Source organism: Nicotiana tabacum, chromosome 20 (genome assembly GCF_000715075.1).
Source record: "Nicotiana tabacum cultivar K326 chromosome 20, ASM71507v2, whole genome shotgun sequence".
Classification (NCBI taxonomy): Eukaryota; Viridiplantae; Streptophyta; class Magnoliopsida; order Solanales; family Solanaceae; genus Nicotiana; species Nicotiana tabacum.
Genome location: NC_134099.1, coordinates 90,488,835 through 90,560,923, shown reverse-complemented (window position 1 = coordinate 90,560,923; position 72,089 = coordinate 90,488,835). Strand labels below are relative to the sequence as shown.

General features: G+C 39.8%; 2 protein-coding genes across 4 annotated transcripts; one reads left to right on the top strand and one right to left on the bottom strand.

Annotated features, from left to right (window-relative positions):
• Nucleotides 1-45,554: 45,554 nt before the first annotated feature.
• On the top strand, nucleotides 45,555-49,913 carry LOC107786140 (catalase isozyme 1). The gene is given in 8 exon segments (NM_001325412.1): nucleotides 45,555-45,597; nucleotides 46,864-46,960; nucleotides 47,688-47,965; nucleotides 48,072-48,848; nucleotides 48,940-49,029; nucleotides 49,128-49,195; nucleotides 49,285-49,378; nucleotides 49,468-49,913. Coding segments are annotated over 8 exon segments (1,479 nt in total). The 5' UTR covers nucleotides 45,555-45,582; the 3' UTR covers nucleotides 49,528-49,913.
• A 205-nt stretch (nucleotides 49,914-50,118) lies between these two features.
• On the bottom strand, nucleotides 50,119-53,330 carry LOC107786141 (putative serine/threonine-protein kinase PIX13). 3 transcript variants are annotated; one of them, XM_016607584.2, is made up of 6 exons: nucleotides 53,172-53,330; nucleotides 52,630-53,006; nucleotides 52,391-52,526; nucleotides 52,138-52,277; nucleotides 51,897-52,020; nucleotides 50,119-50,722 (listed from the first exon to the last, which is right to left on the bottom strand). In XM_016607584.2, exons 1-6 carry the CDS (start codon nucleotides 53,239-53,241, stop codon nucleotides 50,271-50,273), a joined length of 1,299 nt encoding a protein of 432 aa, XP_016463070.2. In that variant the 5' UTR covers nucleotides 53,242-53,330; the 3' UTR covers nucleotides 50,119-50,270. The 3 variants fall into 3 exon arrangements, with proteins under 3 accessions (XP_016463070.2, XP_016463071.2, XP_016463072.2); XM_016607585.2 differs by having other exon boundaries at nucleotides 52,138-52,274; XM_016607586.2 differs by having other exon boundaries at nucleotides 52,630-52,979; nucleotides 53,172-53,328.
• Nucleotides 53,331-72,089: the final 18,759 nt, after the last annotated feature.

Here is a 72,089-nt window from a genome sequence, read left to right as displayed (position 1 = left end):
TGTTCTTTAGCCAACCAATCCCACTATTCTTGCGACGCCCTGACGAACTCCTGGAGATGGGATCTCTTGGCCGGCCTCCCAAACTCGATTTATCTCCTATACCAAGCAAGGTATTCCGGTGAAACTTCACCTTTGGACCGATCACGTACACATGTATTTGCCTTTAAGTATTGACACTCGCTCCAAATTTGGCGGACTGCTGCTTCGTGAAATTGTCCGTTAGGCCCAATCTCGACCACTTGGCCACTAAGATCTTCATCTTTCGGAACTATTTGGCATCTCCCCAACTGCCTCAAAAATCGATACGGGGCATAGGGCTGGATACTCCTAAGTCCCGTCAAAAGGAAATAGGGTCCAGTGGCTGGCATATATATGATTTCATCCACAGGTAGCCATCCAAATGTCCACTCTATTTGGCTTGCAGTGACGGAACAGAGGCGCGCTATCCACTTTGTGACCCCTTCTGGCAAGCTGATTCCATCAACCATCGTAGAAAATTCCTCTATGCATGTTTTCTCTATCGACCCATAACTCATAAATTGAGGACGACGGCATAGGTGTTCGATCATCCACATCTGCAGCAACACGTTGCACCCCTCAAAAAAGTCTCCCCCGGCTTTCCAGGCTGTGAGAGCATGAAAGATTTCAGCTACTATCATGGGTGTGAGGGTGTTGTTGGCCTGAGTAAACAAAGTGCTGACAACCCTGGCTACTCGTATGTCAATATTCCCATATTTTCTAGGAAACACCAAAAGTCCCAAAAAGACCACCATAAATGCAAAACATCTGTGTTCTTCCCACTTAAGGCGGTTTCCCTTACTGCAGATTTTGTTTTCCGGCTTGTTGAACCCCCTATATGACCATATCTGTTGTATATAAACTGCAAAGTACAAAAACCAGCTGCCAAGTCTGGGTTGTGGACCTCTCTACTTATTTTCAAAGAGTCTAGGAACCTGTGCACGACTATGGCCCTCGGAGCAATTAGGTACTGGTGTCTCAGAGGAACTTTGGGACCCGCAATATATCCGGCTATTTCTTCCAATGTTGGGGTAAGTTCAAAATCTGAGAAATGAAATACGTTGTGAGTCGGGTCCCAGAATGTGACCAATGCCTTTATGATATCCCCTCTGGGATTAATTTTCAGCAACTCAGCGAGGCCTCCCAAGTATAGATTGACCGTGTCTCGCCCTGATTTGCCCAAGTCATCCCACCACATGTGCAACTCCAAAGGAATCTTGTTCATAATTGTTACTGGTAAATTCTGGCTTGTGCTCATTCTGCACATTTATTAAGGTGATTAATCATGATTTACTCTATTTTGAATCAAAACTGACCCTTTTTCAGATTTTTTTTTCTAAAACCAAAAGCCCAACTTTGCAAATACGGCTTTTCAGCACTTCCGGATGGAGATTTTAAGGTTGTGTCTACTAACTGGCAAAAAAATGGAAAAGGACCAAAGGTGGTTGTTTATGCGAAATCAGCCTTCCGACGTCCCTTTCGGGAACATTCGGCTATTTTTGATAAAAACGACATCACCTTACCTGTTTACAGTAAAATAAATTATTTTATTTTTTTCATTTCGGGCTATTTTTGGCAAAAAGAAGTTGGACACGATGAGGGTTGCATACGTATCCCACACCCTGTGAGAATCAAACTGACGTAGTTCGGCAAATAAAACAAACTATTTTTGAAAACAAGATTATTTTTTCATTTTATTGGCAAAATAAACAAACTATTTTTAAAAACAAATCTTTTTTCTTTTCCTTCTCCTTTTTTTTCTTTTTTTTTAAATTTTTTTTTTCAAAAATTCGGCAGAGTTTCGGCACTATTTGGACATTGGTATTTTTTCAAAACAGGCGATTAACTCTCTTTAACCCTCATACTGCTATTTCTCTTTCCTCAAAATATTCAAAAGTCGGTCAGCATGGAAGTTCGAAGCAAATAAATACACAAGTAGCAAGTAAGATGCATCAGGATGGTCTTTTTCATTTTTGGTATACCTGTCCTAGACAGACCCAACCCCTGTGTTGAGCCTCAAAAGTCAAATGCACATGATGCACACAAACGGTCCTATTAGGGATCCGGCATGAAGCTGAGTTATTCTAGGTTCAAAGCCTGGGTATTTGTTCTAGACTGTGTACTCGAGCGGACAACTCGAGCCAAGGAGGGGGCTACGTACCGGGAACCAAAAGGCCATCCGGCTTAGTAACTTGTACGAGCCTCTTTCTTATTTCAAGGTATGACACTAACAGAATAAGGAGTCTCGACCAGCGAGCACATCCCCGGAGGTGAGAAGAGAAGGGTTTCGTAGCAGTTTATATACAGTTCAGATAATATCAAAGCGGTAAAAGCAGCATTTAGCACATTAGGCCCAAACATGTAAAAATCAGATAATAAACAAAGCCAATTATAACAATTATTCAAAGCTCGAATTCTCGAACCCTGAACCAGAAGTTCTGGGTTCCAGTCCCCAACAGAGTCGCCAGGCTGTCACACCTCCTTTTTTCCTACACCCCGGAAAGGGTATAAGAGAGTTTTTTCCAACTTAAAGTGACAATCGAAACGGGATTCATTTATTATTAAAAATTCAGAGCCGCCACTTGGGATAATTTATGGTGTCCCAAGTCACCGGTTCAAATCCCGAATCGAGGAAAAGATTGATTCTGTTTTACAGTCCGCGAACATAGAAATTCGGGTAAGGAATTCTGTTAACCCGGGAGAAGGTGTTAGGCATTTCCCGGGTTCCGTGGTTCTAGCACGGTCGCTCAACTGTTATAATTGGCCTATTATCTGATTTTAATACATGTTTTAGCCTATGGTTCAATTTTAACTTATTAACCGCTCTTATTCATTTTTAGGAAGATTGCAACGTCATTTAAAATATGTCTTGAACCACGTCACATAAATGCACTCGCGGTTCACGACACATTTTATTTAACGTTGTTGGGATTTGGATTTGGGTAACATGAAATGCACACCCGAGTTTAGGAAGGTAATTTCAAATTACGCAGCTAAAGCAACTACGCATTTTTCAATTTTGCGAGGGTCATAGAAAATTCGCTAAATGGCATACCTCGAATTCTAAGGATTTAAAATTAATTAATTGAGGGCCATGAGTTTTGATGTTTTATTGTGTGTAAGCACGTGATTTTTGCCCTATGAGAGAATTACTCTCAAAAAATCCAAAATAAAACAATTTTCCTTTGTGTGCAATTTTAGAATTTTTGTGGCATTTTTGATAATTATTTGTATTTCTATCTGTGCGTGTTTATTGGTTAAATTAATAAAAAATTATAAAAATATGTCGCATTTGCATTTAGTATTTATTTAAGTTTGTTTTACAAAATCATAAAAATAATGTATGTTGCATTTTTAGCATTTAACGTCGAAATTGTGTGATTTTTATAGTTAATTGCTATTTAAATGTGCGATAATTGTTATTTGGACAGATTTTTGAAGTTATAACAGATTTTGAATCAGGGCAATAACAGTAGTTTTAGGGGTAATACGGGAATTAACCAATTGCAGATTATTTAATTATGGTGGGGGACAAGACGTAATGATAAAAGCAAAAAGGAAAAGGTGGATAATGATGTCTTCTTTTCAAAAAGAGGGAATATGGGGCCCACTTTGACTACTTTTCAAAAAGAGGGAACACGGGGGGCCCACGTTGACTACTTTTACTAAAGTAAAAGTGTGGGTAATAATAAAAGTTAAAGGGGAAAGAGGTAAAAGGGGGTCTTGCTTTGTATATAAGGGGGGATGAGGAGATTTTGGAAGAATTTTGAGGGATAGGAATTGGAGAAATTTCAAAACTAAAGGGGAGGAGATTTTGGAAGAATTTTGAGAGATAGAAATTGGAGAAATTTCAAAACTAAAGGAGAGAACAAAAACTGAAAAAAAAATCTTCTACTTTCCTTCATTGTTTAAAATCAGCATTAATTGTTGTTGTTTCATCGAAGCTTGAAGCTTCTTTTTTGGGATTACTACTCCACCGGTTTGCAAACTCTGTTACTGGTTTTGCGGTGTTGCTGAACCTGCTGTTGCTGTGTTATTATTGTTGCTGACTTCTCCTTCTTTTGTTCTTGTACTGCCATTTCCAGGTACATATTTGTACACTCTCGGCTTGAAGCGAAAATGAAATATTAATCAGGCTTTGTTCCTGTTGAATTCCTCCTGTTTAGATTTGTGTTTGAATATTAATTTTCCTTTCTTTGTATAAAAATGTAGTGGATTGATTAATGAGTAATGAGGTTGCATATGTATAACTTCTTCATCTAATAATGTTACTTTAAATTAATCGAAGAATAGTTAATCTGTTTTGATATTATGGTGTGTCAATCTCATGTTCTAGTATATTTGAATAATAGAATATAGAATGAAAGCGGTTTTTCTTTGTACAAACTCGATCGCAATTTTCCATTCGCATTAGCCGTAAACTAATAACTAATAAGTTACGTTTTCCAGCATGTAATTAATTAAGAGATTTTCTTTTATTTTAGAGACGAACTTAATAGAAAAAATGTAGTCACTGTAGGTTTATCCTTTTAAATAAAAATGAGACGAGCCTCGCCAAATAAAACGCACAGATTGCGGGGCCCTCACAAAATGTATGTGTTAATTACTTAGAACTCGGGATAGGCCGCTTAACGAACTCCACGGCCTTACCCAAAATAATAATACGTTAATCGCTTTAGGCGCGCATTTTAATAAATCTTACCTTCTTAAACTCGGGTGCACATTTATGTGACCCAAATCCAAATCTCAACGGAGTCGAAATGTGGCTCTAATCACGGGTACATTGATTGTGACGTGGTCCGAGATGCATGTCCACGACGTTGCAAATTCCTTTAAAAAATAAGAATGAGATGAGCCTCGCCGAATAAAAATACAAAATTGCGGGGCCCTTAGTAAATATTTGCTTTAAAATTGCTTAGACTTCGGGATGGACCGTTTAGCAAAATCCCACGGCCCTACCCAAAGTAGATGATACGCTAGTCGCTTTAGGCGCGTCTTTAATAATTTAATTTTCTTAAACTCGGGTGCACATTTATGTGACCCAAATCCAAATCTCAACGGAGTCAAAGTGTGTCGACGACCACGGGTACATTGATTGTGACGCGGTTTGAGATACATTTTCACAACGTTGCAATTCCCTGTAAAAAAATAATAATAATTAAGAAAGAGGTAAAAAGTTAAAATTTGCACATAAGTTCAATATGTATTAAATCAGATAATCAAGCCGAATATGACAGTTGAGCGACCGTGCTAGAACCACGGAACTCGGGAATGCCTAACACCTTCTCCTGGGTTAACAGAATTCCTTATCCGGATTTCTGGTACGCAGATTGTAATATGGAGTCATTCTTTTCCTCGATTCAGGATTAAAATTGGTGACTTGGGACACCCTAAAATCTCCCAAGTGGCGACTCTGAAATGAATAAACAAATCCCGTTTCGATTGTCCTTTAATTGAAAAAAACTCCTTGTACCCTTGCGGGGGCGAAAAAAGGAGGTGTGACAGCTCTGGCGACTCTGTTGGGGAAATTAACCCAGAACCACTGGTTCAGGGTTAGAAATTCGAGCTTAGATAAATTGTTATATTTGGCTTTATCTGATTTTTATATGTTTGAGCCTAATATGCTAAATGCTGCTTTTACCGTTTTGATATTATTTGACTGTATATATAAACTGTGCCGAACCCTTCTCTCTTCACCTCCGGGGATGTGCTTACTGGTTGAGACTCCCTATTCTGTTAGTGTCATACCCTGAAATAAAAAGAGGCTCGGACAAGTTACGAAGCCGGATGGCCTTTTGGTTCCCGGTAAGTTGCCCCCTCCTCGACTTGAGTTGTCCGCTCGGGTACACAGTCTAGAACACCGACTCAGATTTTGAACATAGAATAACATGACTTCATGTCGGATCCCTAGTAGGAACGATTATTTGCATCATGTTGCATTTGGCTTAGGGGACTCAACACAGGGGTTGGGTCCGTCTAGGACTAGCAACCTGAAATGAAAAAGACCATCTTGATGCATCTTATGTGCTACATGTTGCATTCCTTCAAGGGTAAAAGGGTCATTTGGCGGACCAATGATAATTGAGAGTGAATGAAAAGGAAAAAAGAAAAAAGAGAGGGTGAAGTGCGAAGATAAAGCAAATAGGGCCCGGTTATGTTTTGTTACATTTTTATTTTAAAAAAAATGAATTCAAAAAAAATTCTTTGCACTTTTTATCATTTTTGAAAAATCAAAAATAAAAAAAAAGGGAAAAAGAAAATCCAAAAGATTTTACATGTTTCATCACCTTTTAAGAAAAAGCAAAAGAAAAAAAAAGATATGTTTTCTCTGAATTAGTTATTTTTTATTCTCACCCGTATCCAATCTGCCCGAACTACGCGGGTTTGATTCTCACCGGATGTGAGATACGTAGGCAACCTTCATCGGGTCCAACCCCACCTTTTGCTAAATAGCCAAAAACAAATAAATAATAAAAAAAAACATGTCAAAATTTTGATTCTGTCATAAATCATTCGGGTGATGCTGTTTTGTCAAAAATAGCCGAATATTCCCGAAAGGGACGCCGGAGGGCTGACTTTGCATAAACAGCCACTTTTCGGGTCATGTTTAAGATATGGTCTAGTGGACCCCCACAGCCTTAAAAATCTTCGTCCCCGAGGCGTTGAAAGGTCGTGTTTGCAATGTTGAGTTTTCTAATTTTTTTTAAAAATGATAAAAAGAGTCATAAATAAGTCGGGTGATGTTGTTTTTGTCAAAACTAGCCGAATGTTCCCGAAAGGGACACCGGAAGGCTGACTTTGTATAAACAGCCACCTTTGGTCATTTTTTAGGGATTTTGGTCCAGTTGACCCACACAGCCTTAAAAACCTTCGTCCCCGAGGCGCTGAAGGGCCGTGTTTGCAACACCACATTTTCATTGTAATTTGAAAAAAAATTCAGCGGTCAGGTGAACACCGTCTGGATTTTTTGTCAAAAATAAGCCAAGCCAGCTTCGGCCGCATCTTAAACCGTTCTTGCCGAAATAACCTTAGAGTATCTCTCAGTTGTCGAAAGGCTATTTTCGTAAAAGAACGGACAAGTTTGTAAAGTGTCATAAAATAATCCTCCCCGGCCTCAAAATTCATGTGGAATTTTGAAGGGGCCACGTTTGCAAAAATAACCGTTTGGTTGTCTTTGTCAAACGGGAAAAGAAACTGGCCGTTTGTAAATCTTTTGATTAGAATATGTAGGTTGTTTGATTTTCGAGTTTGTAGGTCATCTTCAAACCTTTGAAACCCAGTTTGTTTTAATATGAAAATTGAAAAAATGTTTATCTTTTATTGGGCCGAACTACGCAAGGTCTGATTCATGCGGGATCATGATACGTAGGCAATCTCCATAAGATTCGACCACAAAAAAAATGAAAAAAAAAGAGAAAAAAAATGAAAAAAATGAAAAAAAATCGAAAAAAAAGGAAAAGATATTGTTAATAATGAGGACCGACTAAGTCCATTCTAACATGTTTTGTTGTGAATCACAAAGAAAGAAGGTGGTTGGTTTGTGGTAAGCCGGAAATACAAGATCCAAAAGCACACTTTGCGGGGATCAGGCCTGATGACAGAAGCATTCGAGTCCTATTGGGAACTTGTTGACTAAGGTTGATGATATTGAAGTTGGTAATGGTCTTGGCAGTATTGATGCGAAGCTCAGTGGCTAAGATGCCAATTTTGATAAAGTGGGAGGACGCTTCGTTCCTTGGTTAGCAAGAGAGAAGCTTTTGGTGGCTTAATTTGTTGTCATTTCTGTTGTCCGGATTATTCTTAGGGTTGTAATCCGGATATTGTCTTGCGTCAAACTTTCTTATCATTCCATTTCATCATAGCGGTCTGTTTAAGTTTTGTCCAGTTTGTTTTAGGATTTTATTCTGGTTTGTTTTGTTTGTCTTGTTATTCAAACCATTTCACCGGTAATCTAATGCAAAATCCAGTCTTTTATTATTTCCAGTTTTCTTTTGTTTAGTCCTTTTATCGTTTTTATTCAACGCCGATTCTAGTGACATGACATGCGCACGCAGTTTGGGCCTAATCTTAAAACTTAATCATAAAACCCTGGGAAGGTGATCAAAGCATTTAAAGGAAATAAGAACGGTTTGAGATTATTTGGAGCCCGAGTCATGTGGAACTAGGGCGAGTAAAACACAAAGAAAACCGTTAAAGGCAAGATTCGCCCAATTGGCATGAGGGTCGTTCATGATAACAAGAGTGAGAGTGTCGCCCAACGGTGCTTTACAAAGGACAAATGAAAAAACAAATGTTGAATATAATTGTCAAGTCCAGCACCATCAGAAGAGGCTACAAATCTTTGTTTAAATTATGTTGTTTGCACTGGGCATGTTTTGAAGACTGGAATGACGAAGGCATTTTGTTCTGCTACCTAAACACTTTATCCTTCGTTACCCCTTTTTTGAGCCTTATTTATTTTTTTTCTTTCGTACCCCTCGTTCGGAATCATTAGCAACGACTAGAAAACACAAGCATGGCAGGTAAAGAAAAAGAAAAAAAAGAGAAAGAAAAGAAAACAACAAAACGAAAAAAGAAAAAAAAGAAAAAAGAAAAGAAAAATGATAAAAAAAACAAAGGAAAGTCAAATGAAAAAAAAGGAATTGGGAACTACGTTTGACCTGATTCCTCAAAGAGGATACGTAGGTGCTTCACGGCTCGGTCATAGGGTGCATAATGGCCATAATGGTCATAGTGTGCATGGTGTAATAAAAATTAATAAATAAATAAATAAATAATCCCCAAGAAAGAAACTGGGGCAAGGGTTGCGCTTGTTGTAAACAAATATGGTTCCGAAGGTTGTAATCGTGAACCCCCAAATTGATTTGTTTTTTTTTTTAGCCTTTAATACCATTTCTTTCTAGCCTATCCAAAAACCCACATTACGGTCCAAAGAAATACCTTCTGATCAGTCCTCAAAGGATGCCAAGTCAGACAAATGAGAGTCTTACCGGTGAACATAACACTCTGTTCCACAATAGAAAGGACTCTAATCTCCAGCAGAGAGAGTCATACCGGCAACACTCCAAATCCCCAGCTGGAAAGTGATACAAATGAGAGATTCTTATCGGTGAAAATCTTCACGGACACCATAAGGCGATGAAAGCTGAGAGAAAAACCAAAATGAGAGAGGCTTGATAGTGAAAACCCTTCGGGCACTACAAGTCGAATAAGATTGAGAATCAGATGGGGAATTACCAATTGAAGGTCTTGAAAGACGATTGACGGCGGAGGATAGGCCACATGTGCATGTCATGACCTTAGAGTCGGTATCTGCGTTTGATAAGTTTTTATTTATAGTTTCTTTTGTTAAAGAGTCATCTTTTTCCTTTGTCTTTTTATTCTGTTCCCTTTTATCTCTTCCTTTCATAGAAAAATTCCCCAGTAGAGTCTGTTTGGTCAGAACAAGTGAGAATTGACTTCAAAATATGCCATCAGCTTTACAATTATGCAAGATGAAATATGGCTAGTACATCCAAGTGGTATAGTCAGCAAGGAGCAAGCGCGAGGCCAGTGTCAAGAAAGATATCCCTAGCAAAAGGGAATTGACAAAAGGATTAACGAGTCTCAAGAGGGATATCCCAGCCGAAATCAAAGGTTATTAAACCTCAAGGCCGAGGCCCGTGGACAAAGCAAGGAGAGCAGTGAGCATGATTTGGGAAATTCATACTAGACTAAAAGGTCGGGGAAATGCCAGTTTCCGAGCTATGCCACAAAAGAAGAGGGATATCCCCGGCAGAAAAGGATTATCCCCAGCAAATAATATCATCCCCAACAAGTTGTGGAATGCAGAGAAAGGAAGGAGAAAGGGAAAACCATCCCAGTAGGAGTACCACAACCAACCACCGCGTTTTAAACTAACAAATTTTGTTTGATTTGAAACAGGTAAAGGAAATGGCATTGATGACAGAAATGCATGCCATAAGGGAGACTGTCAAACTGGGGCAGAAAATTTTCCTTTCATTTAGAAAATTTTCTGGAAGTTAGGTACCCAGTCGAGGAAGGATAAAGATAACACCAGTCTCAAGGGAAGTGGTCTTTGAACCAGTGTTGCCCCCAACACAATAAGTTTCAATGGAGGAAGTTATTCCCCAGCAGACAGAACAAAGGGATGAAACTTAAGCTCAGAAAAAGCAGAGGCCAGCATCATTCCCAACAGCCTTCCGAAGAGTGAAGCACTAGTTCTGAAGGAATCAGAATCCCCCAGCAGTGTTATCCTCGACAGCGTTATCCCCAGCTGATAACATTTTATCCCCCAACAGGTAAGTAAATAATTCCCCAACAGTGTTATCCCCAGCAGCTTCAAGGAGTCCGACACAAGTTTGGTGAAAATCGGTATCCTCAGCGGTTCCTTTCGGGGAAAGGCAAAAAGAGTCTTAAGGGAGGTAGTCTTCGAAGGAAGAAGCTAAAAAAAAAGAAAAAAAAGAAAGAAAGAGAGAAAAAGAAAAAAGGGGGAAGTAGTTTGCAGAGGAATGAAACATCCTACTTAAAAGGAAGTAGTTTTGGAAGGAGTAAGCTAACATATTTACCCAGCAGTGTTATCCCTAGCAGGGTAACTCAGCGGTTCGCAGTGTTATCCCCAGCGGATCATCGAGATGTAGAAGCATCCTCGACAGAGTTTCGACCAAGTTTCAAAAGGGTCGGACAACCCAGAGTGGGTAAGGAAGAAAAGGAAAATTCATCCCCAGCAAGTTTTGAGGTAAGACATTTTCAAAGGATATTTTGGGTTCATCCGCCCTCGAATAGGATATGTCGGGTTCATCCTCCCTCGAATAGGATATGTCGGGTTCATCCGCCCTCGAATAGGATATGTCGTGTCCATCCGCCCTCGAATAGGATATGTCGTGTCCATCCGCCCTCGAATAGGATATGTCGGGTCCATCCGCCCTCGAATAGGATATGTCGGGGTCCATCCGCCCTCGAATAGGATATGTCGGGTCCATCCGCCCTCGAATAGGATATGTCGGGTCCATCCGCCCTCGAATAGGATATGTCGGGTCCATCCGCCCTCGAATAGGATATGTCGGGTCCATCCGCCCTCGAATAGGATATGTCGGGTCCATCCGCCCTCGAATAGGATATGTCGGGTCCATCCGCCCTCGAATAGGATATGTCGGGTCCATCCGCCCTCGAATAGGATATGTCGGGTCCATCCGCCCTCGAATAGGATATGTCGGGTCCATCCGCCCTCGAATAGGATATGTCGGGTCCATCCGCCCTCGAATAGGATATGTCGGGTCCATCCGCCCTCGAATAGGATATGTCGGGTCCATCCGCCCTCGAATAGGATATGTCGGGTCCATCCGCCCTCGAATAGGATATGTCGGGTCCATCCGCCCTCGAATAGGATATGTCGGGTCCATCCGCCCTCGAATAGGATATGTCGGGTCCATCCGCCCTCGAATAGGATATGTCGGGTCCATCCGCCCTCGAATAGGATATGTCGGGTCCATCCGCCCTCGAATAGGATATGTCGGGTCCATCCGCCCTCGAATAGGATATGTCGGGTCCATCCGCCCTCGAATAGGATATGTCGGGTCCATCCGCCCTCGAATAGGATATGTCGGGTCCATCCGCCCTCGAATAGGATATGTCGGGTCCATCCGCCCTCGAATAGGATATGTCGGGTCCATCCGCCCTCGAATAGGATATGTCGGGTCCATCCGCCCTCGAATAGGATATGTCGGGTCCATCCGCCCTCGAATAGGATATGTCGGGTCCATCCGCCCTCGAATAGGATATGTCGGGTCCATCCGCCCTCGAATAGGATATGTCGGGTCCATCCGCCCTCGAATAGGATATGTCGGGTCCATCCGCCCTCGAATAGGATATGTCGGGTCCATCCGCCCTCGAATAGGATATGTCGGGTCCATCCGCCCTCGAATAGGATATGTCGGGTCCATCCGCCCTCGAATAGGATATGTCGGGTCCATCCGCCCTCGAATAGGATATGTCGGGTCCATCCGCCCTCGAATAGGATATGTCGGGTCCATCCGCCCTCGAATAGGATATGTCGGGTCCATCCGCCCTCGAATAGGATATGTCGGGTCCATCCGCCCTCGAATAGGATATGTCGGGTCCATCCGCCCTCGAATAGGATATGTCGGGTCCATCCGCCCTCGAATAGGATATGTCGGGTCCATCCGCCCTCGAATAGGATATGTCGGGTCCATCCGCCCTCGAATAGGATATGTCGGGTCCATCCGCCCTCGAATAGGATATGTCGGGTCCATCCGCCCTCGAATAGGATATGTCGGGTCCATCCGCCCTCGAATAGGATATGTCGGGTCCATCCGCCCTCGAATAGGATATGTCGGGTCCATCCGCCCTCGAATAGGATATGTCGGGTCCATCCGCCCTCGAATAGGATATGTCGGGTCCATCCGCCCTCGAATAGGATATGTCGGGTCCATCCGCCCTCGAATAGGATATGGAATGTCGGGTTCATCCGCCCTCAAATAGGATATTTTGGGTTCATCCGCCCTCAAATAGGATTTTATTTTCAAAGTTGTTGAAGTCAGGAGCCCGCCTGAAGAGAGGAAAGGCATTTTATTTTTCAAAGTTATTGTTGAGGTCAGGAGCCCGCCTGAAGAGAGGAAAGGCGTTTTATTTTTAAAAGTTGTTGAAATCTCACCAGCCTAAAGAAAGGAATGACATTTTAGTTTCAAAGTTGTTGAAGTCAGGAGCCTGCCTGAAGAGAGGAAAGGAGTTTTATTTTTAAAAGTTGTTGAAATCTCGCCAGCCTAAAGAGAGGAAAGGCGTTTTATTTTTCAAAGTTGTTGTTGAAGTTAGGAGCCCGCCTGAAGAGAGGAAAGGCATTTTATTTTTAAAAGTTGTTGAAATCTCGCCAGCCTAAAGAATGGAATGGCATTTTAGTTTCAAAGTTGTTGAAGTCAGGAGCCCGCCTGAAGAGAGGAAAGGCGTTTTATTTTTAAAAGTTGTTGAAATCTCGCCAGCCTAAAGAAAGGAATGACATTTTATTTTCAAAGTTGTTGAAGACAGGCACCCACCAGTATAATGCGGGTATACATTTCTGTCTTTTCATTTCATGTTCTAGGTCGCCCACCAGTATAATGCGGGAATACATTTCATGTTCTAGGTCGCCCACCAGTATAATGCGGGAATACATTTCTGTCTTTTCATTTCATGTTCTATGTCGCCCACGAGTATAATGCGGGAATACATTTCATGTTCTAGGTCGCCCACCAGTATAATACGGGAATACATTTCATGTTCTAGGTCGCCCACCAGTATAATGCGGGAATACATTTCTGTTCTAGGTCGCCCACCAGTATAATGCGGGAATACATATCTGTATTTTCATTTCTGTTCATGGTCGCCCACCAGTATAATGCTGGAATACATTTCTGTTCTAGGTTGCCCACCAGTATAATGAGGGTATACATTTTTGTCTTTTCATTTCATGTTCTAGGTCGCCCACCTGTATAATGCGGGAATACATTTCTGTCTTTTCATTTCTGTTCTAGGTCGCCCACCAGTATAATGCGGGTATACATTTCTGTCTTTTCATTTCATGTTCTAGGTCGCTCACCAGTATAATGCGGGAATACATTTCATGTTCTAGGTCGCCCACCAGTATAATGCCGGAATACATTTCTGTCTTTTCATTTCTGTTCTAGGTCGCCCACCAGTATAATGCGGGTATACATTTCTGTCTTTTCATTTCATGTTCTAGGTCGCCCACCAGTATAATGCAGGAATACATTTCATGTTCTAGGTCGCCCACCAGTATAATGCGGGTATACATTTCTGTCTTTTCATTTCATGTTCTAGGTCGCCCACCAGTATAATGCGGGAATACATTTCTGTTCTAGGTCGCCCACCAGTATAATGTGGGAATACATTTCTGTCTTTTCATTTCATGTTCTAGGTCGCCCACCAGTATAATGCGGGAATATATTTCTGTCTTTTCATTTCATGTTCTCAGGCGCCCACCTGTATAACGAGAGGAATACTTTTCAGTCTTTACATTTCATGTCTCAGGTGCCCACCTGTATAACGAGAGGAATACTTTTTAGTCTTATACTTCAGATTTTGAAATCAGTAACCCCACCGGAAGGCAGAAGGTTACAACAGGAATCCCCAGCAGGAAACAATAAAAATCCCCGGCACCAGAAAGCAGAAGGTGGCAACAAGAGGTCCCAGCACAAATTCAAGCGCATGAGTCAAAAGGAAGAAAAGACGCGTCTTGAAAGAAGCGGCCTGTGAACATTAAATTATGCCCAGCATAACAAATCTGATGAAGAAAGCTGTATCCCAGAGGAACCACCGAAAAGCTTAATGAAGGAGGCCATATCCCCAATAGACCAGACAAAATGATGAAAACTGGTATTCAGAAAAGCAAAAGGCCAGTGTCATCCCCAAATTCTCGGAAGAAAAGCACCGAAAGAAAACACAAGCCGACAAGAAAGCAAGGCAACAAGAACAAGTTGAAGATAGATGAGATCTTATGATCTGTAGTCTAGCCTAGCTTCTTGTTTTCTTTTAAGCACGGTGTAACAAGGAGATCGGTAAGCAGTGGTAATAGCATGCAACAGCAGTAACATTGCAGTCTCATGGTAGTCCCAGCTACCAAAACTTCCCGAACTACATTAACCTGATTCCCCTTTAGCCAGGGATATGTAGGAAACCTTTGAAGCAAAGGTTCGGTTAAATCTTTTTCAAAAAATGCTTCACACGGAGTACTCGGATGGGCAAAAATCGCTCACTTTATCTTTGCACGAAAACTCTTCGTGTCTTCGGGCAAAGAGGGGCAGCTGTAAGCACGTGATTTTTGCCCTATGAGAGAATTACTCCCAAAAAATCCAAAATAAAACAATTTTCCTTTGTGTGCAATTTTAGAATTTTTGTGGCATTTTTGATAATTATTTGTATTTCTGTCTGTGCGTGTTTATTGGTTAAATTAATAAAAAATTATAAAAATATGTCGCATTTGCATTTAGTATTTATTTAAGTTTGTTTTACAAAATCATAAAAATAATGTATGTTGCATTTTTAGCATTTAACGTCTAAATTGTGTGATTTTTATAGTTAATTGCTATTTAAATGTGCGATAATTGTTATTTGGACAGATTTTTGAAGTTATAACAGATTTTGAATCAGGGCAGTAACAGTAGTTTTAGGGGTAATACGGGAATTAACCAATTACAGATTATTTAATTATGATGGGGGACAAGACATAATGATAAAAGCAAAAAGGAAAAGGTGGATAATGATGTCTTCTTTTCAAAAAGAGGGAACATGGGGCCCACTTTGACTACTTTTCAAAAAGAGGGAACACGGGGGGCCCACGTTGACTACTTTTACTAAAGTAAAAGTGTGGGTAATAATAAAAGTTAAAGGGGAAAGAGGTAAAAGGGGGTCTTGCTTTGTATATAAGGGGGGATGAGGAGATTTTGGAAGAATTTTGAGGGATAGGAATTGGAGAAATTTCAAAACTAAAGGGGAGGAGATTTTGGAAGAATTTTAAGAGATAGAAATTGGAGAAATTTCAAAACTAAATAAGAGAACAAAAACTGAAAAAAAAATCTTCTACTTTCCTTCATTGTTTAAAATCAGCATTAATTGCTGTTGTTTCATCGAAGCTTGAAGCTTCTTTTTTGGGATTACTACTCCACCGGTTTGCAAACTCTGTTACTGATTTTGCGGTGTTGCTGAACCTGTTGTTGCTGTGTTATTATTGCTGCTGACTTCTCCTTCTTTTGTTCTTGTACTGCCATTTCCAGGTACACATTTGTACACTCTCGGCTTGAAGCGAAAATGAAATATTAATCAGGCTTTGTTCCTGTTGAATTCCTCCTGTTTAGATTTGTGTTTGAATATTAATTTTCCTTTCTTTGTATAAAAATGTAGTGGATTGATTAATGAGTAATGAGGTTGCATATGTATAACTTCTTCATCTAATAATGTTACTTTAAATTAATCGAAGAATAGTTAATCTGTTTTGATATTATGGTGTGTCAATCTCATGTTCTAGTATATTTGAATAATAGAATATAGAATGAAAGCGGTTTTTCTTTGTACAAACTCGATCGCAATTTTCCATTCGCATTAGCCGTAAACTAATAACTAATAAGTTACGTTTTCCAGCATGTAATTAATTAAGAGATTTTCTTTTATTTTAGAGACGAACTTAATAGAAAAAATGTAGTCACTGTAGGTTTATCCTTTTAAATAAAAATGAGACGAGCCTCGCCAAATAAAACGCACAGATTGCGGGGCCCTCACAAAATGTATGTGTTAATTACTTAGAACTCGGGATAGGCCGCTTAACGAACTCCACGGCCTTACCTAAAATAATAATACGCCAATCGCTTTAGGCGCACATTTTAATAAATCTTACCTTCTTAAACTCGGGTGCACATTTATGTGACCCAAATCCAAATCTCAACGGAGTCGAAATGTGGCTCTAATCACGGGTACATTGATTGTGACGTGGTCCGAGATGCATGTCCACGACGTTGCAAATTCCTTTAAAAAATAAGAATGAGATGAGCCTCGCCGAATAAAAATACAAAATTGCGGGGCCCTCAGTAAATATTTGCTTTAAAATTGCTTAGACTTCGGGATGGACAGTTTAGCAAAATCCCACGGCCCTACCCAAAGTAGATGATACGCTAGTCGCTTTAGGCACGTCTTTAATAATTTAATTTTCTTAAACTCGGGTGCACATTTATGTGACCCAAATCCAAATCTCAACGGAGTCAAAGTGTGTCGACGACCACGGGTACATTCATTTTGACGCGGTTTGAGATACATTTTCACAACGTTGCAATTCCCTGTAAAAAAAATAATAATAATTAAGAAAGAGGTAAAAAGTTAAAATTTGCACATAAGTTCAATATGTATTAAATCAGATAATCAAGCCGAATATGACAGTTGAGCGACCGTGCTAGAACCACCGAACTCGGGAATGCCTAACACCTTCTCCCGGGTTAACAGAATTCCTTATCCGGATTTCTGGTACGCAGACTGTAATATGGAGTCATTCTTTTCCTCGATTCAGGATTAAAATTGGTGACTTGGGACACCCTAAAATCTCCCAAGTGGCGACTCTAAAATGAATAAACAAATCTCGTTTCGATTGTCCTTTAATTGGAAAAAACTCTTTGTACCCTCGCGGGGGCGAAAAAAGGAGGTGTGACATTGTGGATGGAGTGATATAAATTGATAAGTACAAAAGGCCTAAAGAAATGGGTTAGCTACATGTATATCACTGGAGCCTTTTGTTATAGCATGCTACAATTCAGAAAGGTAGAGTTGGCATTTATGTGAAAATAACAAAAGACAGGTGCCAGTTTTGGGTTCATCTCCATATCATCTTCAAAAGACCGACTTTCGTTTTCAAACTCTAGAAAAAAACTAACAAAATTTTATAACAAAATAATGAATCTTAAATGACCATATGAGCACAAAAAAAACCATGCTGAGAACTATTCGGATGAACCAGAAGGAACAAAACAAACATGGACATACAAAAATGCATTTTTAAACTTGATTATAACAAAGAACACTTAAAGTAATTAATTTATTTAAAACTATGCTAAAGAGAAAGTTGTAGTATCACCACTATAACTTCTACAGTACCATTTTGAAGCAGAAGAAGTTGAATCTTCACATGGTTAATTTAAGAAAATATGCAGGCAATAACATAAACTGAAGATAAGATCCTTCCACTAACACAATCTATTTTTTTTTACATCTTAATGTTGACAAATTGTTCAACTTCACATACTTTTTAAAATTTCAAAATATGAACATGGTGCTACATGAGCTTGAAATCTAAATGTAAACAAAACAATACATGCTGGTTACAAGTCATGAGCCAAGAAAAATAAAAAAAGAAAAAAAACGAGACAGAGTCATGAACATACTAAAATAACGTTAACATTTGCAAATCTCAATTCACTCAATCAAAGAAACATCATTCATACGAACAGATTAAATACGAAAGAAACTTTATCAAAAGAACCAAATCAATTTGCTTTTACTTCAATAAAGATGCTCCGATATTTTTTAACTCAAGAGCTTGAATTACATACCTATAAGAGAGTGAATTCAAATGAATAAAATCTGAAAGTTGTAGAGTCAATACAGCAGCAACAACAAAATCTCTATCAACTCTTCTTCAAACCCAAGATTCAAGGCCCGAAATATTGAAAGAAAAATTTAATGACCTAAATTTCTCTCCTCACCCTTTCTTTTTTTTTTCCTTCTCTCTTCTCAAATTTTCTCTTCTATTTATAGCAAAATTTTCGAGATTTTTCAGATTTTTTTAAAAAAATATTTTATTATTTTATTATTTTTTAATTAAAAGAAATCTCACTTACAAATTGCTTATTTTTTTATAAAAAGAAATCTCACCTTTCTTTACTTTTATTTTTTAAATTTCAACTTTAATTACTTTTATCTTATTTAAAATCTCACATTTTTTACTTTTTAAAAGAGAATTCCACTTTATTTAACTTTTCTTAAAAAAAAAACAATCCACTTTCTTTTGCTTTTCTTTTAAAAATGCTACTTTCTTTTACTTTAATTTTTTTAATTTTCAGATACCTTTATATTTGTTTTTTAATTCCAACTTTCTTTTACTTTTTATTTTTTTAAAATTTCCACAAAATTTACTTTTATTTTTTTAATTTTCTACTTTCTTTTACTTTTTAAAAGAGAATTCCACCTACTTTTACTTTTATTTTTTTTATTCAATACTTCCCTTTTTCTTATTTTTTAAATCACTCCTGAAAATTAAAAAAAATTAATATTTTTTCGCGATTTTTTTATTATTTTAAAATAAAAATAAAAATAAAATAATATTAATAGTAATAATTCACCTTTTAAATTTTATATTTTTACCCTATAATAAAAAGTGTAATAAAGCTAAAAATTGTAGGTTAAAACCCATAAAATATTTACATAGAAGAAGTGATAAAAAATTAAATATTATAAAAAATTAGGTGCTCACAAGGCTCAGGAGATATCACTTCTGGTAAGTTAGGTTTATCTCCTTTACGTGCATCTCACATGTTTGAGTTGATCATATCATTTTTAAATAATATTTAAGCATTAATTAATAGTAACTAGTGTTAGGGAAAATGTATTCCGTCTAAGTAAAAAAAGTTTAGCATATGAGAGGAAATTTACTTGACGTGAATGATGTTAAAAAAAGAATAATTAATAGTCGAAGAATACAGTATCCCTTGATTCCGGGAAGAAGATTTTGGCGACTTTTAAATGTGTAACAAAAGAAAAGAAAAAGGTAAATAAAAAAGACCAAACGTATAATAAAGGTATATCCGTTTGGTAAACAGAGGTATCTTTGAATATTTGTGCAAAAAATCATGAGAATTCTTTGATTGATTTTCACCGTAAATGGCGATAACTGTTTGGCTTCTTTCACAAAATTTGGACCTACTGAATCAGACATTTATCACAAACATTCTTTTTTTGAAAAACTTTTTTCCAATTACACGGAGAGTAAAAAAAATAAACCGGCCATTTCATTTTTATATTTTATAGTCCGTATACTTAAAATATATATAATATATTGAATATACACAGTTATATATATAATACATTCATCAATTATTTTTTATTTAAAATATTAAGTGGGCGATTATTTGAATTAATTAAAAAAAGCGGAAACGAGGAGAGTGAGAATTGAATCAGACCTATCAGGTAAAATCTACTCACGTCTTCACTAAACCATGATTTAAAATACTCACTGTGACAGATTTTTCCTCTACCATTTTCTTTGAGAGTTATGATAACATTAATCAAAGTATGATTAGATTTTTGTGCTCACCATTTTCTTTATGTTGTCGAAACATTAATAAAAATATGATATATTCCCTTCGTCACTAGGATGCTTTTGGACAAATACAGCTTGCTGGGTTCCAGGAACCACCACTACCACACGCCATGCTTCTTGATTTGGTGTGGGTCATCATCAATTTAATGAGTCACAAACGGTTACAAGAACTCAAGCACGAATCTAAAATTTTAATTTTATGGATTAATATTTAAAGTTTTTATTTGAACATATTATATTTTAAAATTATGAGTTTATATTTACCATTTAATATAAATTTAATAAATTTATGCTCTGCATCAAAAGTATTTAGTTCAGTTGAACCCGGTAACTCTATGTTGCATTCGCCCCTGATTATGAGGCAAGCAAATTTATAAAATATTGTAAGTAAATTGAAAGAGATAATATTGTATATTATCCTCACATCGTCCTAATTTATGTGATAGTTTTTTCTTTTTAATCAGTTCTATAAAAAATTATATCTTAATATATTTAATAATAGTTTAATTATAGACTCCTTATTTTGTTTTAATGTAATGATTTATAAAGTACAAGTTTTAAAAATCATTCTTTCGTTTGTAAATTCCATGTTAATCAAATACGATCACATAAGTCAGTGAGTGGGCCAATAAATCGATGGGTCTCTATGATCACATAAGTCAGTGAGTGGGCCAATAAATCGATGGGTCTCTATCCTCCTTTGGGCAATCTGGCTAATGGCAAATCAGCCGTCACGATGGACCTGATATAATTCATCACACGTAGCTTATTTAGTATATATATATATTACGTGTATATATGTACATGTGTATATTTATGTATTTACGTACGTATAGGTCAAAATAGGTTATGCCGAGACTGCTATTATTGCTTATAGTCACCCCAAAGAGGAGTCAAGCTTGCGTGGTCTTCACATGGGCAGTGATGGAGCTGAGTTCTCGCTGTATTGGTCAAAATCTGACCACCCCGACCAGGCTGTCCACGATCCCCATTTTAGCAATCGGGTAATGAAAGTCAATAAAGTCCACTTCATTTTTCCTTCACAATATCCGACAAATCGAAAAGAGCAACACCTGGAATCACGACCAGAACGCACCGCTGGCCCGAGCGCGTTAAATCACGCTGAGGATAAAGGGATTTCAATGATATATATATATAGCCCAGGAAGGCTTTCAAGTGGGGGGGGGGGGGGGGTCTCCATTTTTTCCCACATAAGGAAAATAAGAACAAAGCTCCATTCTTGTATCTTGTACAAAAAAAAAGCAATTGTAATATTCTTTCCTCAGGGACTGAGGAAGAAGGCAATATTGAATCTTAATGAGATTGTCGATATTTTCACCAACCCCTACACATTTATTATTATGAAATCTCTTGGTCTGGAATCAATTAAGTTTGACTACAATTTACCCCTTCATTTTGATTGATTTGTCCAAAAAGAGTCAAACATCTTTTGAGTCAAACAATTTGGCGCCGTCTGTGGGGATTTCCTAGTGAAAACTCCTAGTTTTTCCCAGATCAAAGCTGAGAAACACAATTATTCACCAAGAGAAGCACGAAAGGAGAATCTAACTCACACGAGACATGGGAATAGCGCGTTGAGGGAAGGAGAAACAAATGAATTCACGAAACCTGGAATTCCTCGCCCCATCAGCTGCGAATATCCTGAACAAGGCAAACGATGCTACAATCCGACTCCCCCCTCCCAACCGGACCACTGGACGAGAGCGAAGAACATCTCACCCTCACCTCCCACACTTCGTCAAAGTAAGCACATAAGATCCGCGTGGACGAATATACGCAAAGACATCTAGATTGAAGAACGAAAATCACTTTGATGCAGCCGAAGCCGTCCCTGCCGGCAACATCTCCGAGCTGAATGGCCGGAGTCAGACAGGAAATGAATAATGCGTGCATAGCGCGAGTGTCACGACCCGAATTTCCCACATTCGGGAGTCGTGATGGCGCCTACTAATACGAGCTAGGCAAGTAGGCAGAAAATAAGAACAAAGCTCCATTCTTGTATCTTGTACAGAAAAAAAAGCAATTATAATATTCTTTCCTCAGGGACTGAGGAAGAAGGCAATATTGAATCTTAATGAGATTGTCGATATTTTCGCCATCCCCTACACATTTATTATTATGAAATCTCTTGGTCTCGAATCAATTAAGTTTGACTACGATTTACCCCTTCATTTTGATTGATTTGTCCAAAAAGAGTCAAACATCTTTTGAGTCAAACAATTTGGCACCGTCTGTGGGGATTTCCTAGTGAAAACTCCTAGTTTTTCCCAGATCAAAGCTGAGAAACACAATTATTCACCAAGAGAAGCACGAAAGGAGAATCTAACTCACACGAGACATGGGAATAGCGCGTTGAGGGAAGGAGAAACAAATGAATTCACGAAACCTGGAATTCCTCGCCCCATCAGCTGCGAATATCCTGAACAAGACAAACGATGCTACAATCCGACTCCCCCCTCCCAACCGGACCACCGGACGAGAGCGAAGAACATCTCACCCTCACCTCCCACACTTCGTCAAAGTAAGCACATAAGATCCGCGTGGACGAATATACGCAAGGACATCTAGATTGAAGAACGAAAATCACTTTGATGCAGCCGAAGCCATCCCTGCCGGCAACATCTCCGAGCTGAATGGCCGGAGTCAGACAGGAAATGAATAATGCGTGCATAGCGCGAGTGTCACGACCCGAATTTCCCACCCTCGGGAGTCGTGATGGCGCCTACTAATACGAGCTAGGCAAGTAGGCAGAAAATAAGAACAAAGCTCCATTCTTGTATTTTGTACAGAAAAAAAAGCAATTATAATATTCTTTCCTCAGGGACTGAGGAAGAAGGCAATATTGAATCTTAATGAGATTGTCGATATTTTCGCCATCCCCTACACATTTATTATTATGAAATCTCTTGGTCTGGAATCAATTAAGTTTGACTACGATTTACCCCTTCATTTTGATTGATTTGTCCAAAAAGAGTCAAACATCTTTTGAGTCAAATAATTTGGCGCCGTCTGTGGGGATTTCCTAGTGAAAACTCCTAGTTTTTCCCAGATCAAAGCTGAGAAACACAATCATTCACCAAGAGAAGCACGAAAGGAGAATCTAACTCACACGAGACATGGGAATAGCGCGTTGAGGGAAGGAGAAACAAATGAATTCAGGAAACCTGGAATTCCTCGCCCCATCAGCTGCGAATATCCTGAACAAGACAAACGATGCTACAATCCGACTCCCCCCTCCCAACCGGACCACCGGACGAGAGCGAAGAACATCTCACCCTCACCTCCCACACTTCGTCAAAGTAAGCACATAAGATCCGCGTGGACGAATATACCAAGGACATCTAGATTGAAGAACGAAAATCACTTTGATGCAGCCGAAGTCGTCCCTGCCGGCAACATCTCCGAGCTGAATGGCCGGAGTCAGACAGGAAATGAATAATGTGTGCATAGCGCGAGTGTCACGACCCGAATTTCTCACCCTCGGGAGTCGTGATGGCGCCTACTAATACGAGCTAGGCAAGTCAATTATTTGCACAATTTACCTTTTTACCCATTTTATATTCATTAACAATTTCGAAGTATTAACATTTATACAACGGAATTTAACATAAGCGGAAGAAAAAAAAGCAATAAGCTATCAAAACATGAATCCAATACAACTGTTTGAATCTCGACTACCCAGAACTGGTGTCACAGTTTCACAGACGGTCTAAGAACACTACAAATAAAGGTCTGAAAGAAATAAATACAACACTATCTTTGGAAATGCATGAAAGAAACAGGAATAGTAGATGGAAGGAGACACCAAGGCTTGCGGACGCCTGTAGGGCTACCTCGGATCGCCTGATGAACAAGAATCAGCAATTCCACCGCGGTCCGAAGTCTACAACACTAGGGTCTGCACAAAAGAGTGCAGAGTATAGTATTAGTACAACTGACTCCATGTGCTGGTAAGTGCCTAGCCTAACCTCGGTGAAGTAGTGACGAGGCTAGGACCAGACTACCAAATAAACCTGTGCAGTATATAATGTACATCGGAAAAATAAAATAGAAATGAACAAGTAAGGATGGGAGGGGATACATGCTACGGGGGTATACCAGTATTAACAGTAAATCAAGAGTAACAGTCTAAGGGCAGCTTAGAATTCACAATAAAACAAAAGAAACTGATATTCAAGCTAAACACAATTGTATCAATAATTGTTGCTGCGCGCAACCCGATCACAATATATAACAACACTGTTGCGGCGTGCAACCCGATCCACATATATCATTGTTGCGGTGTGCAATTCGATCCATAAACATTTATCATTGTTGCAGCGTGCAACCCGATCCATAACATTTATCATTGTTGCGGCGTACAACCTGATCCACATATATCATTATTGCGGCGTGCAACCCGATCCACATATAATATTATTGTGGCGTGCAACCCGGTCCACATATAATATTTACAATTATAACGACAGCATAAGTAATAACGTCCCGGCGATGGAGAAACAGCTATAACCAAACTTGTTACAACATCTAACTATCTCAGCTATAATCAAACTTGTTACAACATCTAACTACCTCAGCTATAACCAAACTTGTTCCCCGAGAATAACCATAATCCTTACCCAACGCAAAGAGTCATCAACCTAAGCATCCGTAATATCAACTAAGAACACAATGCAAGGGAACCACAACTCAACAATAGCCCGGCAATGGGGCAACATAATGATCTCTTCTCTTTCTCACCTTTACTTCACAATTCACTTCACAACTCGAGCCAATGCTCTAGAGGTTCAATTATCACTTATACTTTCACAATTCGTTATACAACTTGAGCCAACGCTCCTCAATGTTCATAGGTCACAATTCTTTCCACAAACTTTACCCAGCAATAGAAACTTTTACCAAGGAAAGAATAATACAACGAAGTCATGAAAATCACAATATAAGACTCACGGTCATGCTCGACACCAACGTATAGATACTCGTCACCATACCTATACGTCGTACTCAACAAGAAACAAATAGAAAATAGGACACAACTCCTAATCCCTCAAGCTAATGTTAGACCAAACACTTACCTCGATGCCACGAACACAATTCAAGCCCCAACTATAGCTTTACCTCGTGATTCCACCACCAATTCGCTTGTATCTAGTCACAAGTTACTTAATTACATCAATAAATGCTAAATGAATCAATTTGAATGCATGAAGATGCGCTTTCCAAAGTTTTGCCCAAAAAGTCAAAAATTGCCCCCGGGCCTACATGGCCAAAACCCGAGGTTCGAACCAAAATCCGATTACCCATTCCCCCACGAACCCAAATATATAATTTGTTTTGAAATCGGACCTCAAATCGAGGTCCAAATCCCCAATTTTTGAAAAACTTAGGTTCTACCCAAAACACCCAATTTCCCCCATGAAAATCATTGATTTTAAGTTGAAATCATATTAAAAGATGTTAATAATTGAAGAAAATGAGTTAAAAATAACTTACAATTTATTTGGAGAAGAAGAAGCCTTTGAAAAATCGCTCTAGTGTGTTTATGTTTTGAGAGAATATGAAAAATGAGTTTAAAATCGTCTAAGTATAAAAGTTGCAGGTCTCAGATGTGGGAATTGCGAACCCCGACCTCTGCTAGCTTGGAAATTGCGAAGGGAAGCTCGCATTTGCGAACCCTTAGGAAATCTGGGTTTTTTACATCTGCGAAAGGGACCCTCGCATTTACGAGGTCGGAATTGCGGAGCACAACTCACATTTGCGAGATAAGGCAGGCCTGGGCTGGTTCGCATTTACGATATCGCATTTGCGAGTCAGGCCTGATCACACCAGCAAAAATCCTTCAATTTTTCTAAGTTCAAAATGCACCCCGTGGCCTATCCAAAACTCACCCGAGCCCTCGAAGCTCCAAATCAAATATACACACAAGTTCAAAAACATCCTACGGACTTATTCTTTTACTCAAATCACCAAAATAACATTATGAACATCGAATTAAACCTCAAGATCAATGAAATTTTCTCAAAACTTCTTTAAACATCAAATTTGCATTTAAGGTACGAATCACGTCAAACGGATTTTGTTTCTCACCAAACTTCACAGAATTATCTTAAATCACATATAAGACCTGTACCGGACGCCAGAACCAAAATATGGGCCCGATAACAATATGTTATAATTTTGATTCATTTCCAAATCCTTTAAACAATTTCAGAAAATAATTTTCTTTAAAAATTCATTTCTCGGGCTTGAGACCTCGAAATTCGAATCCGGGCATACGCTCAAATCCCATATTTTCCTACGGACCATCAAATCATGGGTCCGGGTCCGTTTATCCAATACGTTGATCAAGGTCAAATTAATTCATTTTATAGTCAAAATTTATCATTTTCACAGATTTTCACATTTAGGCTTTTCGGCTACGCGCCCGAACTGCGCATGCAAATCGAGGTGATGCTAAAAGAGGTTTTTAAAGCCACGGAGCGCAGAATTCCTATTAAAAACAAGTGATGACCTCGTGGGTCATCACATTCTCCACCTCTAAAACAACCGTTCATCCTCGAACGGACAAAAGAAGGAAGTACCTGAGTCGGGGAAAAGATGGGGATAACCGCTCCGCATATCAGACTCGGACTCCCAGGTTGATGCCTCAGGAGGCTAACCTCTCCACTAAACACGAACAGAAGAAAAACTCTTCGATCTCAACTGACGAACCTGCCGGTCTAGAATAGCTACCAGCTCCTCCTCACAAGACAAGTCCTTGTCCAACTGGACAGTGCTGAAATCTAACACGTGGGATGGATCGCCATGATACTTCCGAAGCGTGGACACATGAAACACTGGATGCACAACTGCTAAGCTCGGAGACAATCAAGTCTATAAGTCACCTCTCCCACTCGATCAAGAATCTCAAACGGGCCAATGAACCTAGGGCTAAGCTTGCTTTTCTTCTCAAATCTCATCACGCCCTTCATAGGCGACACTCGAAGCAATACCCGCTCACCGACCATGAATGCCAAATTACGAACCTTGCGGTCGGCATAACTCTTTTGCCTGGACTAAGCTGTACGAAGCCTATCCTGAATGATCCTGACCTTGTCTGAGGCCTCTTGAACCAGATCCGTACCCAATAATCGAGCCTCTCCCGGCTCAAACCATCCAACCGGAGACAGACACCGCCTACCATATAAAGCCTCATACGGAGCCATCTAAATACTCGACTGGTAGCTGTTGTTGTAGGCAAACTCTACTAAAGGCAAAAACTGATCCCACGAGCCTCCAAAGACAATGACATAAGCTCGGAGCATATCCTCCAAAATCTGAATAGTCTGCTCGGACTGTCCGTCCGTCTGAGGATGAAATGTTGTGCTCAACTCAACTCGTGTGCCCAATCCTCGCTAAAGTGCTCTCCAGAAATGGGAGGTAAACTGTGTAGCTTGATCCGAATTGATAGACTCGGGCACACCATAAAGACGAACAACCTCCCGGATATAGATCTCAGCTAACCTCTCAGAAGAATAGGAGACTTCCACAGGAATAAAATACGCTGACTTGGTCAGTCTATCAACAATAACCCACACTGCATCGAACTTCCTCTGAGTTCGTAGAAGACCAATAACGAAGTCCATAGTGATACGCTTCCACTCAGGAATCACAATCTTCTGAAATGAACCACCGGGCCTCTGATGTTCGTACTTTACCTACTGACAATTCACACCGAGCCACATATGCAACGATATCCTTCTTCAATCTCCGCCACCAATAATGCTGCTGCAAATCCTGATACATCTTCGCGGTGCTCGGATGAATAGAGTACCGGGAGCTATGGGCCTCCTCTAAAATCAACTCTCGGAGCCCATCCACATTAGGTACACAAACTCGACCCTGCAATCTCAAAACTCCATCATCCCCTAAGGTAACCTGCTTGGCACCTCTGTGCTGCACCGTGTCTCTAAGGACACACAAATAAGGATCATCATATTGCCGATCACGGATACACTTCAATAAAGAAGAACGAGTGACCGTGCAAGCTAATACCCGACTGGGCTCAGAAACATCTAACCTCACAAATTGATTGGCCAAGGCCTGAACATCCAAAGCAAGCAGTCTCTCACCGACCGGAATATAAGCAAGATTGCCCATACTGACTGACTTCCTACTCAAAGCATCGGCCACCACATTGGCCTTTCCCGGATGAGATAAGATGGTAATATCATAGTCTTTCAACAACTCCAACCACCTCCTATGCCTCAAATTCAACTCCTTTTGCTTGAACAAGTACTGTAGACTCTTGTGATCCGTGAACACCTCACATGCCACTCCATATAGATAGTGCCTCCAAATCTTCAATGCGTGAACAATGGCTGCCAACTCCAAATCATGAACCGAATAGTTCTTCTCATGAATCTTCAACTGCCGCGAAGCATAGGCAATGACCTTGCCATCCTGCATCAACACTGCGCCAAGTCCAATACGAGATGCATCACAATAAACTGTATAAGGCCTTGAACCTGTGGGCAAAACCAACACCGATGTCGTAATCAAAGCTGTCTTGAGCTTCTGAAAGCTCGCCTCATACTCGTCCGACCATCTGAATGGGCATCCTTCTGGGTCAACCTGGTCATTGGGGCTGCGATAGATGAGAACCTCTCCACGAACCGACAATAGTAGCCTGCCAATACCAAGAAACTTCGGATCTCTGTAGCTGATGCTGGTCTAGGCCAGTTCTTGACTGCCTTAATCTTCTTCGAATCAACCTGAATACCCTCTGCTGATACAACATGACCCAGAAATGCAACTGAACTCAACCAGAACTCACAATTTAAGAACTTAGCATATAACTGACTATCCCTCAGAGTCTAAAGAACCACTCTAAGATGTTGCTCGTGCTCATCCCGGCTGCGGGAATATATCAAAATATCATCAATGAAGACTATCACGAACAAATCCAAGTAAGCCCTGAACACTCGGTTCATCAAATCCATAAAAGCTGTTGGGGCATTTGTCAACCCGAATGACATCACCAAGAACTCATAATGCTCGTACCGAGTGCGGAAAGTTGTCTTAGGGACATCGGATGCCCTAACCCTCAACTAATGGTATCCAAATCTCAAGTCAATCTTCGAAAATACCTTGGCACCCTGAAGCTGATCAAACAAATCATCAATCCTCGGCATGGGTACTTATTCTTGATTGTAACCTCGTTCAACTGCCGGTAATCAATACACATTCTCATCGATCTGTCCTTCTTTTTAACGAACAACACCAGCGCACCCCAAGGCGAAACACTCGGCCTAATGAAACCCTTCTCAAGCAAGTCTTGCAACTGCTCCTTCAACTCTTTCAACTTAGGCGGGGCCATACGATACGGCAGAATAGAAATGGGTTGAGTGCCCAGAGCCAAATCAATGCAGAAATCAATATCCCTGTCGGGTGGCATACCCGGCAGGTCTGAAGTGAATACCTCAGGAAACTCACGAATAATGGGCACAAAATAAATAGAAGGAACATCAGCACTAGAATCACGAACATATGCGAAATAGGCCAAACACCCTTTCTTGACCATACGTCGAGCCTTCACATAAGAGACAACACTACAGGTAGAATGACCAGGAGTCCCTCTCTTCTATAAACGAGGTAAACCCGGTAAGGCTAAGGTCACAGTCTTGGTATGACAGTCCATGATAGCGTGGTAAGGTAATAACCAGTCCATCCCTAATATGACATCAAAATCGACCATTTCCAAAAGAAGCAAATCTATATGAGTCTCAATACCTCCAATCACAACTATACATGAATGATGGACTCGATCTACCACAATAGAATCACCCACCGGTGTAGACACATAAACATGATCACTCAAAGAATCACTAGGCATGACCAGATACGGTGCAAAATAAGAGGACACATACGAGTACGTGGACCCTGGATCAAACAACATTGAAGCATCTCTATCACAAACCAGATCCGTACCTGTAATAACTGCATCAGAAGCCTCAGCCTTAGGCCTGGATGGAAGAGCATAGCATCGGGCCTGGGCCCCACCACCCTGAACTACATCTCTGGGACGGTCTACTTCTATCTGGCCTCCACCCCTAGCGGTCCGAGCTCCACCTCTAACACCTCTACCTCCACCTCTAGCACCTCTACCCTCACCTCTAACTGGCTGGGCGGGCTGTGAAACACTCAGTGCCTGAACCATGGCACGAGAACCTTGCTGCTGAGAACTGCTCGGTGCTCGAGGGCAATACCTAGCAATATGCCTCGTGTCACCACAAGTAAAACAAGCCCTCGGCTGCTGGGGATGATGAACCTAGAAACTCTGAAGCGGCGGTGCATTGATAGGAGCTGGTGATGCGCTGTATGACTGCTGATCAGAATACTACATCTGAGAACCACAGCCACTTGAAGCACCGTGAGAGACCTGAAGTGCTGACCGAAAAGGCCTAGGAGGATGGCCTCTACCAAATGAATCCCTACCTCTAGACGAAGTACCACTGAATCTCCCTGAATGACGGGGCCTCTTGTCCGACCCATGACCACCTCCTTGCGATAGAACCATCTCTAGTCTCCTGGCCACATTGGCTGCCTCCTGAAAAGATATCTCACTCCTAGTCTCCCTAGCCATCTGAAGACAAATCGGCCGAATAAGTCCATCAATGAACCTCCTCACCCTCTCTCTCTCGATGGGAAGTATGACAAGAGCATGACGACTTAGGTCGATGAATCCTGTCTCATACTGGGTAACAGTCATAGAACCCTACTGGAGACGCTCAAACTGCCTCCGATAGGCCTCTCTCTGAGTGATGGGGAGGAACTTCTCCATAAATAGCTGAGTAAACTACTCCCAAGTCAAAGCTGGTGATTCGGCTGGTCTAGCCAAATAGAAATCCCTCCACCAAGTCTTGGCGGATCCAGACAAACGAAAAGTGGCAAAATCGACCCCATTGATCTCAACTATCCCCATGTTCCTGAGAACCTCGTGACAACTGTCTAGATAATCCTAGGGATCCTCAATAGATGCATCGCTAAAAGTAGTAGTGAAGAGCTTGGTGAACCTATCCAACCTCCATAAAGCCTCCGAAGACGTAGCTGACCTATCACCGGTTTGAGCTGTTGCTCAGCTGAAAAAGCGGTACGTGACCTCGCCATGCACGAAAGGACAAGAGTAGGTGTTTCAATTTAGCACTGAGAGAACAAAATCGCACGACAGGAAAGAATGAATGTGAAGTTTCTCCTAACTATGTAGCCTCTAGGGATAAATACAGATGTCTCCGTACCGATCCCTCAGACTCTACTAAGCTTGTCTGTGAACGGTGAGACCCATGTAACCTAGAGCTCTAATACCAGCCTGTCATGACCCAGATTTCCCAACCTCAAGAATCGTGATGACACCTACTAATATGAGCTAGGCAAGCCAATTATTTGTACAATTTACCTTTTTACCCATTTTATATTCATTAACAATAATAACATTTAAACAACGAAATTTAATATAAGCGGAAGAAAAAAAAGCAATAAGCTATCAGAACATGAATCCAATACAACTATTTGAATATCGACTACCCAGAACTGGTGTCATAGTTTCACAGATGGTCTAAGAACACTACAAATAAAGGTGTGAAAGAAAAAAATACAACATTGTCTCTGGAAATGCATGAAAAAAATAGGAATAGTAGATGGAAGGAGACGCCAAGGCCTGCAGACGCCTGCAGGGCTACCTCGGGTCGCCTGATGAACAAGAATTAGCAATCCCACCGCGGTTCGAAGTCTACAACACTGGGGTCCGCACAAAAGAATACAGAGTGTAGTATCAGCACAACCGATCCCATGTGCTGGTAAGTGCCTAGCCTAACCTCGGTGAAGTAGTGACACGGCTAGGACCAGACTACCAAATAAATCTGTGCAGTATATAATGTACATCGGAAAATAAAATAGAAATGAACAAGTAAGGATGGGAGGGGATACATGCTACAGGGGTATACCAGTATTAATAGTAAATCAAGAGTAACAGTCTAAGGGCAGCTTAGAATTCACAGCAAAACAAAAGAAACTGATATCCAAGCTAAACACACTTGTATCAATAATTGTTGCGGCACGCAACCCGATCCCAATATATAACAACACTGTTGCGGCATGCAACCCGATCCATATCATTTATCATTGTTGCGGCATGCAATCCGATCCACATATATCTTTGTTGCGGCGTGCAACCCGATCCATAACATTTATCATTGTTGCAGCGTGCAACCCGATCCACATATATCATTGTTGCGGCGTGCAACCCGATCCATAACATTTATCATTGTTGCGGCGTACAACCTGATCCACATATATCATTATTGCGGCGTGCAACCCGATCCACATATAATATTATTGTGGCGTGCAACCCGGTCCACATATAATATTTACAATTATAACGAGAGTCCCGACAAGGGATCAATAAGGTCTACACTATCCCGGCAAGGGATCCGACAGCATAAGTAATTACGTCCTGGCAATGGAAAAACAGCTATAACAAAACTTGTTACAACATCTAACTACCTCAGTATAATCAAACTTGTTACAACATCTAACTACCTCAGCTATAACTAAACTTGTTCCCCGAGAATAACCATAATCCTTACCAACGCAAAGAATCATCAACCTAAGCATTTGTAATATCAACTAAGAACACAATGCAAGGGAACCACAACTCAACAATAGCCCGGCAAGGGGGCAACATAATGATCTCTTCTCTTTCTCACCTTTACTTCACAATTCACTTCACAACTCGAGCCAATGCTCTAGAGGTTCAATTATCACTTATACTTTCACAATTCGTTATACAACTTGAGCCAACGCTCCTCAATGTTCATAGGTCATAATTCTTTCCACAAACTTTACACAACAATAGAAACCTTCACCGAGGCATGAATAACACAACGATGTCATGAAAATCACAATATAAGACTCATGGTCATGCTCGACACCAACGTATAGATACTCGTCACCATGCCTATACGTCGTACTCAACAAGAAACAAATAGCAAATAGGACACAACTCTTAATCCCTCAAGCTAAGGTTAGACCAAACACTTACCTCGATGCCACGAACACAATTCAAGCCCCAACTATAGCTTTACCTCGTGATTCCACCACCAATTCGCTCGTATCTAGTCACAAGTTACTTAATTACGTCAATAAATGCTAAATGAATCAATTTGAATGCTTGAAAATGAGTTTTCCAAAGTTTTGCCCAAAAAAGTCAAAAATTGCCCCCAGGCCCACATGGTCAAAACCCGAGGTTCGAACCAAAACCTGATTACCCATTCCCCCACGAGCCCAAATATATAATTTATTTTGAAATCGGACCTCAAATCGAGGTCCAAATCCCCAATTTTTGAAAAACCTAGGTTCTACCCAAAATACCCAATTTCCCTCATGAAAATCATTGATTTTAAGTTGAAATCATGTTAAAAGATGTTAATGATTGAAGAAAATGAGTTAAAAATGACTTACAATTGATTTGGAGAAGAAAAAGCCTTTAAAAAATCGCTCTAGTGTGTTTATGTTTTGAGAGGATATGAAAAATGGGTTTAAAATCGTCTAAGTATAAAAGTTGCAGGTCTCAGATGTGGGAATTGCGAACTGGGGTTCGCAATTCGCATTTGCGAACCCCGACCTTTGCTGGCTTGGAAATTGCGAAGGGAAGCTCGCATTTGCGAACCCTTAGGAAATCTGGATTTTTTGCATTTGCGAAAGGGGACCCTCGCATTTGCGGAGCACAACTCGCATTTGCGAGATAAGGCAAGCCTGGGCTGGTTCGTATTTGCGACCAAGCCCTCGCATTTGCGAGCCAGGCTTCGCAAATGCGAAGCCTGCAGGCCTGATCACACCAACAAAAATCCTGCAAAATTTCTAAGTTCAAAATGCACCTCGTGGCCTATCCAAAACTCACCCGAGCCCTCGGGGCTCCAAACTAAATATACACACAACCTCAAAAACATCCTATGGACTTATTCGTGTACTCAAATCACCAAAATAACATCATGAACATCGAATTAAACCTCAAGATCAATGAAATTTTTTCAAAACTTCTTTAAACATCAAATTTGCATTTAAGGTCTGAATCACGTCAAACGGATTTCGTTTCCCACCAAACTTCACCCAATTATCTTAAATAACATATAAGACATGTACCGGGCGCCAGAACCAAAATACAGGCCCGATACAAACATGTTCTAATCAAGATTCATTTCCAAATCCTTTAAACAATTTCAGAAAATAATTTTCTTTAAAAATTCATTTCTCGGGCTTCGCGGAATTCGATTTCTGGCATACGCCCAAGTTCCATATTTTCCTATGGACCCTCCGGAACTGTCAAATCACGGGTCCGGGTCCGTTTACCCATAACGTTGACCGAGGTCAAATTAATTCATTTTATAGTCAAAATTTATCATTTTTCATAGATTTTCACATTTAGGCTTTCCGGCTACGTGGTCGTGCTGCACACGCAAATCGAGGTGATGCTAAAAGAGGTTTTTAAAGCCTCGAAACGCAAAATTCCTGTTAAAAACAAGTGATGATCTCTTGGGTCATCACAACGAGCCTATGCCAAATGTTGACGCCTCGTGTCCACCAGTTTTGAACCATCTGATGCAAGCAATACCAAACAAACTGGGACTCCCACGGAAGATGTCTGACCCTCCACAAACTAGAAAGGTTCGACCTCGCTCGAACGTCGATGGGTTGTTATTTCGATAAGTTCGAAATAACACCCTTTAAGGCCAAGGGCCTTCGCCATCAAACGAAAGAAGGGGTTCGACCTCGCTCGAACATCGATGGACCGTTATTTCGATGAGTTCGAAATAACACCCTTTAAGGCCAAGGGCCTTTGCCATCAAAGAAAAAGGAAAGGTTCGACCTCGCTCGAACGTCGTCGGGCTGTTATTTCGATAAGTTCGAAATAACACCCTTTTAGGCCAAGGGCCTTCGCCATCAAACGAAAGAAGGGGTTCGACCTCGCTCAAACGTCAACGGACCATTATTTTGATAAGTTCGAAATAACACCCTTTAAGGTTAAGGGCCTTCGCCATCAAACGAAAGAAGGGGTTCGACCTCGCTCGAACGTCGACGGGCTGTTATTTCGATAAGTTCGAAATAATACCCTTTTAGGCCAAGGGCCTTCGCCATCAAATAAAAAGTAAAGGATCGATCTCGCTCAAACGTCGACGGGCTGTTATTTCGATAAGCTAGAAATAACACCCTTTAAGGCTAAAGGCCTTCGCCATCAAACGAAAGAAGGGGTTTGACCTCGCTCGAACATCGACAGGTTGTTATTTCGATAAGTTTGAAATAACACCCTTTTAGGACAAGGGCCTTCGCCATCAAAGAAAAAGGAAAGGTTCGACCTCGCTCGAATGTTGACAGGCTGTTGTTTCGATAAGTTTGAAATAACACCTTTTAAGGCCAAAGGCCTTCGCCATCAAACGAAAGAAGGGTTTCGAACTCGCTCGAACGTTGACGGGTTGTTATTTCGATAAGTTCAAAATAACTCCCTTTAAGGCCAAGGGCCTTCGCCAAAAAGGAAAAGAGTTTGACCACCACCGGAAGAAAAGAAAAATCGGGACTCGTCGGGCGAGCCTTTGTCTCGCTCCGAGGCCATGCACAGTTAGAATAAAAAGTGAAGTACAAGGCAAATAGAGAAGAAGGAAACTTTTATTTATGCAATGTCATAGTGCGGGCTATCGCTGCTTATACATGGTCCGGGCCAACCAATAAAATAAAGGGAATGAAGAAGAGAAAAAGAAAACGGAATGAACAGACGACAATCAACAAATAAAATAAAAATAAAAACAAAGGACAACACTCTTTATTCGGCGTCATCACCGCCACTATCGTCACCAACTCCACGAGGCTCATCATTATTATCATCCGCACCCTCATTGACTTCGGGTGTCGCCACATCGTATCCACAGTTGATGTGAGCCTCGCGAGCCTTCGCTAGCGCTTCCTCGTAAGCAGCCTCGGCCATGGTGCCCGCCTCCTACAAACTCTAATAGATGTCCCACTGGGCTTCAGCATAAACCCAGAGCTCATGCACTTGGAGAGGAATGGCAACAGAGGACGACGCAACCTGGGCCTATAGTCGTGCATTTTCCGCCTCCAAGACCGCGACTCGATCTCCCAAAATCGACACCTCCTGATCAATCATTCCAATGCGTTCCTCGAGCCTCACCTCCCTAAGGGTAGCTGTCGCTCTCTCCGACTCCTGTTTAGATTGGAGTACGCGGATGGTGTCCTCCAAGGCCGCTGCCCTCGCCAAAGCCTCAGACCAAGCTCTCTCAATGTTCTCCAAACCAGCGACTTTGCTCGCCATCGCGGTCAATTTTCTCATCCACTCTGTACTCATCGCCTCAATTTTGACCAAGTTCTGGTCCATCTCTGACTGCATTGACCTCAACCTACCCTGCAAATGCTCACATTTCGCCGCGATCCCCTTGCCCAACTCGAGCTCCTTGAGTTCTCTCTTACTACGGATCGTTTGCATCAATTCCTGGTCCTTTTTTCCAACTCCTCACCAAGAGCCCGATTACGGGGATTCGTCCTCAGCCGCTCATGCATCTCGCGACATCTATCGCGATAGTGATGGTACTTCTCCAGCATCTTCAAGAAAATCCTTGCCCGGACGTTGGCCCTGTGAATACTTTCTACCTCTACCATGTATGTTTGAGAATCATAAGGACGGGGTTAAACTAATACTTTCAAATAGGGGAAAAGGCCTAAAGCTAAAACAAAATGCAATGCACCCTCAAGCCCATGACGGCTACCTCATCCCTCAACTCAGCATTGGGGATATCCTGAAGGGACTCATTCTCAGCTTCTGAACATAAAAGGCTGAATTGTGGCACCAAATCCTCCCGCTCTGCCAAGAGGTTAACGCCGAAAGGGATCTGAAGAATACGAGTCGAGCCCCCCGCATGAACCACCGAATGAGTAAGGCCCTCCTCAAACATCCTGACATCATTAGGATCCAGGTCTGACTCGGACTCATAATCGTCAACCATCACGCCTTTTCCCCTTTCCGTTGCCGAAGGAGGAGCACGGTCCACTGCAGAAGAGGAGGGCACGCCTGAAATCACAACAACGGCGCCAGAGGTCTGTTTCTCTACCACGACAAGGCGTTGATCATCAGTAACAACAGGGACTTCTGGCTAAGCCACGACATCAGACGGAGTTTCCAAGCGCTGACCGTCGGCGCCAATTTCAACAATCCGCTCCGCCTCTATGGGAGACGCTACAACAACATCTTCTCCTGAACCCGTCGGGGGAGAATCATCCAGGTGAATCACTGTCGGAGGCGCCATCTCAAACTCTACTCTCCGTCTCTTCAATGGCCCTTCCTCCTCCCCAATCGATGGTGACTCATTCATAGGACGGACGGCAACCTCGTCCTGAGAAGCGGCCCTCGCTGGAGTATCCAAGGCCGCAGATTCAACAGAAGTAGCCCTCGACGAAGGGCGTGCAACAGGTATAGCAACAAGACAAGAGGATGCGGCCGCTGGCGAAAGGCTAGCTGAGGGGACCTTGCTCTCTGCACCCTCCCTAACAACAACGAACGATACATAAGAGGCTAAACAACAAAAAATGGGGGGGGGGGGACAGTAGATAAGGACGTTATCTCACCTGTAAGAGGCTTGTATCCAAACCTCTCATGGAAAGTCGACCAGGTACGAACTCCCATTGTGTGGGGAAGAATGGCCTCCACCCATTCGCGAATCCCTTCAATAGGCAGCGGGGGAAATCTCTCAGCTGTAGAAAAACAAAGCAGTTTAGCATCCACGGAAAATGGTCGAACATTTCATTAATTAAAGACTCAAACTTACGGGAAAAGTTCCATCTCTCGGGGAATCCCGTCGGGTCCGCCACAATATGCTCGGTCCGCACATAAAAGTAATTTTCATGGAAACAACGATTGGATCTATTGTCCATCGTCACCACTAGACCCTTTGATCACCGAGGATGCGTGTCACACCTCCTTTTTCCGCACCCGCGGGGGTACAAGGGAGTTTTTTCCAATTAAAGGACAATCGAAACGGGATTGGTTTATTTATTCAGAGTCGCCACTTGGGAGATTTAGGGTGTCCCAAGTCACCAATTTTAATCCCGAATCGAGGAAAAGAATGACTCCATATTACAGTCTGCGTACCAGAAATCCGGATAAGGAATTCTGTTAACCCGGGAGAAGGCGTTAGGCATTCCCGAGTTCCGTGGTTCTAGCATGGTCGCTCAACTGTTATATTCGGCTTGATTATCTGATTCTATACAAATATGAACTTACATGTAAATTTTAACTTTTTTACCGCTTTCATAATTATTATTATCAAGAATGTGAACATCGCTTAAAACATGTCTTTGGACTGCGTCACATGAAATGCACCCACAATCCGGAACATATTTTATTTGATGTTTTGGGATTTGGATTTGGGTCGCATGAAATGCACACCCAAGTTTAAGAAAGTAGATTATTAAACACGCACCTAAAGAGACTATCGTGTTATTATTTTGGGGAGGCCGTGAAATTCGCTAAACGGCCCTCCTGAATTCTAAGTAATTTAAAACAAGTATTTACTGAGGGCCCCGCAATTTGTATTTTTATTCGGCGAGGCTCATCTCATTCTTATTTTTTAAAAGGAATTTGCAACGTCGTGGACATGCATCTCGAACCACGTTACAATCAATGTAACCGCGATTTAGAGACACATTTCAACTCCGCTGAGATTTGGATTTGGGTCACGTAAATGTGCACCCGAGTTAGGGAGAATAAATTATTAAAGGCGCGCCTAAAGCAACTAGCGCATTATTATTTTGGGTAGGGCCGTGAAATTTGCTAATCGGCCCGTCCCGGAATCTAAGTATTTAATACATATATTTTGTGAGGGCCCCGCAATCTGTGCGTTTTCATTTGGCGAGGCTCGTCTCATTTTTATTATTATTATTTTTTTTAAAAAAAAAAGGGTAAACTTAAAGTTACTACATTTTTACTTTATCTATTTAAAGAGTTAATTCAAAGTTATTAAAATATATTGCAAGCCATGCTATACGTAACGCACTAGTGGTTTACAACACGTTCTATTTAACGTTGTTCCAAATTGGAGCTGGGTCACATGAGATGCACCCCCGGTTCCTTTATTCTAATTACATACAAACAACAATATTGCCACAAATCACTAATTTGACGCTATTTATAAACTATCACTCTTTTTCTTCTTAATCTAATTTAATGAAGTACAAGCTAATAATCTCACAAGCTAATAATCTCACAACCTAACAACAAATGGCAAAGCAACTAACAATCAGTGCTAAACAAGAATATAAACATTAACAACAGAACAAAACATTAACAATCAGTGATAAACTAACATGACAATATAAATTTTAAGATACGACAAATATATTACTACTACTCAGATTTACCTAGACAAAACGTGCAAGCAAAGAACACTCCGAGCCAACAAAAAGTAGCATGAATACTCACGTTTAATAGCAACGTTGAGCTTCAACATCTCGAACTCGCAAAAAATGGACAGCAACAACCTCGACGGAACTCATAACATGAACGACAACCAACTGGACCGACAACTGTCGGAAACCACTCCAACGACGGAACCTCGATGTCAAGCTCAACGATATCCGACCGGAAGCCACGAGCACAACCCAACGACGACCTCAGACGGACTGCGCGACGATAGCGAAGAAACATCGGTCACTGGGCACGCGAATGACGACTGGATAATCGCCTGGTTGCGATGGAGATTGGAGGAGAAGGGGTGGTTGTTCGGAGAGTGGTCGACGGGTGTGATGAACACGAACAACAGCAGCAATGGCTGCTGCTCGAACGGCGCAACAATGGTGACAGCAGTAGGGTTGACGGGCAGTAGAGCTTGTTGGCTGGGGGGGTAGGTTGTTTGACGATGAGGGAGTGAAGCTGGGGGCAGTGACGACGAAGGCGAAGCAGCAGTGCTCGTCGGATTTAATGAAGGAAGAAGGCGATGGTCGTTCGGACGTGAGGGGGTGGCATCACGACTGGTTTTTGGGTTGCGACGGGTGTGATGGAGCTGGGCTGGTAGTTTGGATAGGTGTTTGGGTGGTGGTGTTTGGACGATGCAGCAGCAAGAGCTGCTGCTTGACGAGTGGTTGGGGTGTTGATGGTGGTTTTGGGGTGTTGATGGTGGTTTCACGATGGGAGGGTGATGGGGAAGGTGATTTGGGGTCGGTTTCCGGCGTCGGGGAAGGTGAGGGAGCTGAAGGTTTTTGCTAGGGTTTTTTGTTCTTCTTCTTTAGGAAGAAGAACATCAACAGTGCACTTTCCAAATTTTTTCAAAAAAAATTCCTCCTTTCCCAATCCCTTTGTCCGTGTATTTAGTACCCTTGCCAAGGAAAATGGACCCCACGCGTGGTGGGGTTCAAGGTTTGTGTCCCCCATGCGCGGTGGGGTTCCCCGTGTATGGTGTTCCGTCCGTGTTCCCCACGCTTGTCCTCCTTGTGTGGTGGACTCGGATTATCATGGGTTAGGTCCGAAAATTAGGCCTAAAACCGGGTAGTTTGAACCCGAATATTATTCTTTTGCCCGGATCCGAGAATAAGAACACGACGTTGCTCAACTGATTATGTAAGCAAAATAGCTACTAAAATAAGACTAATTATTTAAAACAAAACTATATTATTATTTTTTGATATTTTTTCGAGATTAAAATAACTACAAAATATTAATAAAACTATTTTTTTTTGTAATTTTCGTTTTTATATAAAAATAAAATAAAATATAAAGTAATATTTTTTATATTTTTTCAAAATTGAAATGACTACAAAACATTAATAGAACTATATTTTTTTGTAATTTTCGAAATTATATAAAGTACAAAAGTAAGGTACAATTTTTTGTATTTTTTCAAGTTTATGAGAAATACATAAACTAAAATTTATATATATATTTTTTGTAATTTTCTCTTTTGCGACGAAATAAAGTAAAATAGTCCAAATAGCTATATTGGACCTAAATTAAAATATTCACGCTAAAAATGTGAAAATTCTCGGGGAGGGTCAAAAATCACGTGTCTACAATGCGCATGAATCATCGTACCTCGAATCACTTGTGGAGCAAAAATGCTAAGCATATGGCCCAAAGTGACCTCATGACCGGCAAGTTACGCATATTTGAGCAGCATGAGAAACAACTTGTACAAATAAGGAGAAAGCTGAGCAGGGCACACCTCGTAGTAGCGGCAGAAATCTACCACCAACATGGGGAGAGGAAGTGAGTACCCTACAATGAAAGGGTAGGCGTAGAACACACAATATCCGGGGCGGTCGAAGTGAATTCTGTTGTCCTCCTCCGTCGGCTGAATCTCGACGAAGCTGGGGATTCCCCACCGTTTCCTCAACTCTACAATTCCCCTTTCCCTCACAACAGAAGCGACGTGTTCCGGCTCTGCTCCACCGCCGAAACTGAAGTCAGTCGCGTCCCTCCCTAAGCGAGGTAGGATTTAATCTACCGAGGGAATCTCCTCATCCTCTACCGCATCCACTTCTCCGGTGGCCTGAACAGAGCTCTCTGTTACTGGATCAACGGCAGAAAGATTATCACGAGAAGAATCACTGTCCATTTTTAGCAGAAAACTCTCTGAAAGAAGTGATACGAAGAAAGGATTAAAGGTTGCAGTGAGCAAGAAGATAAGCAAGAATTCAGGGTATCAGAAAAAACGATATCTAAAGAACTTTTTCAAACGAATGATGAAGTGAATTACTCAAATGACAAGTTCCCATATTTATAAGAGACATAAATTCCCCGAGTACTAAACCCAAGAGTCACCATTTGAATCTGAAAGGACACGATATGTTTCAGTTTTCCAGGAACGTGTGTCATAATGGTGGCATCCACGAACTAACGCTTCATTGCCAACCAGCGTTTCGATTCCAAAACCATCGCAATGGTCCACGAGTATCGAAACAACACCTCCACTCCGCCAAAAAGTCCACAAAATGCGACTAAGGAACAGAAAGTTGAGGTCAGATTCCTCTCGACTACGCTGCAAACATGATCCGTCCGTCGAGCCCGACAAAGGACGGCCCGACAGACGGAGGGATTAATTGTATTGGTCAAAATCTGACCACCCCGACTAGGCTGCCCACAACCCCCATTTTAGCAATCGGGTAATGAAAGTCAATAGTGTTCACTTCATTTCTCCTTCACAATATCCAACAAATCGAAAAGAGCAACGCCTGGAATCACGACTAGAACGCACCGCTGGCCCGAGCGTGTTAAGTCACGCTGAGGGTGAAGGGATTTCAATTATATATAGAGAGAGAGAGAGAGAGAACCCAGGAAGGCTTTCAAGTGTGGCGGGGAGGGGGGGGGGGGCTTCTCCATTTTTTCCCACAGAAGAAAAATAAGAATACAACTCCATTCTTGTATCTTGTACAAAAAAAGCAATTGTAATATTCTTTCCTCAGGGACTGATGAAGAAGGCAATATTGAATCTTAATGGGATTCTCGATATTTTCGCCATCCCCTACAGATTTATTATTATGAAATCTCTTGGTCTGGAATCAATTAAGTTTGACTACGATTTACCCCTTCATCTTTGATTGATTTGTCCAAAAAGAGTCTAACATCTTTTGAGTCAAATACTCGCCTCTCGGAGGGATCAGATTTTATTCGTTAAAAAATTATACTATTGTATAAATATAGTAAATTATTTATTTATATATATGATTAAGTTTTTGAACCCTTTGATATAGAATAAGCTTTAAATACAATGGTAATGGGATTCAAAACTTGTTTTAGGTCATGATTAAAACCTAGCTAATTAACAATCTTGCATTATCTAATTCCTTAATTTGTTAAGATTTCTGACTTTCTACAAGTAGTCAAGTTTAAAAAATTTGCAAAATAAAGCTATAACATTTTATTTTTTTGGTTAAGGGAAAAAAAAAACTTTTTCTTTTTGTCTCTCTTTTCTTTTAGTTCTAATAATTATGTCCAAGGATAAAGCAGAGAAGACAAATGACCTTAAACCCAAACCTCTTTCACAAGGTAAAAAATATGAGACCATTCATCTCATCTCGTTAGTTCAAAATCAGAATATCTCGTAACTATGGGATTAAAATCGAGATTATATCCTGTTTTAGCTAATACCTTCCATCAAACCCAAAAGGAGCTTAATTCTAAAATTTATACCGTAAAAAATCATTTTATCCCTCAAATCAAACAACCCCTAATGATAGTATTGGGAAGAGCTAAACAGTACTGCCAAATAAAGTCGAAAAGTAGTGGGTTTGGGACGCCCTTTTGGTAATTTGAATCAGTGAAATTTCAATTTAATTCTAAAGACTTAAAACAAGAAAGGGCAATCCGAATAAAGGGAATTTTACACAAATTTTTAGCCATATACATAGATTATACATTGATTATACATAATTATATACTGATTATATATAGTTATACACATATAATACATAAATTATGTATATATATTATATATTCACGGGCTAATTTTTAGTTTAAATGATAGGGTTTGAGTTAATTCTTTTTTTATTATTTTATAACACATTCAAATATTTTCTCCGACACAAGGATAAGGTTCTCGGTGGGTTTCTTTCCCATTATTAGTCCTACTCCTATGTTATGGACGCTTCAATAATTGATAATTAAAAAAAAAAAAAGAATTAACTACACTAAATACCTCTATATTATGACTTATTTACGGATACTAAAAAGTTCAAAGATTCCTTAAAAATACCCATAAAATTCCTTTTTTGTTGGATAAATAATGTCCTTGAAGCCCAATATGAAACTACAATGAATTTTTAAAACAGCCAACCGTAAATCGATTTTTTTTTATTCCTTTTAGTAACCAATTCAATATGTAAACTAATTATTGATTCGATTAATTTGAGTTTGTGCTGTTGTACGTCAAATTTTCTCTGGCTGAACAACTGAATTTTACAAAATGCTATAGAGATTTATTCTCATTCGGAAAGGAATAACAAGAGAAATTTTGAATTCGAGTTAAAGTCGTAAAACTCGAGTATGTTTACTTCTCTAGAAGAAAGTGACAGCAATTAAAATATGAAAATATATTTCAAAAATAATTTTTCTCGTACGCATTTTTATTTTCCATTTAAACATTTTCTAAAAAATTTCAATAAGTATCCGAACAAGAATTGGCAGAGTGACATTTTAAATACATCTACAAATCGGTGTTAAAAGGTAACAGAAAATGAACAATATGTGACGGCATTTAGCTAAATTTGTAAGTTGGTCAAATTAATTTATAAATACTTTTTAGCTTTTTTTACGCATTTGACAAACACCAAAAGTGCTTATGGATTCTCACAAATAATAGAGAAATGTGTTGTTTTTCTATACGAATTCTTTTTACACTCTCTAAGCTTTTTTTTTTACGTACAACCTTAATCAAATATTAATTATTACATATACATTTATCTCAAATTAATTTATACTTGTTGAAAACATTCTGGTCCAATCAATTTAGAATTAAAACTAAATTGACACACAAAATAGTGTGTATTTAAATCAATTTTGGAATTTAAAATCTTGCAATAATTAGCTTCTTATTAGTACAAACACAACTCTATCATTTTAACATAAAAGTGCTTATCAACGTTTTTTACCAAATATTTTAACTTCTTTTATAAGTTTCAACACGTATATCTAAACACGTTACAACTTATTTATAAAATAACCTTTAGCACATAAAATTACTTTTCAACACTTAATACTTATCAACTAATTTCAATCAGCTAAGCCAAACAGGCTCTAAGTCTCCAATAAAAATTAAATTTTATCCAATATTTTCCAATCAGATTCTCTTCATTCTCAATTAAAATACACTACATATTCTAGAAGAATACATATATACACAGTACATTACAAAAGAAATGAATATGTAGAACCGTAGAAGTGTACAATGTGACAAGAGTATAAGGTTTTAACCTAGCTAGCTAGAAGCTCCTAAAGAAATTACCATCATCAAAATAGTAGCTAAACACATTAATAGTCAACTAGATAATGATTCTGGTCGCCAAAATTGACTAAGTTTCTTCTTTCTTTTTTTTTTTTTTTTTTTTTTGGGTATTCGTCTAGTTCACGTACGAATTCAGAATTAAAGTTTTTAGATTTTCTTAGTGACATCAGGTTAGTATATAATTATAAATGGGTTTACAATCAAATTTATAAAAATTTAGTAGATTTCTTAATACATATATCATCTGAGCAAAAATTCTTGAATTCAAATGAACATAAACGATGAACATGTAACTTATAAACTAGGTCCACCCTGCTAGGAAGTAGAATCTTTTTTTAATCAGGAAATAGAATGTAAAATGCTATATATTAGTGTGCTGTAGTTTTATTATTAGCTGACAACTATTATTTGTACAAAATCTTATCCATTTGAACAGTATCATCAATTATTGAGAAATATAATTTCGTTTGAATGAACATATACCAAAAATATATTTACATGATGAGGTCTTTACGTGTATCTACATTTTACCTAAATGCCCTCCACAGCTTATAAATAAGTTGCTGTTTCTCCCTCTCACCACACTCCAACCAAAAGATTTATATCGATCTCTGCTCCTCTCTCTCCTCTCGTTTAATTTCGATCAGTATGGATCTCTCTAAGGTATATCAATATTTTGAATACAAAGCTTTTATTGCTTTATTTAACACCTTTTATTGATCCTTTGTTTTCTTAGTTCTTGTGCTATTTGATTCGTTGGTATTATCATTTGGATACATAAATCTTTGGTAATTAAAAGCTTTTCCATTTTGTAGTTTAAACACCTGATTAAGGTGTCTCTTATCTTTGTTGAAGTTTTGTAATGCATAATTAAATACTCATATATTTCAAATACATAATTAAGTTCAATATGGAAAAATCTACTGATTTCCAAACTTTAACTTGCAAATAATAACATCAGTGCCTGCTGAGTGAAGTCACGCGCCAGACACCCTCTAATTACTCATTCGAACAACTTTGGAAAAAGCCATTTAAAATAGTATTTTGGACAAAGACTGCGAAAAATATACATATTCTAATTTTTCATTTTGTAAAAAATTTATGCGTATCTTATATGTGAAAATAGGATTTTTTAAAGAAAAACAAATCCTCAAATTTCTTCAAAAGAAATTTCTAAGACAAACATCACCGACACATTTTGATAAATTAACTTTTCATGTAAAATTGTCACGTATTCTCACGCCCTCACGTGCTCATGGCTAAATCAGCCCTAAAGAGAGAAAAAAAAGCAACTAATTAAATAAACTGTCTGTAGCTGTCGGAAAGCCTCCGACATTTGATCGGCTCACTTCGCCGCCGATCTTTCCAGTTGAAGACAAAACGTAAAATACCCTTCTTTGGGCTGAGAAAAGGCGGCGTCCAAAATTATACTTGTGTACAAAGGCAGAAGCGGATCTATGTGTAGTATTGAAAGGTCACGTAAACTTCGCCAGAAATCTTATAAACACAAAGCATTTAGGGACACTAAGTGAGCAAAATAATGGTTGCACGTCATATTAAAATTCTGAGTCCGCCTCTAAATCTTGAAAGCGCCACTAGAAACACCATAGACAAGGCCATGACGGGTCTAGGCTTTTGAATCTTTGTCGATAAATAACTTGGAACAGATCGATGGAATTGGGTCTGAGCTGCGCTGATTTCTCCACTTCCTTTACAGCAAGTAAATTATATTTCAGTGAGCAGAAACCAAATATATATGCTATATTAATGCTTCATAATATAAACTATAGTCAACTTATATAATTGCTTACATCGGACTTATATATAGCCGATCATTCTAACTAGTGGGATAGTAATTTATTTCTATGGATATTGTTTTTATTATAGTTTATGTTGGATTTGATTGGAAATTAATTAATTATGATGCAGTTTCGACCATCAAGCGCATATGATTCCCCTTTCTTGACAACAAATGCTGGTGGTCCTGTCTACAACAACGTTTCTTCCTTGACTGTTGGACCTAGAGGCATTTATCTTTTTAATCATTTTTTTTCTTTTCTAAACTATATATTCCTGTTAATTAAGGTTTCTACTTAAAGTGTGAAATGCAACTTTTTAATGATCCAAATAAAGTACTGTATAGATCTGATTTTAGAACAAGCGATATATGAGTTGCTTTATAGTACTACTGTTTCCATGTGTTCATCAATATAATATTCACAAGATAAAACTATATCTTGTTAGAAATACCTCTACTTTTAATACATCAACATGTCTTTTACATGCGATGGTTGCTTTTTACGGGTTAAACTCATGGAAATTTTTGTCTTAAGACATGGTTTGTTTAATTTGATACTCCATAATAATGGTCAACATAGAAAATGTAAGAGAATTGTGGGAAAACTTAGTTGTTTTATAGATGAAAAATGATAGAATTAGGCAATAATACATGATGGAAAGTAATAGATCATATCTTTTCACACTCTAATATTCTTAAATAATCTTATGTTTCAGCCCTGAATAAAGTTTAAGTTAATACTTCATATTTTCCATTCAAGAGAAATCCTGTTTTAAAAATTTATGTTTTTATGAGATCAACACAAAATAGGATCCGTTATCTTGATGTTCTAAAGTGATTCTAGTAAGATTTTGAAAATACTAGTAGATACCCTAATGCTCTTAGATCTATATATTTTGCAGCTAAACTTGAACATGTTGGCTGAATTTGTAAATTTCTTATATATTTTTGGCAGGGCCTGTTCTTCTTGAGGATTATCACTTAATAGAGAAGCTCGCGACTTTTGATCGTGAGCGGATACCTGAGCGTGTTGTTCATGCTAGAGGTGCCAGTGCAAAAGGTTTCTTTGAAGTCACTCATGATATTTCTCATCTTACCTGTGCTGATTTTCTCCGAGCTCCTGGTGTTCAAACACCTGTTATTTGCCGTTTCTCTACTGTCGTCCATGAGCGTGGAAGCCCCGAGTCCCTTAGGGACATTCGTGGTTTTGCTGTCAAATTTTACACCAGAGAGGTAATTTGCCTCATCACATGAACTTACTGCTTTCTTGGAATGTATTTGTTCAATTGTATTTTCTTAATTTACTTGTGTATATATCTTACTTGTTTTTATGAATCAGGGTAACTTTGATCTGGTTGGAAACAACGTCCCCGTCTTCTTTAATCGTGATGCAAAATCGTTCCCTGACACGATTCGTGCACTGAAACCAAATCCAAAGTCACACATTCAGGAATACTGGAGGATCCTTGATTTCTTCTCTTTCCTTCCGGAGAGTTTGCATACTTTTGCCTGGTTTTTCGATGATGTTTGTCTCCCGACAGATTACAGACACATGGAAGGTTATGGTGTTCACGCCTATCAATTAATCAACAAGGCTGGGAAAGCACATTATGTGAAGTTTCACTGGAAACCAACTTGTGGTGTCAAGTGCATGTCGGAGGAAGAAGCTATTAGGGTCGGAGGTACAAATCATAGCCACGCCACCAAGGATCTCTACGATTCGATTGCTGCTGGAAACTATCCCGAGTGGAAACTTTTTATCCAAATTATGGACACTGAGGATGTAGACAAATTCGACTTTGATCCTCTTGATGTAACCAAGACCTGGCCTGAGGATATCTTGCCATTGATGCCAGTTGGACGATTGGTACTTAACAGGAATATCGATAACTTCTTTGCTGAGAACGAGCAGCTCGCGTTTAACCCTGGCCATATTGTCCCTGGTCTTTACTATTCGGAGGACAAGCTTCTCCAGACTAGGATATTCGCGTATGCTGATACTCAGAGACACCGTATTGGACCAAACTATATGCAGCTTCCTGTTAATGCTCCCAAGTGTGCTCATCACAATAATCACCGCGATGGTGCCATGAACTTCATGCATCGCGATGAAGAGGTATACTAATGTTTTTGAAAATCATTGATTGTACAAGGCTAATTGCAACTTCATATTTGTACTCTTCTGATGTTTTGAATTTATGTTGCAGGTGGATTATTTGCCCTCAAGGTTCGATCCTTGTCGTCATGCTGAACAGTACCCAATTCCTTCTCGTGTCTTGACAGGAAGGCGTGAAATGGTGAGGCCCTCTTTACTTATTGTTCATCATAATCAGTACAGAGTTGTATTCTTAAATGAGTTTAATTTTCACTCACGTATATATTATTGGTATTTTAGTGTGTCATTGAGAAAGAGAACAACTTCAAGCAGGCAGGAGAAAGATACAGATCCTGGGAACCTGACAGGTAATTTGGTTGTTCTATAACATTAATATCGCCGATTCTTCCTTCTCTCAAGAACCTGCGGGTTATTGAGTATCCTTGTACTATTTCAGGCAAGACAGATATGTTAGCAAATGGGTTGAGCATTTATCCGATCCACGAGTCACTTATGAGATACGCAGTATATGGATATCATACCTGTCTCAGGTTTGAGTTTTTCTTCTTTTCGAATGATTCTTTATCCTTACATTAAGAGCGGGAAACAAAAACTAATCTTTTGCGCGGATGCATTGCAGGCTGACAAGTCTTGTGGTCAGAAGGTCGCTTCTCGTCTCACTTTAAAGCCTACAATGTGATGAAGCTAAGATGAAAACACTACTGGGAAAACGTCTCAAGTTGCAGTTTGAAGGAGTACTAAACCAAGAAAAGCATTACGTTTGTGTGTTTTTGCTATAAAGTGTACTGTTTCGTTTTATGTTCTGTTTGTACCAAACTTTGATATCTTGTGTTTACTATGACACAATATATGTTGCACTTGAATAAGGTACAGATGTATGTTCAAGTACTGTGGTCATCTTCTTTCTATTTTACCTTGTTTCACACTTTTTAAGCTTTTGTGCCAAAATTATGTCATACTTGCTCATTTTGGTGCTTGAAGTATACCCTCAATTCTATAATGCCACTGGTATTGTAGTTTTATTGACATGTTAATAAGAAGAGCTGCTACTCTGTCTTCCGTTCAGTATTACTTTTCTATCCATTAGATCTTCCTTAATTAAGATTGCCTTACATAGAGAAGTGAGGTTGAGCAATGAGTGCTTGACAATAATTTTTTCCCAAAGGAAAACTTGTTTTATTTGTTTTCTCTCATGTAATAAAAAGGCAAACATGACCCTCAAGTAATAAAAGGCAAGAGTAACTTAAAGGGCAAATCATGAGGAGAAAAATGAAGATAATGCTAACCTACTATAACGATGTTCTTTAGAAATATATATTTATATGTTTGTTACAAAGGAGTAGTGCTTCAGCCAACTCTGTATCTTTTGACTTACATTCTGAATCTGTTTCTTTTGAAAAGTTAAATGCTCTAATTTGAGCTTCAATAGCTTCGATTGATAGGTGAATGGTGCGCGTTGCTACCAATTACAGTACCGCTACCAGTTTTCTTAACGTGGAGAGGCGAACGCTGTGGGTGGCGCCGATGTTGTTGGGAATGGGTGGCATTGCATTCTCTAGGTTCCTTCTTGATGGTGTTAATTTTTTCCAAAGACTCCAAAACTTGTTCAATGGAAGGTCTAGTTTTAGGATCAGGCATAAGACATTGAAGTACTAGTTGTGCTATTTCAAATGCAGCCTTTGTAGGGTACTCTCCCTCTAGCCTTGGGTCCATTAATTTCCTTAGCTTCTTCTTGTCTGGTAATAACGGTTTGGCCCAGTCCACTAGATTTTGTTCTCCATTGGGCCGGTTCAGGTCCAGTACCCGGAGGCCCGTTAAGATCTCCAGCAATACAACACCAAAACCATACACATCACTCTTCACGTATAAATGTCCTGTTCCAAATAAAGTAGCACAAGGTTAACGACTGTTTGAATATTTATCGCAGATATGTTGAGCTTAGGTTGTATTAATACGTTCTATTATTATTTTCTATTTGGGGCTAAAATTGGTCTTGGTCATGTAGCATCCAGGAAAAAGAGAAAGAGAAAAGAGAAGGAAACATCTTGGTAGAAATGACACCACTTTTTAGCCTATTGTTTAAAATATATTTACAGTTTACAATGTATTTAAAAATTAGTCAATTTTGCTCAAACTCCAAGACACGGCGTCCTAGAGTTTAAACCTCAATATTCAAATTTCAGGACATCGTGTCGTAAAGTTCGAATCTTATGTCCTGAACTTTAAATTAGTAGTTCAAAAAATCAGGACACTTAGTCCTGAATTTTAAATTAGCGGCTCAAAAATTTAAGACACTAAGTCCAGAATTTCCAAATTCAGGATACTTAGAGCCTGTTTGGCCAAGCTTCTTTTTGGCCAAAAGTGCTTTTGTTTGGCCAAAAAATTGAGGTGTTTGTCCAAGCTTTTGGAAGGAAAAAAGTGCTTTTGAGGAGAAGCAGAAAAAAGTAGCTCTCTCCAAAAGCACTTTTTTGAGAAGCACTTTTGAGAAAAATATACTTAGAAACAGTTTTTTAAAGCTTGGTCAAACACAAATTGCTGCTCAGAAGTACTTTTCAAACTAATTAGCCAAACACAAACTGCTTCTCACCAAAAGTACTTTTGAAAAAAGCACTTCTCAAAATAAACTGATTTTTGTAGCTTAGCCAGACGGGCTATTAGTCCTGAAGTGAATTAGCTAATCTTTAAATATGTTGTAAATTATGAATATACTTTAATTAGGAGGCTTAAAAGTGACTATTGCTACACTTCGCCCGACACCAATTACATTTTAAAGTAAATGATCCTACAAGATTTCCTGTTTATTTATTGATCTCTAGTATTAAGTTACGCCTATTTGTTGTGGAAAAGGTTATTAACTAAACAACACTTGTAATGAGTCATAAAATCAATCTTCTCAGAGCTTGTTGATTTAGCCCCATTTTCTAATTCTTTTTCTTTTATGAAGAAGGGGCGGTTCGAAACTTCGAATCATGCACTTAAGTATTATTGTTGTAAATACTAGGCAATTTGACAACAAAGGGGTAGAAGAAGTAGGAGGGTGAAAATTACCAGAGGCCATGTACTCCGGAGCTGCATAGCCATAAGTACCAACAACTCCTGTAGTTACATGTGAGTTGCCATTTGCAGGACCCAACTTAGCCAATCCAAAATCAGAAAGCTTGGCATTATAATCCTGCCCCAAGTAAATATGCATGGAACAATTAATCTCTTTGTTAATTACACAGTATAATTCGTAAATTAATACTAAGTTACCATTGAACTTTTAAACAAATCAGAGAAAAGAAATTACCCCATCCAATAAAATATTGGCAGCTTTAAAATCACGGTAAATGACTTGCTTCTCTGTTGTGTGCAAAAAAGCTAGACCTCGAGCTGCTCCTATTACTATCTTAAGTCTGGTGTCCCATGAAAGTGTTTCTGCACCCTCTTCTAGTATTCCAACAATAATATTTGTGTCAATATTTTAGATTATATATTTATTCTTTTAATTATCAATATTCAATAAATATTATGTGAAGGAAAAAATATATAGAGGTTCTTACTTCTGAAAAGGTGATTTTCTAAACTTCCTTTTTGCATGTATTCATATACAAGCAGGAATTGTTTCTCTTCCCAGCAATATCCGATTAATTTTACTAGATTTGGGTGACTAAATTTTCCCAGAAATTTTACCTCTGCCTGCAAACATAATCATAGAAACGCGTTCAATTACTATAACATTTGCACTGTCGATATATATAATCATGTTTTTACCGTCGGTATATATAACTTAAATTTTTACCTGCCATTCTTTGAGACCTTGCAGGCTATCTGCATTAGATTTTTTAACAGCAACTGCAATTCCGATGCCCACTTTGGAAGGAGCTAATGTCTTGTCATCAACCCAACCTTTGAAAACTCTACCAAATCCTCCTTCCCCCAATATTGTATCTGGTCTAAAATTTCTCGTTGCGCTTTTCAATTCCACAAAACTGTACATTTTCAAATTGGGTGTTATTATTTTCCCACTTATTGCCACTTCCTCTTTTCCAGCACCACCGCCACCGCCACCGCCACCGCCACCGTTCGTGGTTCGCTCGGCATGAACCACCTTGGCGTTATTGATGAGACAAGTACTGGGTTTCTTGAATGCTGGCATAATAAAATTTGAATCAAGGGCTGAAAATATACACACAAAAGTTATATACATCGACGATGTGAATTGTTTTTACACTATCATATCACTAAAAGTTTATATGTTTTCTAACAACTAGGCAGCAGAAATATGAATTGTTTTGATAGAATCTGCTGAATTGCAAAACCAAAATAATGGTACATATATACCTGCAGGAGGGTTAGAAAGCTTAATAGTGGTAGAAAGATTATCTGCAGGCTTTAGACAGCAGTTTCCCATTTCTCCTTAATTTCCTGCCTGCTCTATGAGTATATATTGCTATTTTGAGAGATGTAGTGTGTCACTGGGTACTAATAAAAATGCTTGTGGTAACAGCTTATATATTTCCACTTTTCTGGGGAAGAAGAGAAGAAAACGTGTATCCCAATTTTTATAATATGAGACACGTCCTTTAATTTGCACTCATTATTCACAGTTCACACAAGCAGAGACGCATTTTATATTCACGGTTCACACTTCTCACATAGAAAGAGTGACCAATTATTGAATTAAAAAAACCATGGTACATCTGATGCTTATGTTAAACCAGACTAATTTATTATGATCGATTAAGTCATAAATTTATATGAGAATATGCATTAAATTACTATTATGATTTAGTAATAAGAATATATTTTACCATATTATTGGGTCGGTGTAAACATAAGTATTAACCCATCTGCGCTCTACATGGATTTCTGGTCTGTCTAAAGTTGACATTGCTTGATTGATCTATTGATTTTGTTATCATCGATACGACAAAAACGAGAAATAACAAACCCAACATGTGATAATTGTGATAAATTATTGTGTCCTGTTAGAGTAAAAATTTGTATATTTTCGTAATATTCTGCTATTAATTTTCTACTTCTGTTTCCTCCCCCTCCTTGGCTCTTTCCTTTTTTTTTTTAACTCCTAATTAAGTAGTAGTATTATTTTGAACTTTCAGAAACCACTATGTTTGAGTGGTTATTAGCTAGTTGTAGCTGTCATTTACTATATTACTTACTATAACTATATTTTTAGATTTTTTAGAGTGTATTCGATGTATTTAAGCTACTGTATTCATGAATACAGTAGCATTTCTTGGCGTGAATCAAGGGATTACAGCTAGACAGATTTTTGTATTCGAGTGTATTCGACTGTATTCATGGCATGGGATTATAGCTGGACAGATTATTGCATTCGACTGTATTCACGGCGTGAAATAGGGGATTACACTATTTTTAAACGGAAAGTGAATCAATTAACATAATAGACTCCTAATATAACTCAACAAACTCAATTATAACACACAAATTTTGTATTTCCAGTTATAAAAAAGATTCTCAACCGAAAAACACCCCAAAAAACATAGCAATCTTCAGATAGAAAAATTATATAATACATCTGAATACATAAATTGTATTAATTAGAAAAAACATATGAATACATTCATGGAATATAGTGATACAGTAAATACAATGAAACACATAGAATACAACGGGATATATTGATATAATAAAGAAAAAAACAACGAATACAATGAAATAAATAGAATACAACGAGATACATTGAAATACAATGATAAAAAAGGCAATGAATACAATGAAATACAACGAGATATATTGAATATATTAACAGAAAATTCAAGTTGCTAGCCCCCAACTCTGTCGTCTTTGTTCAATAAAAAAATAATATTAGCTACGAAATTTTCAACCATTAAAATACAAAGGACTTTTGTTTGAGTAATAAAAGCATATTATATTGCATACTTAAGTAATAGGATCCATATTACAACCCATATTGACTGCATGGGGCACCCGAGTCCCTGTTTCTACTGGAGTGACATTACTAGTCATATTTTGATTTCCTAGAGATTTTAGCAAGTACTAGTCGATAGTTGCTTAACAAAATACTTGTCCATACACAAGTCTTTATCACAAAGATCTTTCACAAAAATAGGTGGTTCAGCAAAAAGCTTAGTTTCTCCTGGCTTGTAGCATTTCTTTTCTTTGGTTTTTGCATCCTTGGCTAGAGCATCTGCTACGGCATTCCCTTGTCTGAAACTATGCCTGAGCAGGAGGCCCTTCTTCTGGTGCATTAACAATCTGCAAGATTCAATAAGATTTGTTAGGGTTGCACGACCATTGTTGATTGCATGAATTACCTCTATTGAGTCCGTATCTATTTCTAGAGGAAATAGATCGAACTTTACTGCCAGTAGGAGTCCTTCATGGAGTGCCTGCAGTTCAAGGTGTAATGGAAACAATCCTTTGCAATATTTGTTGAAGCCTAGAATCCATTTGCCAGTACTATCTCTGAAGACCCCTCCTATACCACTATGGTTGGTTGTGTATGCCCCATCGATGTTTAGTTTTAACCAGCTTTTCTGGGGTGCAATCCAATTTATCTTAATAGGAATAGTATCGTTTGTAACTTGGTTTGCATTGGTCATGAAGTGGAATTCACTGTAATGATTAAGGTTCTTTTGCAGAGATGGTTTGTGAGTGGTGTTGTTGATGTTATTGCTGTTCCTGATTAACCAAATTCCCCATAGTACAAAAGCCAAGAAGTCATTCCATTTCATATGATTGCAAGCTAAGTTTCTACTAGGAGTGAGATCTTTTATTTGAATTAGCCAGTTAGAGTTGTTGGTGATATTTAGATTATCAATACCTAGGTGCTGCCAGAATGTATGAGTTATAGGGCATGAGATAAAAATACAAAGGACTTTAATAGCACCCAATTGTTTACATATCACACTAAGTCCCAGCAGAAAACCGATCTCACATCTTGACCATAAAGAATATGGTGTTGACTTCATCAATGCTTTTCCATTCCTTCAGTCTGCTCTCAAGAACCAGTAATGCAGGCATGGCCTAATATACAGTGCAATCCCAAAAAAAACCATCCTATGGAGATATGCAGATGAATACATTTTCTGCATCTGCCTTTTAGGGCGTGTAATAGAAAGTCGTTGCAAATAGAGAGAGATATGGGTAGGGATAGGAGAAATTTGAGGGGATATGAGAGAGAAAAATAATATAAAGCTTATTTTATGGCTTAAGGGTAGGAGGTGATCATAAATAGATATTTGGCTATAAAAAATCAAAATGTAGCTATGGAATATAATTTTTTTAAATGATATTTATTTAAAATAAATAAAGTATCAACCTTTGTTATACAAGGTAACTAATCCTATTATTTTCCCTTGTCTGTTACTTCTTCTTTTATTTTTGTCACGATCCAAAATCTCTCCTTAGGAATCGTGATGACACCTAATCCCTAGGACTAAGTAAGCCTAACACATAATGAGTTATTAACAGATTTAATCCAATTAACCATGAAACACCAGTAGTTCCCGTACATAACCAACAACCATCAAGAAATATACAACATCCCAAAACCAGTGGTACATGTCATAAGCCTTTCTAAGAGTAACTAAGAATATGAAATACATCATTGTTTGAAGTAGAAGTAAACAGTAACAAAGTAAAGCTCCAGAAAGGTGACTTCGAGACCTGTGAGCGTAGTGACAAATATACATTTAAGTCTCCATAGTAAATCTCCAATAACTAGCTAATGACCGGCACGCTCAGAGGCAGCTGGATCTGCACAAAAATGTGTAGAAGCTTAGCATGAGTACACCAAAGTGGTACCCAACAAGTATCAAGACTAACATCGGTGGTGTCGTGACGAGATACAGTCGAGACACCTACGAGACATAATAACCTGTGCAAGTATTAATATAAATTAACAGAGGAACGAATATCAATATAAAGCTAAACATAGAAAAAATAACAATATAACACTAGCAAATGGAAAGTAGAAGCAACACATAGCAAAAAGGAATAAATAGGTGATAACCCCGCAAAGTAATCAGAATGCAGTTAGGTACCCGGACCCAACTAAGGAAAAGTAAATGACAAACAAATAATCAATCGTTCTTTCACAAGGTCTACACAAGAATCATCCCCAGGTACTACACCTAAAAATCACGAGTCACGGGCCCCAAGTCACGAATTATAATCGCATGGCATCTCGTGCCCACATTATCAATCATAACCGCACGGATAACTCACGTGCTAATGCTATCATTACCTCAGATTTGCACGGACAACTCATGTGCTAATGATAACAATATCTCATATCGCACGGACAACTCACATGACAATAGTAATAATGTCTCATATCCGCAAAAACAACTCACGTGCCACAGTCCAATCCACGCACAGAAGGTATGTATACAAGAACATATATACATGATCAATAAACATCAAGATTCATACTCCTGGACTGATATAGGTGACATGTTACGGTGTATGCTTGTGCAAATGTACTATCACAGTTCAAGTCAACAGGTAAAATCAGAGACACCAAATAGCACATTAGAAACAACACCACAAAATCTGTAATATCATGACACACGCAAAAAGGTCACACTACTACACAAATATCATCAATAATAATGCCCCAGGCCATCGCAAATCATCTCCGACATAGTCCACTTGTCTCGGTGTATGCACAAAAATAAAGTAAATGCTCCTCTTGTCTCGCCACACGCGCATAATAATCATCCCACATTGTCTCACCACATGCGCAAATCCAACATATATACAGCCAGTCTTGCCACGCTGCGTGTGCAAATATCAATAATAATAATAGCACGGACAACTCATATGAAAATACACGTCCTCTCAACAATCCCACATATGCCAAAACAACAATATAATAACTCGCACAACATGTGCTCATATGCCACAACCACACATAGCCCACGACCCAACAATATTGAGTACAACAACAACAACAATAACACGGGAGTATGACAAGTAAATCAACACAACAATTATAACAACACAATGAAACGGAAGGATATGCTTAACAATGAAAGACACAACAAGTAATAATGACTTCAAATAAGAATAAATCAACAATGAGATAGGTAACAAGTATTAATGACTTCAAATAAGGATAATTCAACTATGAAAGAGATAACATTACAAATAAAGAGGCAACAACTTCAATTAAAGCATATAAGTATATAATTGGCAATAAGATATAGAACATGAACTAACATATTCAAATAAAGCATGTAAGGATAAATTCAACAATGGGGGATACAACATGATAGGACAACTTCAATTTAATGTACATAAGAAACCTAAAAGTCTAAACCGATCATTTTCACATATAAGTTCGTGTACACACTCGTCACCTCGTATACATATCTTTCACGTAATTCAAATAGTGCAATCAAACCAATCCCTACGGGGTAGTTCCCTCCCCCCTCCCACAAAGTTAGACAAGATACTTACCTCCACTACGCCAAATTAACACTCAACAATAAATTTTCCTAAATAATTCGCCTATGCTTGGCTCATATCTAACCAAAATCGACTTAATAACATCAAACAATGCAAGAAAAATCAATTACGATAGATAAAGTTATGATTTTTATAAAATTTGCCAAAAGTCAACAAAAGTTAACCTCAGGTCCGCCCGGTCAAAACCCGGGTCGAAGGGTAGATTTCGATTACCCATAACCCCACGAGTCTATATATGTGTTTTGTTTCAAAATCCGAGTCCAATTCGACTCTCAAATCCCAAATATTTATTTTTAAAACTTAGACAAGTTTTCCCAAAATTCCCCTTTGATTTTCATAAATTTGATGTTAAATCTCATATATAATCATGTAATATAGTTGGAAATTGATCAAAATCACTTACCCAATGATTACGTGTAAAAATCCCTCTTCAAAATCGCCTCCCACCGAGTCTAAGGTTCCAAGATATGAAAAATGAGGCTAAAATCTCGACTTCCAACCCTTATTTTCAGTACAAGTGTCGCAAATACGACATGCCTCGCAAATGCGAAGAATGATTGCAAAAAAGAATCCATTATAGTCCTGTTAATGTTGCAAATATGAACATTTTATCGCAAATGCGAACTTTGAACACTTCGCAAAATCGACCTAATGATCGCAAATGCAAGCCAACCTAGCCTAAGCCGGACCCATTCCCAAAAGTGAACAACTTGTTCGAAAATACAAATCTGACAGACCCTCAGTGAACTTCACAAATGCGAATCCCTCCTTGCAAAGGCGAAGGTTGCAAATGCAAACAAATTCTCGCATTTGCGAGACCTGAAGAACCTATTCAAAAACCAGTAAAACAAACACTCTTCCAAAAACTTCGTAACGCGTCCGAAACTCACCCGAGCCATCAGGTCTCCAAACTAAATATCAATACAAGTCTAAAAACATTATATGAACTTGCTTGGCATGATCAAAATACAAAAATAATATCTAGAACCACGGATTGGACTTCAAAATGCATGCATGAAATTTATATTGAAACTCAAGAACTTCTAAAAACACAATCACGCGGAATGATGCCAAACTTTGCGGACAAGTTCCGAATAGCATAACAAACCTATTCTAAGCCCCAAAATTAAAATCCGAACCCGATATCCATAAATTCAAACAAACCTAAGAAATTTCTAAACATTCAAATTGCCAACTTTCGGCAAATATGCCAAATAATCCTAGGGACCTCTGAATTCAATTCCGCGCATACGCCCAAGTCTAAAATCACTATATGTACCTATCAGAGCCATCAAAATACCGTTTGATCGCTGCCAACTCGACGCTACACTAAGGTAGGAAGAGCGGGTCACAATAGCTTTTACCCGATATGAGGGTCGAGATCGATTTCCTCAGGGAGCTAGTAGTGGAATTGGATTGTCTGTCTAGCCTAGAGATGTGTTTGTACTCCTAATGTCACTTCAAACATTTTTGGGTTTTCGAATTATAACTATTTTTATAAAACTATTGATTAACACTAAATTATGCTACGAGAATATTGCTAAGTTGTATCTAATGGGAAGAAGGGCACTAGGGTCGTGACACTACCTAGGTGGCTAATTGACGGGTAGATGTTACTAAGGTTCGATTGGCATAATTGGGGCTTATGTTATAACCATTGCACAATTTTACCCACTCTCACACCTCTCGGTAGAGAAAGTGATTTTGCCTAATTGACTCTCTCGAGACCAAATGGGTAGGCAAATTAGACCAAGCAAATAGGGTTCAAGTAGGGTAATTACTCTCTCGAGGTTTAACCCGTTAATTGGGACTATCATTTCTCATGAGTCCATCTCAATTCCTTGTTGGGTCAATTTTGAGGTCATAGACTCTCTTTCTCAAGAAGAGTTAAACTCACAAAGCTTGAATCAGTGTTTGCAACCACCAATTCTAGATTAAAACATAATATTAACCAGAATAGGAAACACCCATAGTCAATCTAACATTAGATGGCAACACCCATCAATTACCCATACTAGGGTTGAGCCACAACCCTAGCTGATGGTATTAGCTACTCATGCTTGAAGAAAAAAATAAATAAATAGATGAAGAACTAAGCATATTAATTAATTGCTAAAATTAAACTACAAGAATCTATTGTAAATGTAAAGCAAAAGTGCCAAAAATGGCTATAAAATTCGTTCTCACGAGCGCAGCCCTTGTCTGATATATCTGATTACCTAAAAATGATAAAATATTCTATTTATATTAGGCTGGAAAAATTGGACAAAAATGCCCCTGCGGGGTCAGTGTGGGCCGCACTAAATGAACCGCGGCCGCACTGGGCTCTTTGACTTTAACTTTTGCTTGTCTAAACTTGGACTCCGCGGCCCGCGTAGAATGGACTGCGGCTGCGGAGGGAGATGGCGCGTCACATGTAGAATGGACCGCGGTCGCGGAGGGAAATGGCGCAGTCCGCGAAATCACGACCGCGGACCGCATGGCATTGACTTTAAAAACTTTCATCTCTCTAAATCTCATGATTGCGGACCGCACAAACGAGTAGTGCGGTTGCGGAGCCTTCACCGTGGCCCACGAGATGTGTACCGCGGTCGCGCTTCTTCTGGCCTGATTTACCAACTCTCTGAACCACCTAGTGCGGCCGCATTCAACTTTGCGCGGTCCGCACTGGGCCTTCTTTCCTTAGATTTCTTGGTTTTTGATACTTGAGCAGGTTTCACTCCTTTTCTTTAGCCAATCTTTGATATTTCGTCACTTTGTCGATCAGACCTGCTATTAAGCACAACTTGTGAGCCTTTTAGGACTATTTTGTAACAATATATGATCAAAGCATAGGCAAGTAGGGGCATAAAACATGTTAAAATCCTAACTTATCAACTCCCCCAAACTTAAACCTTTGCTTGTCCTCAAGCAAACAAAATAAGACCCACCCCTTAAAGGAAAATCCAAGTAATTCCAGCTGTCGTAAAGTAACCTCAACAAGCATCAATTGGAACTAACAATTGCCCTCAATACGAATGGATCATTAACAAAATTTAAACTTTGAAAAACTATGGATCAAGTGCGACACAAGAGAATCAAGAATTGACTCATTATATCAAAGAACTCTCTCAATTACTTTGGTCGCTGTGGAACCCAAACTCACACATCATCAACTCTCCCTAAGCAAAACCTCACCTTTTAGAGTATAAGCACACAAACTAAGGTTAATGGCAATTCACTCGTCTCTCTCAAGGAAAGGTCACAAGTACGACTCTAAGTACCATATGTTTGACCCTTATGTAAGTATCCACTAATGCGAGCGTCATCCAACTCAAGATCATATAGGGCTTTTGTGGAGTCAATGTGAAGGCTTTTGGTTCAGGGTAGGAAAAGTTGTTGGTCTATATGGGTTCCATCTTCCCTTAAGCACTTCTTTTGATTCATTTTGGCACAATTCTTTTTGACTCTTTGAGTATTTCACTTCTTTTCAAGGGGTTAGAGAGATATAACGTCACTCTTTCTTATGAAATTCAAAGCACTTCTCCTTTTTCTACTTTTTTCACACCTTTTTCACTTTTGTTTTTCTTGAATCCCGTTTTATTCTTTGCACATTGGGCTTTCTTTTTGTCTTTTTTTTCTTTTCTTTCTTTTTCATTGCCTTCCTTTCCTTTTGCTTTTGTACCTTTTACTACTTTGTTTCCTTTCTTGTCTCTCCCCCCAAACTTAGACTTTTGCCATTACTCAAGGGACAATTTGGGTGCCAAGAGAGGGTATAATTTAGAACGGGTATAGGCTTGTAGCATTGGTTCTTGAAAGAAAAAGGTTTAAGGCTCAAAAAGGTTAGCTAGTGATTATATCATTGGTAGGCTATGAAATTGTTCGACTATTATTTGGATCAAGGAGAGCCTATAATTACTTCTCAAGTCGAATTTTCACTCAAAATTTCGCCTCAACAAACATTCAGGGCAAGTTCTAGACCATTGGCTCGGGACTTGGACTCACAATTTGATTTCTCACCACACACACTCAAGGATTTCTAAAGACATAGAGTCGGGGGCCCACAACAACCTTAGACACGATTGAGAACACAATAGTCCTGAAAGACCACATGATGTTTGTTTGGTCAAAACAAGATTCTCAAGGTCACTACTTTCACCATCGTAAACACAACCACTTGTCTTTGACCATGGGATCAAAGGCAAATGTGTTAGGCCCAAGTGAAGCTTTGCTTGAGGTACCCTTAACTATAAACTACTAAAAACAAAAGAAAAATCAAAAACGGACTCAAACCCTTAAGAAGGTTGTCACGCCATCCATCATAGGGAAGAGCCACCCGGTTCACATAATACTCCACCCTTGGAAAGAATCGTGACATTAAGAAAACCAAGGGCTTATCGAAAGTGCCAAAAACGAAATAACAAGGCTGCGAGCCTATCTACTAAGCTAAAAATGAAAAATTTGTATGAAAATAGAAAATAGAATAAATATTTACAATAGGGGATTAGAATATACAACGGGGGATGAATATATACAGAAATGTAACTTTATATACAGACAAAAAAAAGAGATAAAAAGTGCGATAAAAGTAACTAAATGTAAAGTTATATACATACCAAATAGAAAATCAACAGAAACATAAACTAAGTCAATTAATATATACAATCATCCGGATAAAAGGTAGGGCGCACCCCCACAAATGAAAGCTGGCATTGTCCCCAATGCCAACTAAACAAATAAGCATCAAAAATCAAGATAAAAGGATATAGGATCTCCCTAAGCCTCGTCTGTATGCATGGGAACATGAGTGGTCCCCGAGTCCTCTATATGTACGAGAACCTCAGACTAGTTCCCGGTCTCCTGCTGCTCAGTTGCTGGGACTAGGGCATGGACCTGTACGGGATAAATATCAGGAACATTCTGTGACTGACTGGAGGAAGCCTCCGGTAAATAAAACACTTTTGTTTTGCACTTTGGTCACCTTAATGCCCTTCAAAATGTGGGCCAGATTGCTATAAAACTCCTTGACCATGTGCTCATTCGCCCCCTCAGACGACCCAGAAGAAATGTTGTTTGAGGCTCGAGCATCGAGGGAAGATGGGGGAGTGTCTGTATGTATAACTTTCTTCGAATATGGGATGTATAGAGGGACTGAATCTGAAGAGATCTTCCGGGAGGGCTCGTACTCACTCCCCGAGTTGTCAAGGGCTCTATCAGCCGCTTTGATTGCTTTCCTCATGTCCTTTATGTTTTGTCTAGCGTGAGGAGTGAGTTTTACCATCCGTTGCTTCCCTCCCTGGAAGGAATTACCTCGGCCGAGTTGTTTGGCACCTTTACCTCATTGTTTGAACATTATCTGCAGGCATACACATCTAACATGGTTAGTATCAGCACAGGCAGTGAAACAAGTGTTGAAATTGAATTGCAGACAACCGATTAAATGTTGTAGAAATAGTTGCAGAACATGGCACCATGACCCGCACAAATAGGAGTGCGGCCGCACTAGGGGCACCGTGGACCGCGCAAAGGTGATCGCGGTCCGCATTGGGATAAGGCCCTGGATAACATCTCTCTAATTCTCTCCACCGCGGCCCGCACAAAAAGTAGTGCGGCCGCATTGGGGGCACCGCGGACCGCATAAAAGCAACCGCGGTCCACACTGAGGTGAGGTATGTAACACCACCTCTCTGAATCCAACCACCGCGGCTCGCACAAAAAAGCATCGCGGCCGCGGTGGGCCAGCGCAGATCGCATAAAGTGCAATGCGGTCGCATTGGGCATAGATTCAATTTCAGTCACTTGGGCACCGCGTTCCGCGCAAAATGGCAATGCGACCCGCGTCAGGGCACCGCGGATCGCACAAAGGCGACCGCGGGCCGCGGAGAGTATATTGCACATGCACTAAGTTAGGGTTTCCAATTTTTGCAATTTTGTTCTAGTTTTCACCTACTTTGTCCCTACTCAAATTACTCAGTCATTATGCAAATTAAGCACCCCAGAACTAATACTTAAACCAACCTAAGCTAACAAAAATAGAGAAAACAGGACGAAAAAAAAATTACAGGCTAATTGTAATAAAATAAAAACAAAATTAATCAATTAAATGAACAAGGAATGAGTGAAATATTACCAGATGTGAAGATGAAATGCAATTAGTTAGTCTAAGCAAGAATTACGGTCACAAGAGGGTATAAACAGTAGCTTTTAGGTCTATGAGTGTTAAATTTTTGAAAAGTGTAAATGGTGACCCGTGGGGTCTATTTATAGAAAAGCAATGGGACCCAGCCTTACCTACCAGTGCGGCCGCACAAAACCGACCGCAGACCGCACAGGGTTTGTTCAAATGAAGCATGAGTAGGCAACCTCCGCGGTCCGCATAAAACAGACCGCGACCGCAGAGGTCCACCGTGGACCGCACTAAATGGAATGTGGCCGCGGTGGCAAACTTCAGAGATCACCACTTTTGACCATCACCAGTGCGTACCACACAAAGTGCAATGCACTGGCAATCTTTAGAGACTGTTCAACGTTTTTTAAACTACTTTGCACTGCATCAACTCAATCCCTGCAACATCTTACAATCAGTTAGCTCAAAAATCAAACCTACACTACCAAGAAAACATAGAAAACAACAAAAAGAAAAAGGCATGGGTTGCCTCCCAAGCAACGCCTGATTTAACGTTGCGAAATGACGCATGTCACCAGCACATCACTTTAGATGGAGAAGTGCCACCACGTGGCTATCATCAAATTTCCCAAGATAATGCTTGACCCGATGTCTATTGACTCTGAATACTTCACCGTTCTTGTTCCTTAGATCAAGAGCACCAAATGGGGTCACGAACACAACTTCAAAAGACCCACTCCACTTTGACTTGAGCTTACCCGGAAACAGACGTAACCGGGAATTGAATAAGAGAATCATATCTCCAACCTTGAACTCCTTACCCCGAGCATATTTGTCGTGAAGGTACTTCATTTTGTCCTTGTACAAGGATGAGCTGGAGTAGGCATGGAATCTAAACTCATCAAGCTCATTAAGTTGTTCAACCCGAAGATTTGCTGCAACATCCCATTCTAAGTTCAACTTCCTCAAGGCTCACATGGACTTGTGCTCTAATTCCACCTGAAGATGGCAAGCTTTCCCAAACACCAACCAATATGGAGACATACCAATCGGAGTTTTGTAAGCTGTCCGATTAGCCCAAAGAGCGTCATCCAACTTTTTCGACCAATTGGTCCTATTAGCATTGATAGTTTTAGACAAGATACTCTTAATTTCTCTGTTGGAGACTTCGACTTGGCCACTAGCTTGCGGATGATAGGGGGTCGGAACCTTATGATTGACACCGTACTTAGAAAGCAACGTGTCGAAAGCCTTGTTGCAAAAGTGAGACTCCCCATCACTAATGATAGCATGAGGAGTGCCAAACCTTGTGAAGATGTTATTTTTAAGAAACACAACAACACTCCGAGCTTCATTATTAGGCAAAGTCACGGCTTCAACCCACTTTGAGACATAATCAACTGCCACAAGAATGTAAGTATTCCCACAAGAGCTAACAAATGGACCTATGATATCGATGCCCCAAACATCAAAGATATCCACTTTAAGAATCGTATTAAGGGGCATCTCATCCCTTTTTGAAATTCCGCCCACTCTATGGCACTCATCACATCTCTTCACCAAATTGCCCGCATCTTTGAACAAGGTGGGCCAATAGAATCCACAACTAAGAACCTTCAAGGCGGTCCTCACCCCACCATGGTGGCCACCATAAGGTGAAGAATGGCAAGCCTCTAGGATACTCAATTGTTCTTCCTCCGGGACACATCTACGAATCACACCATACGTGCAAATCTTGAACAAGTATGGCTTATCCCAATAGAAATCCAAATTATCCCGCTTGAGCTTCTTCCTTTGGTTAGAAGAGATCTCACACTGGATTATTCCGGTCACAAAGTAATTGGCAACATCGGCAAACCATGGCATATCCTTCATTGACACTGCAAGGAGTTGTTCGTCGGAAAATGAATCATTGATCTCAAAGCCATCACAAGGCCTCTCCTCCTCCTCCAAACGGGACAAGTGGTCCGCCACTTGATTCTCACTACCTTTACGGTCAATAATTTCTAGATCAAACTCTTGAAGAAGTAACACCCATCTTATCAATCTCGTTTTGGAGTCTTTCTTGGCCATCAAATACCTAAGGGCGGCATGATCGGTGTGCACTATAACTTTGGCCCCCATAAGGTAAGGTCGAAACTTTTCCATAGCAAACACAATAGCCAATAATTCTTTCTCGGTCACTGTATAGTTTCTTTGAGCCTCATTCATGGTCTTGCCTGCGTAGTACACCAGATGAAACATCTTGTTGATTCTTTGGCCCAAAACAGCACCAACCGCAACGTCACTAGCATCACACATGAGCTCAAAAGGTAAGCTCCAATTTGGTGCGGTGATGATGGGGGTAGAAGTCAACTTGAGCTTGAGTATCTCGAATGCTTGCATACAACTCTTATCGAAAAAGAACTTTGCATCTTTCTTGAGCAACTTGCACAAAGGGTATACCACTTTAGAAAAACCCTTTATGAACCTCCGGTAAAAACCCGTGTGCCCAAGGAAACTCCTCATCCCTTTGATAGAAGTAGGGAGAGGGAGCCTCAAAATAACCTCAATCTTGGCCTTATCAACTTCAATTCCTCGCTTCGAGATCTTGTGACCCAACACTATACCTTCTTCTACCATAAAATGACATTTTCCCAATTGAGAACAAGGTTGGTGTCTTCACATTGGGACAACACTCTATCCAAGTTTACCAAGCACTCCTCAAAAGAATCTCCAACCATGCTGAAATCATTCATGAAGGCCTCCAAGATATCCTCCACCATGTCGGTGAAAATAGCCATCATGCAATGTTGGAAGGTTGACGGAGCATTACACAATCCAAATGGCATTCTAGAGAAAGCAAATGTGCCATAAGGACATGTAAAGGTGGTCTTCTCTTGGTCCTTCGGGGTAATTAGAATTTGATTGTACCCCGAGTAACCATCCAGAAAGCAATAGAAAGCCCGCCCCGCAAAACGATCAAGCATTTGGTCAAGGAATGGCAATGGGAAATGATCTTTTCTAGTCACCTTGTTCAGCTTTCGGTAATCCATACAAACTCTCCACCCGGTGACCGTTCTAGTAGGAATGAGCTCATTGTTGTCATTGGTCACCACGGTCATACCACCCTTTTTCGGCACACATTGTACCGGAGAAGTCCACGATGTCAGAAATAGGATAAACCACCCCAGCATCTAGCCACTTGATAACCTCTTTCTTCACCACCTCTTGCATCGCCTCATTTATTCTTCTTTGATGCTCCAAAGAAGGCTTTGCATCCTACTCCAAGATGATTTTGTGCATGCAAAATGCGGGGCTTATTCCCCGAATATCAGCTCGAGTCCATCCGAATTGCCCTTTTCTGCTTTTGAAGAACTGCCGAGGTGGCCTCAACCTGCATGTTAGTAAGGCAAGAAGAAAGAATAATAGGTAAAGTAGAATTTGAACCCAAGAATTCATACCTGAGGTGTGGAGGAAGTGGCTTCAACTCCAACACTGGTGGCTCCTCTATCGATGGCTTTGTTGGTGGAGTTTTGCGGTTTTTAAGATCCAAAGATAGCCTCTTAGGCTCATATGAATATGAACTCATACCATGCAATGCATTCACGCACTCCACTCTACTAACATCATCATTGACATCCATATTAAGAAGCACGACCTCAAGGGGATCTTCAACATGGATCATGGAACTTGTGTCATCCACTATCACAGCTGTGACAATGTCTACAAATGAACACACCTCTGTGCTATTGGGTTGTCTCATTGATTTGCAAACATGGAATACCACTTTCTCATCCCCCACTCGAAAAGTCAGCTCACCCGCTTCAACATCAACCAATTCCTTCCCCGTAGCTAGGGAAGGTCTACCAAGAATAATCAGCACTTCAAAGTCTACCTCACAATCCAATATGACAAAGTCGGCCGACAATATAAACTTATCCACCCGGACAAGTACATCATCAATTATGCCCAAAGGTCGCTTCATCTATCGATCCGCCATTTGAAGTCTCATTGAGGTAGGTCGAGGTTTTCCAATTCCCAAAGTCTTGAAGACCGAGTACGACATCAAATTTATGCTAGCCCCCAAGTCATAAAGGGCCTTGGAAAAATCCGCACTTCCGATAGTACAAGGGATAGTAAAAGCTCCGGGATCCTCAAGCTTGGGTGCCATTGAATGCACTATGGCACTCACTTGATGAGTCATTTTAATTGTTTCACACTCCATCGACCTCTTCTTTGTTACCAAATCTTTCATGAACTTAGCATACCCCGGCATCTGCTGAAGTGCCTCCACCAAAGGCACATTGATTGTGAGGCTCTTTATCATGTCAATAAACTTTTTGAATTGATTGTCACTCTTTTGCTTTGCTAACCATTGAGGATAAGGTGGAGGTGGCCTAGGCAAAGGTGCCTTGTCCTTTGGTACAACCGGCTCGGGCATGTCAATCATGTGTTCCCTAGACGGGTTCACAACATCTTGAGTCTCTACCTCGGTTTCATCATCAATATCAGTCCGCGCATCATTGCTCATATTTTGATTAACCACATCATCAACAATCAAAGGTACATCATCATCTCGCAACTCAACATCTTCATCCACAACTTGCTTTTGCTTTGAGGCATTCACATCACCGCCTCTCCCACTTCTTGTTGTAACCGCCATCACATGATTATTATTCCCACCCTTCGGGTTTACTACCGTATCACTTGGTAGAGCACCCTTGGGATGAGTATTCAAAGCTTGAGAGATTTGGCCTAATTGCACCTCCAAGTTCTGGATAGATGTATTATGAGAAGCCAATTGGGCATCAGAATCTTGTTTTTTTTTCATCATTTGCTCGAACATGCTTTAAATTCTTCCCATATCACCTCCGGAAGAACTAGGACCTTGAGAGGGGAAAGAGGGTAGATTGATCGGTTGTTGATACATTGGCGGCCTTTGAAAGCCCATCCCCCTGTTGCATTGGTTTCCATTGTTGTTCCATCTGCCTTGATTGTTGTTATTGCCCCAATTATTGTTATTACCATTCCAATTCCCTTGGTTGCTTTGATTACCCCAATTGTTGTTTTGGTTGTTATTATTCCAATTGCCACCACCTTGTTGTTGATTGTTGTTATTCCAATTACCTCCGCCTTGTTGTTGATTGCCCCAATTTTCTTGAGGATGCCATTGTTGATTCGAAGAGTTGCCTCTATTCCCTTGGTAGTCATTGACATATTGGACCTCTTCGCTTTGATCATCATAACACTCATTTGAATAACCACCACCATCATTGTTGTTGTCATATTGTTCACAATTACCTTAGGGTTGTTGCCCTCTTTGCCTCCTTTTCAACATAGAAATACCTTCCATTGCATTGACTTGGCGTGGGTTTTTGACTTATTGTAATTGCGCCCTTGCCAATTGATTCATAGTTGTTGTAAGCTCGGCAATAGCTTGGCCATGATCATGCAATTCCTTGTGCAAATGGATGACCGTGGGGTCACCTTGGGGCACATTTGCTCGGCTTTGCCATGCCGAAGAGGTGTCGGCCATTTCATTAAGTACATCACATGCCTCTTGGTAAGAAAGTTTCATAAAGTTCCCTCCGGCCAATTGGTTCACAATGCATTGATTCGTGGTGTTGATGCCCCAATAATAGGTTTGTTGAAATCATAGCCTCAGTCATGTCGTTATTAGGGCACTCTTTCACCATTGTTCTATATCTTTCCCATATCTCGTGCAAAGGTTCCGTTGGCTCTTTCTTGAAGGCTAGAATTTCATCCCGAAGAGCCGCCATATGACTTGGATAAAAGAACATGGCAAGAAATTTATCCGTCAATTCATCCCATGTTATAATAGAATGATTGGGGAGCCTTTCTAACCAATCCAATGCTTTACCCCGAAGAGAGAACAGGAAAAGCCTCAATCTCAACGCATCCTCGGACACGTTTGTCTGCTTGCTACCCCAGCATGTATCCACGAACCCCTTCAAGTACTTATAGGCATTTTGATCGGAGGCGCCCGTGAAATACCCTTTTTGCTCGAGCATGGTCAACATAACATTTGTGATTTGAAAGTTACCCGCCCGGATTCGGGGAGGAACAATAGCACTGGCGTATCTTTGATTTGGTAAAACTTTGGGAGCCACTCTCGGCGGTGGCAGAGGAGGGTCTGGAGTATTGTTGTTCTCATTTGCATTTACATTGGCATTTCGGCCTCTCTGGGAACTTGAGGTTAGACCTCATTTTGTTCTAGATCCTCTACCTCTTCCCCCGCTATCACATTACCGAGAGGGTCATTTGCATTAAGAGCCATTTGTACCTGATTGATCGACACAAACAAAATTAGTAAACAAGAAGGAAAGAGAAGCAAAACACAAAACTAAATAAACAGATAGTCAACACCGTAAGCTCCCCGGCAATGGCGTCAAAAAGTGATCGCTGCCAACTCAACGCTACACTAAGGTAGGAAGAGCGGGTCGCAATAGCTTTTACCCGATATGAGGGTCGGGATCGATTTCCTCAGGGAGCTAGTAGTGGAGTTGGATTGTCTGTCTAGCCTAGAGATGTGTTTGTACTCCTAATGTCACTTCAAACATTTTTGGGTTTTTGAATTATAACTATTTTTATAAAACTATTGATTAACACTAAATTATACTACGAGAATATTGCTAAGTTGTATCTAATGGGAAGAAGGGCACTAGGGCCGTGACACTACCTAGGTGGCTAATTGACGGGTAGATGTTACTAAGGTTCGATTGACATAATTGGGGCTTATGCTATAACCGTTGCACAATTTTACCCACACTCAACCTCTCGATAGAGAAAGTAATTTTGCCCAATTGACTCTCTCGAGACCAAATGGGTAGGCAAATTAGACCAGGCAACTAGGGTTCAAGTAGGGTAATTACTCTCTCGAGGTTTAACCCGTTAATTGGGACTATCATTTCTCATGAGTCCATCCCAATTCCTTGTTGGGTCAATTTTGAGGTCATAGACTCTCTTTATCAAGAAGAGTTAAACCCACAAAGCTTGAATCAGTATTTGCAACCACCAATTCTAGATTAAAACATAAAATCAACCCAAATAGCAAACAACCATAGTCAATCTAACATAAGATGGCAACACCCATCAATTACCCACACTAGGGTTGAGCCACAACCCTAGCTGATGGGTTTAGCTACTCATGCTTGAAGAAGAAAATAAAGAAATAGATGAAGAACTAAGCATATTAATTAATTGCTAAAATTAAACTACAAGAATCTATTGTAAATGTAAAGCAAAAGTGCCAAAAATGGTTACAAAATTCGTTATCATGAGCGCAACCCTTGTCTGATATACCTGATTACTTAAAAAATGGTAAAATGTTCTATTTATAATAGGCTAGAAAAACTGGACAAAAATGCCCCTGCGGGGTCAGTGCGGGCCGCACTAAATGAACCGCGGCCGCACTGGGCTCTTTGACTTTGACTTTTGCTTCTCTGATCTTGGACTCCGCGGCCCGCGTAGAATGGATCGCGGCCGCGGAGGGAGATGGCGCGTCATGCGTAGAATGGATCGCGGCCGCGGAGGGAGATGGCACGGTCCGCGAAATCACGACCGCAGACCGCAAAAACGAGTAGTGCGGCCGCGGAGCCTTCACCGCGGACCACGAGATGTGTACCGCGGCCGCGCTTCTTCTGGCCTGATTTACCAACTCTCTGAACCAC

Excerpts from the sequence above, each read along its gene's own strand:
- LOC107786141 (XM_016607584.2), bottom strand. The coding sequence starts at position 53,241 with ATGGGAAACTGCTGTCTAAAGCCTGCAGATAATCTTTCTACCACTATT. Across the intron at positions 52,278-52,390 it reads AGAAAATCACCTTTTCAGAA|AAGAGGGTGCAGAAACACTT; the intron begins GTAAGAACCTCT and ends TTGGAATACTAG. Across the intron at positions 50,723-51,896 it reads TCCGGAGTACATGGCCTCTG|GACATTTATACGTGAAGAGT; the intron begins GTAATTTTCACC and ends TATTTGGAACAG.